The sequence below is a fragment of the Xenopus laevis genome, chromosome 8L (assembly GCF_017654675.1).
Source record: "Xenopus laevis strain J_2021 chromosome 8L, Xenopus_laevis_v10.1, whole genome shotgun sequence".
Lineage (NCBI taxonomy): Eukaryota > Metazoa > Chordata > Amphibia > Anura > Pipidae > Xenopus > Xenopus laevis.
The window spans coordinates 53462141-53534229 of NC_054385.1; the positions used below are offsets into that span (position 1 = coordinate 53462141).

The 72089-nt window shown below is 35.3% G+C and overlaps 1 long non-coding RNA gene across 1 annotated transcript; it reads right to left on the reverse strand.

Annotated features, from left to right (window-relative positions):
- Window positions 1-25007: 25007 nt before the first annotated feature.
- Window positions 25008-36238, reverse strand: LOC121397035. The gene is made up of 5 exons (XR_005963368.1): window positions 36092-36238; window positions 35409-35494; window positions 34424-34482; window positions 27526-27602; window positions 25008-27210 (listed from the first exon to the last, which is right to left on the reverse strand). It is a non-coding gene; the product is annotated as an uncharacterized LOC121397035 (long non-coding RNA).
- Window positions 36239-72089: the final 35851 nt, after the last annotated feature.

The window sequence follows — 72089 nt, forward strand, 5'->3', positions numbered from 1 at the left end:
TCCAAAGTCATTGCACCAATAACTGGTACTTCTAAGCAATTTTTCTGGTCACCACAAGCTCAAATAGTTACATAGTTACATAGTTAAATTGGGTTGAAAAAAGACCTTCAAGTTCAACCCCTCCAAATGAAAACCCAGCATCCATAAATATTTTACATTTGTGCCAATCGTGATGACATCAAACTAGTGTTTCAAAACCTGTAAGCTGCGTGGCTGTGCGCCAAAGAGTAAGTGGTTGGTGTCCCCACAGGTGAGGCGGCAGGTGTCCCCATCGCCTCCCAGGTTACCTTACACCTGTTTTGCAGTAAAACATTTTTGAACTTTTAGCTATGATGCTAATACACTGTACATTTTTTAGTCTGGGATTATATAAAAGCATGTTTAAGTATTTGTTTAAATTCCAGTACAATACAGCATATGTAAACTTTCAGTGCATTTCACAAAACTTCTATGCTCCTTTTTGACCCTCTCACTTGTATGCAGAAATAGTATCATATCCGATTGGGAGGGCTTAATACAAAACCTTCTCTGATCTCATCTCATATCTCATATATAATTAATCAAATATGGAGAACTCTCTATATATGTCAATGAATTGTATTTATGCTGCAAAACTGGCAAGCTAAAGTGTCTTCTAATGCTGAATAATGGAAAATAATTAACTTTAAATTAAGTGTTGCATTTCTCTGTGATTACATTAGAAACAATTTGAATTTCAAGAGACATTTTTTAATTGCGGGCATAAAATCAATTACACACAAAGAATAAATTATATGTAATAAAACACTAGCATTTTTTTACTTTAAAGGTCCTTTCATACAATGTCAGGTTACTACTAAAATAAATATTCATTATTCTTACTGGAATTTAATATATTTTATTGATATAACATCTTTTTCATCAAACAGCAGATTATTTTCTTAGAAGGAACAGAGAGATAAGCTTGATCACTTACCTTTGTTCTGTTAATGAGGTTTTACAGTTTTACATGATCCTACCTGACAAAAATCTACATGAGCCCTAATTGGGAATTCATTGCATTGTCTTTTTCATTATAAAATGTGAGTCATTTGCAGATCTGAAACTCTGATCAGGCAAAAAGTACAAAACTGCAGTGCAATGATGTCAAAATTGAATGTCAGTTTGCTTCATAGTATATAATACATTTCCATATCATCATTCATTTTTTAAACAACTACTACTAAGTATTATGAGTAGTAGTAGTAGTTTGTGGTGCTTCCAGTTTCTCATGCCACAGCCCACTGCTCCTACCTTCAGCTAGCATGAAGTCAATAACGTGTTTAAAGGGATGAGTTTCTTTTGTACTTTTATATAGTTTACCCCACAAATATCTTGTTCTTATTAGTATTTAGTGATAGATTCTGCATTCTGACATTAAGCTGATTTATCAACATTTAAATTTGAATTGCTACCTTGATTCGAGTTCTTTGAGCTAATACTCGAATTTGAAAACAAATTTGAATTAGAGTTTAAAAAACTCGTATTGTAGAGATTTATCGAAAAACTTCAATATAAAATTTTGCCATCTAAAAGCTGTGAGTTCCTGTGGCAGTTGTCCTTGCAAAATGTAAACAATTTTTCAGATTCCGTTTTTCAAATTTTTGGGAGAGTTGGTAGACCCATTGATAATGCTGAGTAGAACACAAATGAGCTGCATTCCATTTTTATTCAATCAAGCTCTTTATATTTGCATTATTTTCATATACTGTATGTAGACGCACATTCGGATTTAGAAAGATTTCAGATTTATTAGAATTAAAAAAAAAAAATTCACAAATTTGACTTTTGATTAATCAACTTCCCCATAGAGCATGCAATAAATACTAACAACAAATTAGACTTGTCATTAAAATACCTAGAACATTACATTGCTGCAAAGGTTTCAAACTTTGGAATCATACCAGTCATTCAATTGTTAGCACTGCCTCCAAGATAAACTACATCTTGGAGCATATTTCTTCCACAAACAGCCAGTACGAATGATTTATGGAGAGAATTCCAAATCTCCACAGCTCTCATGTAAAAAAATCCCTTGCAAATATTTAGCCGGAACCTCTTTTCTTCTAATCATAATGGGTGACCTCGCATCAGCTGGAAAGACCTACTGATCCCCTTATATATTTATACATAGTTATGAAATCACCCCTTAAGCGACTCTTCTCCAGCGTGAACATCCCCAATTTGGCCAGTCTTTCCTAATAGCTAAGATTTTCCATACCTTTTTCCAGCTTAGTTGCCCTTCTCTGTACCCTCTCTAATACAATAATGTCCTGTTTGAGTGATGGGGACCAAAACTGTACAGCATATTCTAGATGGGGCCTGATTAGTGCTCTATACAGTCTTAAATGATGCATTTAAATGAAGATGTTCCCTTTTTGTGTCTCAGGGACGGGGATTTCTTAAGAGAAATACAGGCGGACACCAATAGGCTGTCTTTATTCAACTTTGTACATGATTGGTGCAAGTAGAGACAACACTTACATTGAGGTGCTAATGAGGTGCTACTTTTGAAAAAGGGGGACAAGTGTCACTGTAGGCAAAAGTTATACGTTGTCTCTTTTATTTGCACCCTACCCTGTATGGTAAATGGTTGGTAGCAACTTGAAAAAGAATCTCAGAGGAACAGAGAGTAGAGCATTTAGTGGATTTAGTGGAGTTTTTATCGAGGAGATGGTTAGGACTGTGGGAATAAAAGTGATCAGTAAAGTAGAACTGTTCAGCAAGAGTTCAAGCAGAAAAATATGTCTCAAAGGAAATCAACAATAGTCAGCGTTTTTCTTTAAATGATTTCTGCAGTGTAAGATACCTAAATGTATAACATTCTACACAATATTAAAGTGCTGGTATCGCACAACAAAGAACCTCTTTTGTCCCTCCAATTACTGCCATTGGATTCTTTTGCAACAAGGCAGTAATAAAAGTCTGGGAAGTAATTCTAGGAGACTGACATCATTTCATATTGGAAGGCTAAAATTCTTTTCTTTTGGTCAAACTGAGGTGTAAGTGGTACAAAAAATGTACTGATCTCTGGGTCAATAGCCATTACTCAGATTGCTGTCAAAAATCTGAAAATACATAAACCTTGCATTTCTCTCTCTTGCTAAAAGGACTTGTTAGCCTTATTTGAAAGTACTGCTTTTGTTAGTGTATTCAGTAACCTTGCATAATAAAAATAAAAGATGATAATAATGATAGCATAACAGTTTTCTCTGAATAACATGCTTTCAGCACCTTAAGGGGAAAGGTCCTTTTTTTTTTAATATATAATGGGATGCATTCAAGTCCTTGAAATATGTTGCAGAGAGACAGAGAAGCACAAACATTATTATATATCTATTTTTAGAAGAATTTAAAAATAACCTTTTTACTCTTTAATTATGACTCATATTGCTGCTATTGTTTGGTATGTATGTATGTGCTAAGAAAATGAAAGAGATCACACAAGGGAAAACTCCCATGTTGTATCACTAATGGTACAATTACAAGGTTTCAAAATCATGTTACCAATTAGTAGGGCATGTGAAAAAAAATTTATCAGGTAAGGGTCCGCCACAGTGCTCACCCTCCTACTTATATATTTACAAATGCAATGTTATGGATCACTTTTTGGAAGACAACTTAATCTATCAACAAAGGCAACTGATTCAATCGATGTGTAAAAAAAGCAATACAAAAGGCAATTGTCCGTTAAAGCTTTTTAATGAAGTATTTATAGTAAAACATATATCTACTCACAAAATGGATAAAAGTACAAGTGGAAGTACTGCTCCTGCCATCCAATGTGTTTTGTGAGGCTCCATCCCAACTGACCAGAAAAAATTAGTTTTTACTCCCATTCCCTGATAATTAGTACAGGATTTTGAGAACTTGTAATTATACCATTGGTGATACACTATGGGAGTTTTCCCTTGTGCACTCTTTGTTTTTTTTAATCACTACCGGGTTGGTGTTTATCAAACTGAGAATTCTACTGTTCTTCATCCATGCTTGTCCTGTTCTTGATTCTGCTGCCTCACCCGCACTACCCCACTCCAGTCCTCCACCAGCTCTGTTCCATATAGTTTTCTACACCCACTACACCCTGTTCATCGTCCACTCCATCCTTATTTGGCCTGACCCTGAATCTATGCCCCTCATCACCGTGTTACTGTCAGCACAGTATTCATTACTGCATGACGGACTCATGTTCTCTACATCTGCATCCTTAGCTCCCCCTACCTCTCCTTGACAGGATTTAGGGTTAGTGAAAACCCTATATTCATTTATATATATTTTATTTCTTCTACCATAAGTCTTCTTTTGCCCAGAATTTGCCACCTAACCCATTCACCTCTGTATTTTTCCCAACAGATGTCAGTGATAGGTCTAATGCTGTTTATAGCTCGTAAAGCTTTTCACAAGTTTTCTCAGTCAGAATCTTAAAATGGATTTATAACAGACCAATATGTGATCTATTGGTAATCTGCAGTGACAATAAGGAATTGTGCAATTGACAGCTAGATTGTATATTTTGAGAAAACAGGAAAACCAGTGTATTGTTGTAACTGTGGCAAGAAGTTAACACCCTAGCCCCCCACACCGAAATGATTCTAATACTCATTCTATTTCATCTTTGTTGTCCACTATTTATTCTTCTTTACAATTGCCTGTATTCCGTCTACAGAGTACCAAAGTGGTCTTTTTACTACACCACTCCCTTCCATTTCCCTCCCCATTTAGAATTTATATATAAAGTTAGTTTCATTACACATGTAGATGTGAATATCTATTAGGTGTCTACTCTTTCCTTCTGTTACAGTAGATATTATACTATTCTCTGGAAGAAAGCAGATCTATTTTGACATGAAGGATATGCATGTTAATTTAGAATCTATTATTCAGAAATTATAAACCCCTAAAAATGAATATGGCTAGAAATGCCATAATTTATATATTGAAATTATTGAACCAGCCTAAAGGCTCAGCCTCTCTATAGTAGTAATGATAAAGGCCTTCAAAATTGTCTCAGGATTATCCCATCTTGGATTTCATTAGGAGTGTCTGTGACATGCGCATGCTCAGTGAGCTTTCAGCATTTGTAGTGTTAGTGTAGAGTAAGTTAGTGTAACTGTAATGGTAGTCACAGATCTTCAGGATAATACTATAGGTCTGATTATTAAATTCTGATGCTAATTGTGCTGGTTTCTGAGCTTGCTAAAGGGCCATTGTTTAGCTTGAAACGTTGTATCTGTCCAGATTATGAAGCCAAAAAGTAACAAATTAAGGCTTTTTAATATCTTTTTATATCATTGAATGGTGCTGTCAGCTAGATTCCCAGGTTTCTGAGCTGCCATGTACCAATAATTATTCAGCTGTTGCATTATATTGTGACATTTTTATTATATTATATATATTCAGTATTCAGTGTGTTGACCCCAACGCTCATTAACCGACAGCAGCACAAAGCATTTGCAGTGAATCTGCAGAAAAGGAGATAGGGATATCTTTGAAGGCACACAACTATATGTGGTTACCTTGGGCTGGTGTAAAAGCCCAAAACATAATTCAATTCAATTGCATTTACTGAGCATCAATCTTACAATACGAATCGACGCCCAATTTTGTTGTGATGTTTTGTTAATTTCTTCTTTTTTTTTTTTTGAGAAAAATTATTGATAAATGAGTTTAATTTGTGGAAGGGTGTTTGATACATTTGAGTTTTAGTAAATCAGCTCATGATGTACTGCCCTACTTCTTTAGTTTAGTTTGAGTTTTCCTTTAACAAGAATGCACTGGCAGCATCAATACAGGAAAGATTTTGCACCATGCTAGCAAACATCTACCACAACCACAACCACCATGAACTTACCAGACACAGACTGTGGGATAAAAAGGTCACCAAAGATTTATTAAAGAACAATTACATTTATTGCATGAACTATGATATGCAATGTATATATAAATATAACTATAAGCAAACATGATGTCATAGCTTGTATAACAAACATTCACTAGGTTGCCTTAAATGTGAAAAGGAAGCAGGTCTAGCTAGCCCTATATTCCCTTGTCTGTCCGTTAGCCATCAGCGTATTGAAAAAAAACAGCCAGCAACGATTAAGCAACTGCTTAGCCCTGTCATGTCATGTCATGTCTCTTATTCCTGTTTAAATAAATAATTCTTATTATTTGTCTGATATCCTTTTACACAATCAGATAATAATGCTTTCTAACTGATGTAATCTAAACATATCATAAATGCATCTTGACAGAAATAAAACCATTCAGAATGTTTTTGGTAGAGTATATTTGACATAGAAAAAAAATCACAGAAAACCACAGATCCTAAGTATTGTAATTAATAGATCAAAATATAAAGTAGAAATGGATTAGCATAACAATATCCACTAAAGCACAATGATCTAAAATTGTAAAGTTTTTGACACTGAAAATTTACTGTTTAGAATGACAAAATATATCAAAAACCAAATGATCTAATCTGAAATCTACTATATGTAGCAGAATCATTCTATAGATGTTTATTGTGTGGATAAAACAGAACATTTTCACTGCCGAGTATTAGCTCGTTCACTGACAGCCAGTAACTCGGCCAAAGGAACAATAAAAACAAACGACAAAGCTAATTTTGTTATTTCAGCAATTCCAAATGGCACAAAATATCCACAAACTATTTTAATTGAGAAATATTATAATGTAGGTAACTAGCCAAATTTGAATATCTGCTGCAAACAATTGTGAAAATAAGAAAACATTGATAGTACTATGAATGAAATAATTGAGTGAGAAAATAATTGATTAAAAAAAAAAAAAACCAATGCCATTCTTTCTTAGTACAATATTAAGATGTGCCATGCAGTATTTTCTTGAGTTAACAGTCTATGGTTGCTGATGTTTATTTATTGGGTTTTTTATTACTATTTTTTGTAAGATGAATACATGATTAATACACTTAACACAAATATTAACTGTACTGTGGTATTGAACTGTACATCATACATTACCTTATGGCTTGCATGAGGGCTAAACCAAAAACTGTTGTTTTTAAAATGTTAAGATGATGCCAAACGGTCATGAATATTGAACAACAAGAGAAAGTAGCTTTGTGGATTTAGACTTGGGGAGAATTCGTGTGTATGTCGATCTTAAATCAACATAAATTCTTCTTTAAAATGAATAAACATGATGATAATGATAACTAAATTTACAGAAAGCACTGGTTATGTCTTAAGTATTTGAAAGGTATGTACTTAATCATTATAGACAAGTCTTGGACTAGCATTCACATGATTTAAAAATGTTCTTAAATATAGTGACACTTTTTCTTTAAGAAATTTCAATTCCAAGAAGCTTTACTCTATGCACTAATGGTTTTAGATTATTGAAAACATAATTGCTATTGTAAACAACCTCTTTGCAGCACTGCTTGTTCTAATTCTTGAAAAAGTATAACAGAAGCCATTAAATGCCCTGGGGTGTTGTTGGTGTTTTCTAGTTGTTCTTATTTTTTGGATGGATAGGGTTTTTAGCTTCTAGCACACAGGTGTGTAAAAGTGTCATGGTAGGGAGTATGAGTGGTTATATGCTCCATTAAATAGACAGTTTGGGGTTAGTTGACAATGTGATATTTGCCCCTATTGGTTCTGCACTTTGTATTGAGCTTTTGTCAACCCTTTAAGGATTGTACCTGGAGAGGGACCCACAACCTAGTGATAGTAATGATGGGTGATTAAATTCAGCAGGCGCGCATTTGCAGTGTATATCCCTGTTTCACCACCGGTAAATAAATTCGTGAAACTGTGTGAAAATTCGCTGGACGCTGGCGCTTGTGTCAAAACCCTTGCGCATAAACATTATTCATATGCCCATTGAGTTTAACACCGGCGTCAAAATTGATGCAAATGTCAGAATAGCCACGGCCATCAAAATTAGCATTCAGCTCATTTTTCGCCGTTTCGCAAATTTTCCGGGAAATTTGCACATTTTCAGCAAAGCGAAACAGGACAAATTCTCCAATCATCTCCTAGTAGTAAGTGCCCACATAGGCATGAAATGCGTTAGGTCTATGCATGCCTTTTTTTTAATTATAAAGACTTGAGCTACTGCCTTATGTGGAAATGGGCCTCACTCCCTTTGGATTGATGTTTTTTTGCCACAATTTTTTCAAATCACACCAAAACTCAAATCAAATTTTTAATTAACTTGCTCCCAAATAATCCTTTTGATTTTTTTTTTTTTTTACAGTAAGAATTTGGGCACCGCTGATGGAAACACTATTTCTTTATCAGTCATGCTGAGAAAACCCTGATACTACTGCATCTGAAGGAGTGACCTGATGGTAATTCTGAAAGACAAGAAAACTTAATGGGATCTCTTCCCAAGGACATGTCTGTAGAACTGTCTAACACCAGATGATGAAAGGAAGGAAATTAGTTCAAAAGAGATTAAATAGTGATTAATTCTACGTTTGAACTTTGTGCTGAATATTGTTGCTTGGCTTTATTTTTATTGCTGTCTTGTACTTACAGGGGTGCTGTATTGTATCTTCCAACTGTGTAGCATTGGGAATTGATAAATATGAAGATTAAAAAAGCTGCAATATAATTCAGAATAAAAAAGAACAATATCTCATGTTCCATTATTGCGTATAATTGAATACTTTTACATAACATTGGGATATAACACAAGAAGACACACCATCCCATCTGGGCTGTCAGCAGTATAGTTTGATTTTATATGTTGCATGATGAATTAATTAGGGACTGACAAGATTTTCTCTTTGGTTCAAGAATTTCTCTAGAGATCTGAAACTGAACAAGTAGCATTGAGCATTCTTATATTAATACTACTTATTGTAATATTCCATGTTGGAGCATAAGGGAGAATTTAGTTTTTCACTAAGTAAGATACAGTAAGAAGTTTAAGTAAGATACAGTAATTTAAGTTATAGTAACTATCTGGTAGAAAGGTAGCCTGACAGTATCAGCATTTAAGAAGCAGTATCTTAGCTGATGAATGTCACATTGAGCTTGCCCCTTTAAAATTAGCTTCCTGTCACTCACTTTTCAGGTCCCTAAAATTGTGCACACTTGTACATGGATATGTCAGACATTCCATTAACCACCTTTAATGCTTTGTGGATATTGTTAAAATGTGCACACATTTATGGTGTATCCAAATCGTTGTTAGCGCAGTAACCAACAATCACCAATTATTTATTTCCCTTTCTTGGTTCACATTATGCTATTAAAGCTAACTGGCAACTGCATGTTTTTGTTCTAGTGCAAATCTGCACCTACTTTAGTAAACAATAGTGATGGGTGAATTTCTCCAGTTTTGTATCACGGAAAAATTTGCGAATTTCCGGCGAAATTTGCGGAAATTTCACGAAACGTGAATTTTAACCCCGGCATCAAAAAATTTTCGGCGTCAGCGACAATTCCGACGTTGGTGACAATTCTGACAGCAATTAAAGTAAAATTGTACCCATCTCTATGATAAGAAGGGTTAAGCATGTTAATTAGAACATATTAAATAAATAAATAAAATGTGATCCACACGGCTTTAGAGTTATCTCTAGTGATTACCAGTAATGAATCTTTTAGCACTGAAACAATGTGTATTTCATCCATCAATACAGACAGGGACAAATGTGAGCCAGATGTCCTTTACGATGCATCTGCACAGTTTTTGCTCCAAACAACCTCACAATTAGTAATGGCCTAATGAATCAATGAGTAGTCTAATTATGGTTTTGACAGCATACGCTTTTTTATAAAGAAAAAGGTGAAAACTAGTTTACCTTCAGCCTAGAACCACTGCACCCAGTTCAATGTCAGGCTATTTTAAATGCAATGAAGAATATTAATGAAATATTTGCTTTTACAATATTTGGGCTTTTTCACTATTAGCTGGTACAGAGCTAGATGAAAACACACCTGAATTTTTACCTGTGATTAGGCTTGTGCATGTTCTATTTTTTCTGCTATTGAAGGGGTGTAAATGAGCGCCCATGTCTGCCTTCATAATAAACATGACACAGATACTGTACAACATAAGAGTTAATTACAGGTAGACTTTTCTAGCATGACTTTAGCACACAGAATTGTGTGGCAACTATAAGACTTCTGCAAATACACAGAAGTTCTGAGTAGAGAAAAAATTGAAACATAGGTGGAAAACATAACAGATTGCACTATTTTTTGCTTGTAGTACTTTGTCCCAGTTAGTAAATGTAAAAGCCATATGGTTTTTAAATGCTGCATCGGATATCGATCTATGTCTGAAAACACAGTGAAGAACTTGCTGATGAATGTCTCCAAAAAATATAAATCCTTGATCTTAAGGCTGACTGTTTTCTAAAGTTACTCAGACTCTGTCCCAGCCCACAATGTTCCATCCTGAATATATTTCTACATAAAGTTAGGGATTATTTAATCTCATGGCAGAATGTGCACTTAAGGCAGTAAGTGACAACATACTTCACTGAAAGTCTGTAGAAGCTAGGCAGAAGCTATTGCTCATAATGGTAGTAGATGGTTTTCTGACAATTTTTGTCTATTTTCATTGGCAATTAATTAAAGTATTTTGTTAAAAAGCTGTTAAAAATTCAGTCATATGCAGCAGCATGACGTATAGTGCCAGTACTCAAGCATACATGTAAAATTAAGTTTTATACTCTAAAATAAGTTTACTAAAAGAAAACACATAAAACAGCTTATTTGCAAGTACTTGTCTTAAGTACTTTTCCATAGGGATCAGTGTTCTCTGTCTTTTTGATATTTTCTGCTGAATAATCACAGAAACTCTCTGTTGGTGATTGGATTAAAATAGTCCATCAGTATATAATCTTAGCATTCATATACATTTTTGAAAAAAGGTGAGCTAGATAGAGACCATAAAAATATAGAAATGCAAACATTGAAACAAATCCATTTGGCCTTCTGGATCTAATCCAATCCATTTAGGACTTTCTTAAGAGTCTATTTAGAACCAGAATGGGCAAACTGTGTCACTCCAGCTGTTGCTCTTCTATAACTCTGGGCACCTTCCAGCAGCAATTGGCAGTTGATGTGAATATCTCAGGTGTTTTTAATGTAGATCTTCAGCTTCTTTAATTCCTTCTTAATTATTATGCCTAATGGTATGACTTGATTTGATTCAGTCTCAGAATCTTTTTTTGTGTGTTTAAATAAAGCAGAAATACTATTTTTTAACCTTCTTATGGGCCACAACAATTTTATACTTTTTAGGCCCTAAGGGATACCCTCAGAATAGGACTTCCCAGATGAGTGTAGTACAGGGAGGGAAGCTTTGACTGAGTTTAGGCAGGCTAGAGGGAGTAAAAGGTTAAAACATGTGTGAAGAGTAGCAAGGGGGAGGGGTTACCATGCAGGGAGAAGGAATAAATGAACAGTAACTCTTCAAGTGGTTCAAGCAGCAGTTGGAGCATCCACCCCCTTGTTTTTGTTGTGGAGAGCCTAGCAGAGTTTTGATTTTTGGTAGTAGGAGAGTATCACTGTTGTTGCAGCTGAGGAGCGATGGAATGCTTGCCAGAGTGGGGAATGGGCCCTTCTTCGGGTAAGGGTCCCGGGAGGTAAGGTTTATTTCTATTTGCCTAACCAAGTGCAGCAAAATTTCGATGGCCAGCATTGTGGTGGCCATTTATTCGGTGGAGTTATTTAGGCAAGCATTCCAGTTGAGTTAATGTTTGTGATAAAACTGTCATTTACAGTTATGCTAATATGTTAATATTAAGATTGTTTATAAAGTTGCAGCCTTTTAAATTCCATCCTGGACTCTAGATTTATCAAGGGTCGAATTTAGAGGGTTAAAAAACCCTCGAAGTAAAATCCTTCGAATTTGAATATCGAATTCGAAGGATTTTAGTGCAAAAGCTTTGATCGAACGATCGAATAAAAATCATTGGAATTGAACGATTCTCACAATTTTAAGCGATCGATCGAATGATTTTTATCCGATCAAAAAAAATGTATAAAAGGGCTCTGGAAGGTCCCCATAGGCTAACATTGCACTTCGGTAGGCTTAAAGTGTCGAAGTATTAAGTCAAAGTATTTTTTAAAGAGACAGTACTTTGATTATCGAATGGTCGAATAGTCGAACAATTTTTACTTTGAATCATTTGAATCATTCGATTCGATCGAATTTGTCCAATTCGATGGTCGAAGTCCCCAAAAAAATACTTCAAAATTCAAATATTTTTGCATTTGAATTATTCACTCGAGCTTAGTATATCTGCCCCTAAGTGTCTTTATTACATAATCATTAAGTTTATATAAAGTTCAATTATGGTAAGTGCGACCAATGGTTTTGATGCTGCCAGGTCATATTGGTACAAAATAAATAAGAATAACTTTAAATAAAAGCACAGAACAGAGATATTATATACTGTACAAACATATTCCAAACTAAATTGTAAAAGTGTTAGCAATGCAACCTAGAAAAAGGACATATATAATTTGCATAATCATTCATTTAAAAACTTGTATAGGAGCATTTGAGGTGATACAGATAATAGTAAAATCAAAAGCTTCTAACTCAATAACTCAATAGATGTAGCAATATTAAGCTACAACAGCAATGCAGTTAAGTGCACTCCAATGCACTAGTGAGTTCTACCTTGGTATTTAAGATGTTAAATTTGTTTTTACAAATGCAGAATGTTACAAGACTGGAGGGGAGACAGGTCCACTGAATAAACATATAGGATATGTATATTTTATACTGTTATACTACTAATATATTAATATAGTTTAATGTATAAACACATCTAACAGTTTTGAATTATTTTCATGTAGCAATAGTCCATATAAAGGACCATATCGGGTAGCCTGGACAGGTCTTTCAGACAGACACAAAGGAAAAATTGTGTAATTACATTGCAGAGTGCATATTCATTAAGGGAATGTTACTATGTCAATGTAACATCCCTTAGTGAATTGAGAGCTACTGTATAATTGTTTAAGCATTGGTGGGATAGATAGTGAAGCCCTAACAAATCACATTTCTGCACACTATTGACTCACTTCATACCTGTACACCTCAGTTAGCAATGAGCAACATTTTTAGTAGGTATGGATTTTTGCTAATAGTCAGCATTTTGTCAGGGGGGGAAAAGTTTTCATGAAAACTCACCATGTAATTTGCATGCAAAAAGTTGCAGCCAAAAAAAAACTATATAATAGCTTTTGACTTCAATGTGTTTCTTGAAGTTTTGTTCATCACTAACCTCGATGACTGCCAAGGCCAAGACTAACAGTAGACAACAGGGAGAAGTCACTCAATCACTCAATCGGTCTGCAGCATTTATTGCAAAGCACAAACTAAAAGCTTTTTCATTTCTGATTTTTAAATGCAATAGAGTGATAACCTAACAAACATTTTGGGTGACTTTTCTGTTTTTCTGTATAATAAATGAGGTAAAGTAATCCATATCAAAATCTTCATCTATCTATGGTTTCCTCAAGTAATTCTAATTTACCTGCTTGTGCTCCATCCAAGACTTGATTGTTCCATAAGGTCATTGCACATGTAAAGGTGGTCATAGCCATGCAGGCTTACCTGCAATATCGGACGAATGAATGGAAGTCCCCATCTCCAGATCTGCCACTAACCTTCAGTTTAAATAAAGTAGTAAAATGTTCTGCCCTGACAGCCATCGTATGAAAGTTTATGTCCGACAAAAGCTAGTGACAGTCTCCCACTGAATATCGTCAGATCGGCAATATATGCAGAGATATTATCGGCAGCCGACAGAAATTTTCTAACCTATCCAATCGACTGAATGACCAATCTCCAAGGCACGAAAAATGTCCACGCGGTCCGAAAATCGCGTGAATCGAGGATTCGTATGATTATATCTGTATGTCTATGGCCAGCTTAAAGGGTTGTTCACCTCAAAAGTAACTTTTAGTATGATGAAGAGAGTGATATTCTGAAACATTTAGCGATTTGTTTTTAATTGTTTTTATTATTTGTGGTTTTTGAGTTATTTAGCTTCTAATTCGGCAGCTCTCCAGTTTTCAGTTTCAGCAATTTGGTTGCTTGGATCCAATTACCCTAACAACCATGCACTGATTTGAATTAGAGACTGGAATATGAATAGGAGAGGGCTTGAACAAAAATATGAGTAATTAAAAGAAGCCCCATTTAAAAACAGAAAAGAGTCAAAACAAGAGAGAAAATAATTAAAAAAATATAAAAAGAAAAAATGAAGACCAATTGAAAATTACTTTGAATGAGACATTCTATAACTTACTAAAAATTATCATGCAGGTAAACCACCCCTAAGTTACCTAAAAGCAAAATATTATCATTTTTTTCCCCTGTGGGAATTTTTTCCTTTACCTGCACTACATGGATTTTTTTTCAAAATCATTAATTTTCCTGATTTTTACAAAAGGATTTTTAGTTCTCCCTGCTCTGATTCGACAAAAACAAAAACAAATTATAGTGCATGGAACATTTTCTAATCATAACATACACTAAAAATGTCTACTTATGGCCATAAATCGAAAAAAAAAAAACAATAATTTTACCACTAGAAATAGATATCTCCAATGATAGCTAATGGTGCAACACAGACTTTTTACAAATGTCAGTAGATCTGCCCCTAAAACTTTTATAACGCTCAGGTAAAATATTAAAGAAGTTAGTGGTGAGTGAATGTGCTGTGCAAAATTGCTGAAAAATTCACAAAACAGAGAAAAATTTGTGAAATGCAATAAAGTCAATAGGTGGCAATTTTTTTTCAACTTTTTTTCTTACGTCAAATGCATTAAAGTCAATGGCTGTGTTTTTCTTGCAGCAACTTTTTTGTCTCTAAACCTTTTTTGTCTCTGTGACTTTTTGTTCAAATGCATTAAATGCTATGGATGTTTTTTCTCACTCCAAATGCATTAAAATTAATGGAAGTTTTTTCCTTGCGCCAACTTTTTTTTTTTTAAAGATAATAGGGGCTGTTTACGTATAGGAAGGCAGTGTGCAAAGCTGGAATTTTTAACTATTGGTATAGAACTTACAGGTACTCAGTATGTGACTGCATAATATAACTTTTGGCACTAATACACAAATGTACAAAGTAACATCCTAAAATAACTTTTTTAATCACTAAGCAAATCAAATGCTTAATACACAATCAGGACATTTTTTAAATTTTTTTCATATGCTCAGATTATTATATCCATACAAATTCAGGTGCAAAGGGCAAGATCATCTTTGTGCAAGTGGGAACCAGGTTAATGTCTAAATACTGTATACCTTGCAAAATATTTCCTTTCTTAAACATTACTAATACACGCATGAAGAAAGTGACTGGTAGGGTTATGACAGAAATGTGATACGTTTTTCCTTTCCTACTGACATTTCACATGGCATTAATCTACCCTGACATAATAATTTGTGATAAATATAAAATGACTAGTTCAATCTGGGAAGTTACGGTTTTCTCACCTTTCTAATTTGGCTTAAAATGCATGCTTTTGAAAATTGTTTTAAAAATTCTCAGCAGATATTAATATTCTTAAGAAATTCTTCTACAGGTGTTCAGACTCACATAAAGTGTGACTCCAAACGTTTTAGAAAATACAAGGAGCAACATCTAGCCTGGTAAAAATAATGAAAAAAAAAAATCCAAACCTGTCTTTTAAAATATTTTTAAACATAGTTAATACTTTATGGAGGCTGGATAAAGTAATACTGCAAACCTGAGGAGTTTTTTTTAGTAAGATGCATTTACATACATAGGTGCTACTGGCAACTTCACTTGTGCAATTTATCATCTCGGACCAAACAGTAAATCTGCCTCTGAGGCCCCTGATAACAGAAAAGTTCAGAAAGAACTGGTAGATGGAAGTTTCGTTGGATTTAATGGCGCATCACACTTTGTTTTTGTTGCCGTTGATAAACGGCTTGCTCAATAAATTATACAGTGTACTATTCAAACAAATACTTTTCCACTTGCCATATCAAAAGTTATTGTTATTCAGTAGTAAATCAGTGACCTGGTTTATGTACTGTACCTATTCAAATTCTTTGTCAGTAGCTATGGTGAAATGATGACAAACGTTTTTGTTGGCCTTGATTTCTTAAAACTCAACAAGAGAAACATGTAAGTTTCAAAGCTGTTTATTTTGCAAAGAGAGCATAATTCATCATATTTACTCTAAGAACAACACAGATAAAAGAAGAATTGGTATCCTACTTCCAATGGAAGAACAAAAACATTTAAAAGCAGGATATCTCAGCATTCCTCTATGACTGTTTTTTTTGAATGTACAACAACTGAAGGCTAAATACTTCATATTACATTAAATCTGGACCAGACATAAATTAAGGTCTGTTCCATTACCTACATCAAACACACTATACAAAAATAAAGGTTATCAGGACCTGTTTTAGCTTTATGAATTGACATACCTTTTTTTAAATGTACAACTCTTTTGCCGAAATGTTCCATATCAGTTGGGATGGCCCCTTTTTTGCACCATGTATGCAGGGCCAATATATTGAATATACTGCAGACTCAGCCTGGTGTTGTCTCTGCTGGCAATGTTGAACCATATGTGGACAGCTCCAGATATCTTTACTTGATATTTGGACTACAACAATGTTTACATTGGAGTGCTAACTTGCCAAAGACCAAACTAGAGAATCCTTTCCAAAGAGTTTGCTGTAATTAATTATTATTATTATTCATTAACAATTCTGTGACAATTCAGAGCACCTTAGACTACATTGAGCAGTCTAATAATATTCTATTAATAACATTCTATTCTGTTGGTGGTACTGAACACTGCTTATCAATAGCATTGATCAATGTCACTTGTCAGTATCTTTACTTCCTGGTATAAATTATATGTGAGGACAAAGGAATCATACAATTTTATTCCTCTCTGAATAATCTAAAATAACATGGGATCCGCTATCCAGAAACCCGTTTATGAATTATAATTATGTAAGAATTACCAAAATAACGTAAGAATTACGCTAGAAAGCCTCTATAGATTTCCAATTTGGGTACAGAGTACAGTCTTTGAGTAAAAAAGTAATAAAAAAAAAATAAAGTTAGTTGCATCTTTTTATGACTGAAGGGGAAGCCACACTTTAACTTGAGGTCTAAAATAGCAAAGGTTCATTAATTGCAACTGAAATTGCAACCATAATGCTATTATGGTATAGGATCCATTATTCAGAAACCCTTTATCCAGAAAGTTCTGAATTATGGGCAGGTCATCTTCCATAGACTCCATTTTAACCAAATAATTCAACATTTTAAAAAATATTTCCATTGTCTCAGTATAAATACAATAGTACCTTATACTTGGTCCCAACTAATATCTAATTAATCCTTATTGGTGGCAAAATTATTGTATTGGATCTATTTAATGTTTAAATTATTTTTAGCAGACTGAAGGCATGAAGATCCAAATTATTGAGAGACCCGTCATCTAGAAAACCCCAGGCCCTGAGCATTCTGGATAGCAAGCCCCATACCTGTTTTTATTTGACTTAAATTTACAATATCACTTTCTGATAATATTTTCTGTGTTCCTTAAGCAAAAAAGCATACACACAAACACAGGGGTGCTGGATACAGGTGAGGGCAAGCTAGAATATGCATCATGAGGAGCTACATTGAGATTTTTTCATAGGGTGTCTTTACTTCTTAACTGGTTCAAAAAATCCTATGCAAAAAGCATAACATTTTCCAAAGCTTTGCAGGGCTGTAGTTCTAGTTTGTACATTCATAGCCATTTTCAAAAGCAAGGTATTTGAACTTGCATATCATCTCTAAAGGTGCCATTAGCTGAATACCATATTTAACTTTTGTTGGCAGCTATATTGCATCTGTCTCTGGTTATCTAATTTTGATAACGGTAGTAGCAACATTGCTTCAAAAATGTTTATAATGCACATTTTAAGTATAGTTCTTCTGGTTCATTCCAGGTATGTAGTAAAATTTAAACATGTTTACAAAAGCACTTGATTTCATTAAAATATCACCTCTGTGATGGACCATAAATACAGTATAAAGTGAAAAAAAATGTTATGTATTGAAGTGAATAGCATTGCAGTATCTGTGCTAGCAGTAACCACATCGACTCAGTAACCAAATGCAGTAATCAAATATTATTTGCAGATGATGCAAGGCAAAACAAAAATTGTAGGGACACCTGTCTTGTAGAACCTGTCTTGTATGATGACCTTTACACTGGCTATAAAAACATGTATTGTATGAAAGCCCATGTGCATCAAAAGAAAAAAATTGTTATAGGCAACAGCACACTTATTTAACCAGAAATAATATGACAAGATGCTGCTGTGCAAAGGTCTTTATTGTGAACAAGGTACTCGGGAAAGCAAGCAGTGTTAGAAAGAGTTAGCAAGAACATTTAATAAAGACAAGATGTGTTTGAATGAACATCCAGTAAGAATTAAAGGTCTCTTAAAATTTCTTTCCTAGATGCTTGCCTATTTTTTAAATACATTTTTATAAAATGCATATCATTTTGTAGTTTAATGAGTAATATCTTTCATTCCTAACCAAATTATCAGTGTAATAGATTTCTAAGTAGAGAACCAAAAAAGATGTATTCATGGTTCCAGTTTAAAAAAAAACATAATTTATAAGAATTTGAACTATTGTTTTTTTTCAAGTTCTTAATTAAATGGCAACTAAACCACTCATTCTATGTGCCCATTCCATAACAAAACCTGCTACATGCAGTCATAAATTAATACCATAAAACAGCCTGAACTTTGCTAAGGTAAGTAGTCAAAAATAATAAAGACGTTCATCCTTGAAAAGCTTATTATTACCACACTCTGCAAAATATTGTTATGGCCCAATAAACCTGCACTTTGAATACTCTGTATTCTTAAATAAGTAGCACTTTTGCTTATTCAGATTTATTCTAAGTTAATTTTTGCTAGGGTAAGATAATACCCTTTCAAATTACAAAACACCACTTTTGGGAACTCTATTTGTTGTAACATTTTTAATTAGCAGCACAACATTATAGTTCAATACGGCTTTTAATGTTTAAGTAGTTTGGCTAATATTAATATAAGAATTGACTACACACAAGTGATGAGATAATCTGAATTTCCTTCTAGTCGTCAGCGTTATTTCTTGTTTTAACTATAAAGCATTTTATTGTTTAGTTCCTTTGGACATATAAAGCTTACTTTAATCATTAAGCATAATTTAATTTTTTTATTGAGCGCTCATTAACCACATTTAGTTTTCTTTTTTTTTTCTTTAATTTGTTTTTCTCAGTGCTCTGTGAACTGATATATCCAGTGTCATAAAGGATAGAGGTCGCAGAAGCAAATCATATGTACTGTGGCTACACAGAGATAATCACATTCTTTATTGCGTAATTTTGCTTGGCAGTACATTTTGGGTATTAGCACTGCAAAATCTCTCTTCTTTATAGAGTGTTCAAGAGGCTGGAAATGCTTCAGAGGACATTTGGGTTACAAACTCACATCATTGTTTTGTGAACTGCCAGAACCTTTAAGCCTCTAGTCTTGATTTCTTCCAAATCATTTTCAGAACTAGTAATATTACTGAATAACATAATGCCTCAGAGACAAGATTCCCTGCCTTTAGCAATCAACATAAGTTATTTTCATGCACAAATATAACCAAGCAAGAAAGAAAAAAAAATATTTCAATATCCAGAATGTAAATTGCAGCGGACAACACACTTTTTTGTCTTTGTGTTTATGATTACATTTGATCCAGCCGTGTTAAGGTTTTTGTCATTTATTTTACACAGTAACGTTATTGTAGCATTGATATATAACATATCTTATGCCACACCTTCAATGAGGTTACATTAGCTTTTCTTTTATAACTTATTTAATGTCTTGATAGGTGCATTTCAGAAACCTGCTCTGGCTCTATTAAAGGAACCCATCACCCCAAAAAAATATTCAAAATCCTATTTTATCACATTAGTCAAGCAAAATTAACTTTAAATGCTGTACATGATATAAATTAATTGAATTGATCTATGAATTCACAATTATAGCAAGCAGGCAGGAGCCATGTTGTGGACACTGTTATTAAGGCAAGCCTTGCATCATCTCAGAATCTTGTTTGTGCACCAGAATTGGGGACCCTATGTCCATCCCCTTGCCCTGACTAAACAATTAAATGGTGAAGAGAACGAGGGAATGTGTAGAAAGCAGTGACATTTAGGAAGTGCTGAATGGAAGTGAAAGTGATTGTCTGCCCCACCTCTATGCCTAAGGCATAGAGGAGGGGCAGACAATATTTGATTGACAGCTGAGATGGGTAATTAAATAGCAAAAAATAAAATTTACTTTTGTAGTCAAGTAATCTACTGTATACCAACAAATCATACGCTTACTTTCAAACAGTAGACCAAGTAATGCAAGTGCATAGTTGCTATAGTAACTAAAATCTAATTCAACTTTGCTCTTACCCTGAAAGTTACTAGTGTGAACCATGTCTTATTGTTATAATTGTTTTTTTAGCTTTGTTTTAATATTAAAACAAATATCAAATCGTGATAATATGCATGTGATGTATGCTGTAATGCCCCCTTTCGTCATCCTGTATTCATGGACAACATTCAGAAATGCTAAACTACAAGGAAATTTTGGGCAGGTTTATTTAATGAAAACTATTGTAAAAATTAAAATGTTATACAAATGTATCCCTTCTCATGGAAATAAGGAACCATCTCAATTGTGTAGCATTTCTGAAATAATCAAGTTACTTTTCTTTACTCCCCTCTCAGTAATCTGTCACACTTCATTCTCTCTTCTTGCAGGAGTCAGAGTCAGATTTTGATTGACAGTTAGGTCTAATACATCTTTTAGGGGAGAACTTTCCTAGCAGAGGTTTTAGAGCTAAATCAAATAACCGATTCTAGCACAAACACAATCTAACAAAATAGCTTGCATATAGAGAGACAGTAGGCAGTTATTTGAAAAGAAACTAGAACTAGAAACTAGGCAAAGGTTGCACTCCTTCCAAACAATTTATTAATGCTCAATGTCAATCAAAATCTGACTCCAGTTCCTGTATAAAGAGAGAAGGAAGAGACAGATGGGGAAAGTTAATTAATTTGTCCGAAAAAGTACACAATTGTTTTTGATATATTTATAAAGTTTCATATTTCTCCAAATCTATCTTCCACATACAGATGAAGCCACTTATATTTGTGAGTTAAATGCGTCATGACTCAGGGTTAATTGAAGAAACTGTGTTATCTATAGAGATGTCGCGAACTGTTCGCCGGCGAACTTGTTCGCGCGAACATCGGGTGTTCGCGCTCGCCGGAAGTTCGCGAACGTCGTTCGCCATTTTGGGTTCGCCATTGTTGGCGCTTTTTTTTGCCCTCTCACCCCAGACCAGCAGGTACATGGCAGCCAATCAGGAAGCTCTCCCCTGGACCACTCCCCTTCCCTATAAAAACCGAAGCCCTGCAGCGTTTTTTCACTCTGCCTGTGTGTGCTGAAGAGATAGTGTAGGGAGAGAGCTGCTGCCTGTTAGTGATTTCAGGGACAGTTGAAAGTTTGCTGGCTAGTAATCGTTTTGATACTGCTCTGTTATTGGAGGGACAGAAGTCTGCAGGGGTTTGAGGGACATTTTAGCTTAGGTAGCTTTGCTGGCTAGTAATCTACCTTCTACTGCAGTGCTCTGTATGTAGCTGCAGTGGGCAGCTGTCCTGCTTCTGATCTCATCTGCTGACTGCTGCAATAACAGTAGTCCTTGTAAGGACTGCTTTTATTTATTTTTTTGTTGTTTTACTACTACTACTACTACTACTATAAGAGCCCAGTGCTATTAGTCTAGCAGTGTTGGGGAGTGGGACTGGTGTGCTAATCTGCTGCTCCTAGTAGTTCAGCAGCACCAACTTTAATTTTTTTTTTTAATATTCATTTTTTTTTTATTTTACTTTTTTTTATTTTACTACCGCTGTAGTAGTGTATAAGTTGACCTTTTAGGCATTATTTGCCCTGTAGGCATTATTTGCACAGTGTTTTCTTCAACCCGCCATCTAGCTGTGTGACCTTGTTCACATTCTGTCTAAATATCCATAATATTACCGTCTCCAGAAAAAACACCGGAGTGACTTTTTTCAAGCAGCCATAATATATTTTACGTAATCCGTATCCACCGCTGTAGTAGTGTATACGTTGACCTTGTAGGCATTATTTGCACAGTGTTTTCTTCAACCCGCCATCTAGCTGTGTGACCTTGTTCACATTCTGTCTAAATATCCATAATATTACCGTCTCCAGAAAAAACACCGGAGTGACTTTTTTCAAGCAGCCATAATATATTTTACGTAATCCGTATCCACCGCTGTAGTAGTGTATACGTTGACCTTGTAGGCATTGTTTGCCCAGTTTTTTTGGCCGCAGCCACTGAAGCACAGAGGCCAGAAAAAATATGCCATATAAATGCTGAAAATAGTCATTTTTTGCCATACGTTGACTCAACGTATATGGCAAAAAATGACTATTTTCAGCATTTATATGGCATATTTTTTCTGGCAACTGTGCTTCAGTGGCTGCGACCAAAAAAACTGGGCAAACAATGCCTACAAGGTCAACGTATGGCAAAAAATGACTATTTTCAGCATTTATATGGCATATTTTTTCTGGCAACTGTGCTTCAGTGGCTGCGTCCAAAAAAACTGGGCAAACAATGTCTACAAGGTCAACGTATGGCGAAAAATTACTATTTTCAGCATTTATATGGCATATTTTTTCTGGCAACTGTGCTTCAGTGGCTGCGTCCAAAAAAACTGGGCAAACAATGCCTACAAGGTCAACGTATGGCAGTTGTTTAAAGAGAACAGTAGATTACTAGCCAGCAAAGCTACCTAAGCTAAAATGTCCCTCAAATCCCTGCAGACTTCTGTCCCTCCAATACAGAGCAGTATCAAGCAGATTACTAGCCAGCAAACTTACTATCATCTGTCCCTGAAATCACTAACAGCTCTCCCCCTACACTATCTCTTCCAAGCACACACAGGCAGATTTTTCAGATACATTTTTGCCCTTGATCCCCCTCTGGCATGCCACTGTCCAGGTCGTTGCACCCTTTAAACAACTTTAAAATCATTTTTCTGGCCAGAAATGTCTTTTCTAGATGTTAAAGTTCGCCTTCCCATTGAAGTCTATGGGGTTCGCGAACCGTTCGCGAACCGCTCGCATTTTTGCGCAAGTTCGCGAATATGTTCGCGAACTTTTTTTCCGACGTTCGCTACATCCCTAGTTATCTAAAGTCATCTTAACTCATTTAACGCATTTAACCTTTTCATTAGCATACCAAAGCACCATTGTTCACAATGCTTTAATTAGATCGGATGTTGTGACTCAGTTTTCTGTGTTAAATGAGATAAATGAGATAAAACCAAAGTGGCATCTGTATGTGATGCTTCCATTTCATCAAAACAAGCACCTACAATTACATATGTTTTCTTTTGATGCGCTGACTTGGAATGTTGCGCTACTTGGAATGTGGCTAAATGATACTGAAATTGTGAAACAATGTGCATTGTGGGTAATGAAACATAAATGATTGCATTTGAAATAGCACTTTGCACACTGAGGCTGAGTTATTAAATTAATCCTATAGACCTCTGAGTCATAACTGCTCCTAATGCAACTTTTATTTGAATTGCCTCATAGAGCAATAAAAGCAATAATACAAAATAGCAAAATAAACATCTGGGGATAAGCAGAACAAAACAGCACCATCTGAGGATCGGGGATAGTGGTTGACGTATGTGGTTATAGATATTCATAGAAGCAGATTTGACTTAAATATGCATAGTGGCATAATTAAGATAATGTTCTTGGATGTGCTTCTATACACAGTAAGATAACATTTTCTATTCTATAGCTGGGTGTAGTTTCTCTTCTCAGGACTTATCTCTAAGTATTTTATGGCTATTAGACTTCAAATCGTATTCATTAAATTATTCTATATAAATGGTACTTTTCATCCCTTGGTTAATGTGTAGTGAATTCACATGTATTTGAACATTTTCAGGATTAGCTCTCTTTGTCCTCTGATACCTTATCTGTGGAAAATCTCATTTTCATAATTATTTAACTTAAACTGCAAAATAGGAAGTTCTGCAAGTGTCATGATATTTTTCTTTATAGCATCCATTTACAACTCCATTTATATTCCGTAATTAAAAGTTATTCACATATTCACAACTGTGGATGTGAAAGAATTTTGTGGTAATTGTCAGTCACTGAATATTTTAAATTCTTATTAGGTTTTCTCCATTCTGACAACAGATATGGTTTGTTCAACATGAAAACTTAACATTTAACTAAAGCTTAAAAAAATATTACGATAGAATTACCGCACACTGTCCCTGCCCAAGGCAGCCATAGTAGTGAAGATCTTTGTCTCTGAATATACACCTTGGGGCAGATTTACTGGGGGGCAGATTTATCAAGGATCAAATTTCAAGGGTCAATAAACCCTCGAATTCGACCCTCGAAGTAGAGACAGTACTTCGACTATCGAATAGTCGAATAGTCAAATGATTTTAAACCCTCGAATTCGACCCTCAAAGTAAAATTCTTTGAATTCGATATTCGAATTCGAAGGATTTTAGCGCAAATACTTTGATTGAATGATCGAATAAAAATCCTCAAATTAAAATCCTTCAAATTTGAATATCGAATTCGAATGATTTTAGCGCAAAAGGTTCGATCGAATGATCGAATAAAAAACGTTCCATCGAAAGATAAAATCGTTCAAATCGAACAATTCGAAAGATTTTAAGCGATCGATCAAAGGATTTCTATTGAATCAAAAAAACTTAGAAAAGTGCTGTGGAAGGTCCCCATAGGCTAACATTGCACTTCGGTAGCTTTAATTTGGCGAAGTATGAAGTCAAAGTTTTTTTTTAAAGAGACAGTACTTCGATTATCGAATGGTCGAACGATTTTTACTTCAAATCGTTCGAATCATTTGATTCAACCAAATTCGGTCGAATTTGACCAATTCGATGGTCGAAGTACCCAAAAAATTACTTCGAAAGTCGAATATTTTTGTATTCAAACTATTCAAGTGCCCCCAAGTGCCACCCCGACTTCTTTTTGCTGATTAACAACAATATATGATCTGTGCTGCTGTCACCTACCTGAGCTTAGGAACTGACTCACAATCTACTATTGGGCAGATTGATGAAAATATAAAATTAGAGCTCACCACAGTAAAAACATATCCATTTTCTATTCCTGTCTATAGCATTTTTTTATCAAATGGTGAACTTTTACCCATTGATAAACACCCTTATAAAATTCCATAGAAATAAAAAGAAAGTGGGTGTGTTTTCTGTGGTGAGCTAATGCCACATGTTGATATACAGTATTTGTCCCTTAATTTATAGAAGTCACAATACAAGGCTGATTAGTAATTAATTCAGATACCCATTACATGGCAGCTCAGAAATCAGTGCAATTTGCATTACAATTTAATAATCATTCTTGTAGTATCAGTTTCTTTGATGCATGAAAGGCCTAAGTTTTGCTTTTCAACAGCTGCCCAGAACATGTGTGTGTCACTTTCACTTCTAATAAAATCCAAAATGGTGAGCCCCTGTGCACAACTTTTTAGACCTGACAACAGCATAATTGGTCACGGGAGGGCGAGCACCATACAGCTATCTGACGCACACATGCTGTGACACGCAACGGGTATTCTAAATACCAAATAACCCTGAATTGCAAATTCAACCATACCATTGCAGGAATTAACTACAATAGGAAACTCACATTTGGGTTTCCTCTGCTATACTATATAAAAGCATGACACAACTGACTATGAGATCATTCTACATTGAAGACAAAAGGAAGATATCACCTTAAGCAACTTTATTGGACTCTGATCCTGTCCACCACCAAAAATTCCTACAACAAGATGGAAAAAATTCTGGGACAAAACTCTACAATGCTTTAAGAAACAACTAATACCAGACCCAGAGAGAAAAAACAACAGGACTCCTCCACAAAGAGAACCAAACACTCAGTGCATCCAAACAGTCCTAACAGCATCCTATAAATTTAAGTCTAGAGGTGTAGTGATATTAATTAACAAATCCCTGCAGTGCTCAACGATAAGAAAGGGCGTTATTTAATAGCAGACATAAAAATCCAAGATACCAAATGCACAGTAGTAAATGTATATGCTCCTAATACTGATAATAAATGTTTCTTTACAGATGTCTTACAATGGATAAGCTCCTGGGGGTAACAAACATCATACTTGGTGGAGATGTCAATGCGGTGTGGGACAGCTATATGGACAAATCAGGTAAACCCACCCCACGTTCACATGCCAGAGCCAAACCTTTACACGCATTATGTAAACTGCTACATATATGCGATACCTATAGATAATTGCAACCTATTACTAAGGACTACACCTATTACTCTGGGGTCCATGAGACTCACTCCAGTATAGATTATATATTTGTCTCACAGATGCTGCTGCCCAATCTAACCACAGCTAAGATATACCCTATAGACATCTCTGAAAATTCTATAATATCAATGCAGCTAGAAAGACCAAAACCCCAACCACGTTCATCCAACTGGAGGTTCCTAGCATACCTAGCTACCAATGATAATTTCTCCCTATTTTTTGAAATCTTGTTGGGCTAACTAAATATATGATAATATTATGTACTGGAAGACCCCCACCTGCTTTGGGCTGCTTCAAAACTTTTTCTGAGGGGACATATTATGTCCTACTTAATGCAAAAGAGGAAAAAGTTTTCAGAGAAATATACCCTTCTACAAAAGGAATTGAACACACACTACACAGCTTTTAAAATTACCAATTCCCTGGAAGACAAAAATAAATACAAGGAGACAAAACAGCTTTTAGACACTTAAAATAAAGCACACAGGAAATATGTTGAAACAAATCAGGAAAGCCAAAATAGCAGCCCAAAAAACAATTAACCGTTATATACAAAGACTAAAAATCCTACAAGGATGGACTAAAGACCCCAACCAAATAAAAGACATCCTGGTTACCCATTTTAAAACTTTGTATAGTACACCCACAGACGATCAGATAGATGGTCTCAAATTTCTACAGGAAGCAGGTCTTCAAAAGCTGTCAGTCCAGGACATGGAAATCCTCAATGCCTCGATAACAAAATAAGACATTTCAAAAACAATTAAACAACTGAAAAATAATAAGACTCCAGGACCGGACGGTCTTTTGACAGAATATTACAAACTATTAACATCTAAATTATCCCCCATTTTAACCATTCTTTATAATAAAGTCTTACAAGGACTACCATTGTGGCATGACACAAACGTTGCAAGAGTCATATTAGGGAGAGACCCAACAGACCAAACATCATATCAACCCATATCACTGCAAAATTAAGACATAAAAATCCTGACTAAAATGATGGCAGACAGACTACAATTGGTTCTTCCCAAAATACTTACCGAAAACATCAAAAAGGCTTCCTCAAACATAGACAACTGGTATAGGTTATCCGTAAAATATTTGCTGCCGTATACCACTGCAATCCAGAAAAAAGAAAACATAAGATGTTACTAAACCTGGATGCAAACAAAGCTTTTGAAAGGATCTCACTTATACACATTAGACGTTAAAATTTCAACATTTTGGTATCCACATACTTAATCTGTTTAAAAACCTATACTCCAATCCATGTACATTTATCACAGTTAATAGCTTAAACCTAGACAGATTTATGATCAACAGAGGAACAAGACAAGGCTGTCCACTCTCCCCATTATTATTTAACCTAGTCATAGAGCCCCTACTGAGACACTTTTTACAAAACTCAAATATATCGGGCATCCAAATCAATCACACACAGCTGAAAGTCACAGACTCAGAATCAGCATGTACAAATCTAGGAATGGGCAAATTTAACCCTTTTAGATTCGTCAAAAACTAGCCACCAGCGAAAATTTGTCAAAATGCATTAAAGTCTATGAGCGATAATTTTGTCGTGCAATGAATTTTTTTTTTTGACGCTCCACATTTTTTGTCTCCCATAGTAATATCTAATCCATTCTTGTGTACTTGGCAGGATAAAGGACTACACAACATACAACATTACATCAAAAGAAACTTTGAACTGCTCTCTCTAAAGAATTAAAAGAAAAATTCCCCTTCACAATCCCACACAACTTCCTTAGACTGCAAATATTGCACTTTGCAAAACACATAATTCATAAAATAAAGGACACAGGGGAGAACAATGTGGTAGATAACCTCTGTAAAGGAAAATCCCACACACATATAACACAATTGTTACCAACTAGTAGATACCAAGAAATGGCTCTTCAAATTCTCCATAACTCCAATTTAACACCCAAAAGACATTTTAAAATGAGAAGCCTCCCCTCAGTGAGGTGCACTCGATGCATGGCTCATAAGGCAGATCTCATACATATGCTTTGGTTATGCCCAAAAATACAATAATTTTGGCTGGAAGTAACCTCCTACTGCAGGGCTGTCCAACTGGCGGCATGCAGCCCGTGACCCCCCCCCCCCTTATGTGGCCTTCCACATCAGTCTGCTTGCTGTGTCTGCTTACCATTTGTAAACTTTAAAATGTATCACTACAGAGATTAACTGGCCCCTGCATAGTTTAAACCTCAAATTCACACTGTAATCCCATGTATTGTTCACACATGTGATTCCCCTGCATTGTTTACACTTGTGACACCTCTGTTGTTCACATCCTAAAGCCCTGTACTGTTCACACCTGAGACCCAGACTGAAACTGCCCACATTGTTCATCTGTTCACACTTCATACAAAATGCTACCAGCATTGTGTCACTGTATGTAGTACATATTAGAGTGATCCTGATTTTCCTGTCTCCTGCTCTGTTCTGTCTTCCCTATTCTCCCTGTGTGTGTCATACTTTGCCTGCTCTTTGCACCCTGTGTTTGCCATATTCTGCCTGACCTATAATCCCTATGGAACATAAGCCTGGTATTTGTTCTGGGGGTTTGTTAGCATTTGAAAATTATTGTTAGGGGGCCCTAAGGTGTTTAATCATATGCTGGGGTACTGTATTATACACAGGGGAGGAGGAGGCATATGGATTTAAGGGTATGTCTTAATATGACTTAACTTTTTTCACATTTGAGTGGCATCCCTGCCAGTGCCGGGCCAAGGTAGTTTGGCACCCTGCTTCAATCAGCGCCCCCTGTCCTGCATTACCATTTACCTCCTTACCATGATGGTTTTTAAATGAAGAAAGCAAGAAAATGTACAACAGTTTTCATTTATATTACTGCCCCCTATACCTGTACCAGCAAGCTCAGCAGCCATCCATCATACAGCCCTCCTGCAGCCATCATATTGCCCCCAATCTTTACCTGTGGCAGCAGCAGCCAAAAATATATCTGATCACATCACATTGCCCCCAAGTATTTATGTACCTGTGCCAGAGCCCAGGCTGCCAGCTCTCTGCCTCTCTCTGCCACCAAACATCAGTGACTTCATTGACGCATACACGCATATTGCGCTGCTCTGCTGCACCGCACAGAAGGAGCGATTACTTGCTGGCAGGTGAAGGAGGGGGATTCCACCTGACTGAGTGACCATGATTACTGAAACAAATTATTAAATAAACGCTTGAAAAAAAAAGAAAAAAAAACCCCTAGTTCCGGCCCTGATTCCTGCAGTGAGCACCAACCATCTGTTTTTTTGGTGTGTTATTAATGTGGACATGGACTTGCAGTAACATGGGTGTGGTTTAAAGTGGGTGTGGTCTAAAACAGGGAGTGGCTAACACTGGCTTCCATTATCGGCCCTCCACCATGTAGATTAGAAAAATTCCCTTCCTCTGTACCATATAAATTGGACAGCACTGTCCTACTGGATATATATAGTGAATAAACCAATCCAACTAACCATAGAATGGGCATTGTTCAGTACTATTTTGTTCGATTGGATTTTGGGGAGTGCCGTCTCCCTAGAGGATATTGCACCAGGCAATCGAGTGAGGAAGGCTAGTGTGTGTGCTCAAACTGTTTCTACCATTGTTCAGTACTGTAACATCCCACTCAAATCTAAACAAAGGGGAAAAACACTTTGCAGGAAGCTTGGCAATACTCCATCAATGGCTCGCAACAGAATCCCCATCAATAACACATACCAAACTAAAATGACACCATATTTTTCTTATGGACTGGCTGGAAGCCATGACCAAAAAAGAACAACAAGTTAAAAAATTATTTTCTATTTGGATCAAATTTATTAACAATCGCCCACACCCTCGTAGATATTTAACAACTCACACCTTCCAAAATACATGGTACAACATAAACATGGTACAACATGGTATGATACAGAAATTTTGAGGGGTAATCCACTGTTGCAGGAAACAAACTAATACATTCAAGACATACTTCAAAGGACTGGAACAATTACAAGATCCCCTCCCCCAGGAGTCACCATACCAGACTTATAGCCTAAGGTAAATCAAATCTAGCCTGTGTAGATTTGAAAGTTAAACTCTGAATATGTTTTTTTAAGTACAATATCATATTAACCTTATTCAAATTATTCTGTTATTTTTTTAGTTTTTCTGTTTTTCTTTTCATATTTTATTCTTAAAATTGAACACATGTAATACCAATGAGCTTTATGAATCTCAAATTGACGTATAAAGCACCCAGAAATATGATGTACATGTTTTGAAGACACAAAATACAAATTAAAAAACAAAATCTGATTTATACAAGTATTCCAAAAATGCTATGCTGGTATTGAAATTACATAATATGTCTGTTTATAGAGGTGATGCTAGAATTAAGTTATGAGAAAGTGTATGGAAATTAATTTAATATTACATTGGATGTACTGTAATTCCATGTTTAGGGAACTTTTTTAAATTTTAGTGAATGACATTCTCGCCAGGTAAATTATTTGTAATAAGACCACCTCTGTCCCCCACCTCAGATGATTGTATTTGCATTGGCCAGAAGGGGCTGGGTTTGGATTCAGAAAGAAATGTTTTAATTTTTGCAGGCACATGTAAACTTTAAAATTAAGAGCTGTGTCCTGTCCTTAGACAATCAAATTAGGGCTTTGTCATGGGATTATTTTATTATGGCAGGTGCAAATTCCTGGGCACCCTTGTGTATGTGCACCCAATACTTCATCCAATGATAAAACCAGGTTAATGGGCAAATAGAAATCAGGCACAAATTGAAGGAGCACATATAGGTTTGTATAGAAAAAAAACAAATGCCCTTTAGTTGCTATAACTTGTAAAGATTTTACGAGAACAACTTTACTTTCACAGTTGCTAAAATGCACCACAGCAGGAACCCTTAGCAACCAATTTGATCTTTGCCTTAATTTTCTATTTGTAAACAGTAATTGTTAATTAGTTGTTATTGGAAACTGTCCTGGTTTAATGTATCACCTACTTTAAACCCTCTTTCAAGTAGGATTAATAGGGTCAGTCTATCAGACAAATCAGACAAACTATGGTGTTAGCAAACTTAAAGCAAAGGCAAGATGTAATGTGCAAAATAAATAACAAATTCTGCTTTCTTTGCGCTTCTTTCTTTTTTCTTTTGTTTGCCACATTTTTTCTGTAAATGAGACCTATAATATGCAAATATGCTTAAGATATATTCACCTTTTTGTGGAACTGGCCTTCTTATATACAGAAAGATCCCTAAATATCCTGAAATATTTATCAAAAGCTTTCAAACATGTTATAACTGCACAGTTTAACTGGGGGTAAATGACAATTTATCATAATATTTAGTACCCCAATAGGTAATGTAGACTTTCCACATCTGGCTTGTGGATTAGCACTGGAGCTTATACTTTCAGGTATGTGTCCTGACAGCCAGGAAAGTGTTAATAACTTTAGGAATGCTTGGATTGTCTTTGGATTTCTCAATTACTATATGAAATATATGCTACAGTATATAGACTCTATGCTGCTTACATGACATCATCATGTCAGTTCTGTAAATACAACATTTCTTGGTTTCTTTCTGATTCATTCTTTGTGTCTACCACATGATCCTGGTATGACAAATGTGTAAAACAGTTCTAATATTAGATATACATTATAACTCACCAAGCGCGAATTTGCAGCAAATTTACGTCTTTTGCAGCTGGTGAATAAATTCGCAAAACTTTGGTGAGAATACGCCGGCAAAAATCCATTGCACAGTAAAAACATAACATAAGCTATACATTATAATTTGCCATGCACGATTTTCCAACACTTTTCCGCCTTTTGCAGCTGGCGAGTAAATTTGCAAAATGGTGAAAATTCGCTGGCAAAAAATCCATTGCGTCATAAAAATTTGGGTGCATGTCAAATTTATTTGGACGCCCATTGACTTTAATGCATTTGGACAAAATAGGCACGCATATAAAAATTATTCACTTCAATGCGTTTAGCAAATGTAGCAAATTTTTTGCAGATTTGCAAATTTTTCGGCAAAGCAAAACAGGAAAAATTCGCCCATCACTAACTATAAGGTATAAGATATGGGTGTCTAAAGGGCACTATATTGTGTGTATTTCACCAGCATTAAGCTGGGGAAATCAGAACTCCAGGGAAAAGTGTGTTGCTGAAACAAGTAATGCTGCTTAATTCTGTACCAGCTTGGGAAAAGCTGGATAATGGGTCCCTGGAGTAGATGGAAGAGAGCAGGGTAAGGGGCCACGGAAGGAGTGCTAGTGAGCACCAGGGAACAAGTGTGTTATTCCCCTGAGTTGGAGAGGGCACCAAAGGTCTGGTAGAGGACCAGAGAAACCGCTCCCAGGAGACAAGTGTCTCAAGTGTGCCCAGAGAGGATTCTGGGAATTGTGGTCCGCTGAAAGCCAGTGAGGGCTAAAACTCAAACGTAAGTAAAGAGAACACCAGTGAGGGTGTAAAGCGGGACTGTTTATGTTATGTTATTCCCCCATGTGAAGCCAGTGGGCTGAAGATTTGTTTTGTTATTTTGAAAATAATTTATGTGCTGAAATCGGTTTTGGGTTTGGCTACTGGAAGCTCACAAAGGTTACTGTTTCTTTGTGAGTGAATCGTTGGAGAATTAATAATTAGGATAAACTTTCCTATGCAAGCATAAAAGTGACAATACCTCTTTAACTATGTTAGTAAATCCATCTTTTCAGAATTAACTTACTTTATTAAACATTTCACATTGTTTTCAAGCATGAATATGAATCTTAATTTTTTATAATTGCATCCCTCTCATTATAGCAACAAACGTAGAATATAGAAGATTGACTTGTAGAGTAAATTTAGGGAAATTAGCAGAATGAAGATTTTTGCTTGGAAACAAGATAATCTTTATAGGAAGGACACGAATGACAGGGAAATTACTCCCAAGGCAAATAAAGTTAGCAAAAAATTATTTTTCTATTGCATATGAGTATACAAACATTAAACTGTACAGAATAATGTTGGTCTAGGGAGAAATCTGATTGCTATTTTTTGGAGTCAAGAAAATATTAAAAAGAAAAAATAGATGAGATTAAGCTTAAATGTCAGTGGGACATAACAATATTATGTTCTAAACACTTATGTACAAAATAAACCCCTTTAGATATCTGTCTTATTAAGCATAGATGCTGCATTATTTTGAGGTGTACAGTTGCCAATGTTTTCCCACCCTTTACTAGTAGGCCTTAGGTTTGATAGCAGACATATTGCAAAAAAAGCCTCAAAAAGTTATGCCTGAGCCATTCATAGAAAAAAGACTTTGTTAGATTTCTTATTGTAAACATTTAACTATTCTCATTTTGAACATTATGTAATACACAGAAAGTGAGAGCAGCAACAGGCACAAAACTTTTACTTGCCAATTTGTACAAACCAAAAGTCATACGTGAAAACATTGTGTGTATATATATATATATATATATATATATATATATATATATATATATATATATATATATATATATTGTAGTTCTTTGTACATGTTGCATCTATATGTGCTTTTAAAACCTCAAGCAATAGATGTCTATTATATTATTATATTATATTAAGTATATGCTCACCTATATGCTTGTGTGCCAGATACAACTAGCAAACGTGCAATATGTTGCTGCAAAGCTGGTGGTGCATGCGATTTTCTGGCAACATGCAGGGGACTGAAATACATGGGAAAATTCTTGGGTAAAAAAGATAGCTAATTGCATCCAAATTTTTCTCTTCTCCTGTGCAAGGAAGTAGCTACAGAGGAAGCAGACCCTGCATTTGTTTGTGTGTGTGTGTGTGGGGGGGGGGGGCAGGAATGTAGGGGGGCAAGTAAGGCCCTAAATAATAATCAATTTAAATATATCTGGTTAGAATAGGTCAACTTACCATGTTTTGGGGTTCTCAATTGACTTCACTGCGGGACCCTGTGACATCTAATGACAGACCTGTGGTTTTTAAAATATAACATAAAGCTGCTGAGGCATGGTTTAAACAAGGTGACGGCAAACAAGGAATATGGGGAGCACTACTTACACTCTTCAGGTGTTGTACACGGTGGTGCTGTTCTTTAGACATATGGCCACGTCATCACTTAGAAAAGTATTCACAGGAAAGGCAAGCACCTTACCACTTCTTGCTGTGCAATTATTCCTTTATTTAAGCCAGTTTTACCACTCCAAGTACAGAACAACATTTCAGGGGTTTACAACTCCCTTCATCAGGACAAAGGGAGGGGTAAACCCCCCAAAACATTGTTTTGTACTTGGAGTGGTAAAACTGGCTTAAACAAGGTGACCACAGTGTAGCCCATAGTCTATTGGTAAGTTCTCTCCTATATTATAAGTAGAATGTTTTAGTGATTGGTAGATCCCTGCTTTAAGATGAATCAGGAATATGTTCAAAATGCAACCATTGTTTCTCTAATCTTTACTATGGCAACAATTAAAGCCAACCCAGATTCACAATTAGAGGAGAAAACATATGACTTTCAGTGAACAAGGCTTCAGCATTTTACCAAATCTGGCAAAATTGTGGTTATATATTGGAAGGTTGTTATTTTCACCCCATAATCTGTCAATCAGAAGTCAATACTGACCATTTATGACCAATTAGAGTTCCTGCTTTGTCACCATGGCCAGTGAAATCCCTTACTTATATCCATGACAGGATTATTATATATTATATATTTTTTTTTTATCCATATAGCAGTTCTTATGTATGCAGCACTCTTCAGCAGTACAATAAATTAATAGACCAAGCAGGGGTCAATACAATGATAAATACAAATAGATAAATACAAAGTACAGTTACAATAAATGTTAAGTGGTTTCTGCCTTATAGAGCTTACAATTTAAGGAGGTGGGTAACTTACAGGCACAGATAGGAGGATATGAAGTGCTGCAGTGTCTGTCTCCAAGAGGTACTTTTTGAGTTTATTTTTGAAGAGCATGTATGGAGCTAGGAATGAATGGAGACACAAGAGAAAATATGTAGTGAGTTGCAGAAGAATGAGATAAGACCTCCTCAACTCCTTTACATACCTTCTGCACTCAGGCAAGGGCAAGTCCATGCACTACAATCTATGCACTAAAAGAATTAGAAATACCAGCTTTTAATGTATTAATTGCCACCTGACCATCGTCTGGAATTGACTTTTCCCTAGAATATTCATCTTTATTTTTTCCACAGAATAATATTATCCTTATCTCGAATATTTCTTGTTGTTTAACAATTTTTTTCCGCCCTCGACTTTTTTCTCACTCCACATGCATTAAAGTCAACGGGTGCCTTTTATTGTGGTGACTTTTTTGTCTTGGCAACTTTTAGTTTTTTTGTTCAAATGCATTAAAGTCAATTGGAGTTTTTTCTCACTCAAAATGCATTCAAGTCAATGGGCGTTTTATCTTGCAGTGACTTTTTTGTCGCACTGACTTTATGCAACAGTTTCATGAAACGAATCGCAGATAGCAAAATGCAGAATTTCACTGTAATTCATGCCTGCTGATTCACTCACCACTAGGTGGTATAAATGAAAACACATCTTTAGAAACTTACCATTTACAGTATTTTATACTGTTTATCACACCAGTGAAGGGGTAGTAGAAGACAGGCAGATGTTCAGGCAGCTAGATTTGGGATCCAAAAGCAGATTGGGATCAAACCCAGAAAAGCATAGGTCAGAAAGCAATGTTCAGTGTCTCACCAAAGCTACAATCTCATTGCAGTGAAGCTATGGTCTGAGTGTCCTTTTAAGCATAGCATTCATGCACTAAGCTTTAGGACAGATGGCTTTAGGACAGATGCAAGGTGACATCTTGATGCCACGTGTGTCAATGTGGCTGCAGACAAACGTTAAACTGGACTCCCAATGTTGCTAGAGTTATCACCTTTTCTATAAAAAACACGTCTTCCTATATTTTTATCTTTCTTCCCTTTTTACTGGCCTGGGTGATACAAAGTAAAGGTCAGAAGGGAAAGTGCAGGGGTATAGAGAAGAAGAGATGAATGGCTGAGAAAATAGGGAGAAGTAAAAACATTTAATTAACTGGAAGGTTGCGAAAAACACATGAGGAAGAGCAGAATGGAAATAAAACTACAAAAGAATGAGTGAAGTGAATAATTATCTTGCGCTATACAAGCTATGAAAAAATATAATGTGGAAGTCCACATACTGGGGGAGATTTTACTTTACAGTTTTTGGCTAGCTCTCATGATATCAGAATTTTTGTTAAAACCCAAGAGAGGTTATACTCAAGTGTATGGTTAGCCAGTATGAGTCAATGGAAAGTAAGAGAATTACAAAATAAAATTGGAAAAATTCTACAAATACAAATGACAATTGAAATGAAGGTTAAGTGACCTTCAAAGAAATATACGTTTAAACAAAAACTTCTAAATCTTGAAACAAACCGCATTTGCATATTGATTATCATGGACCATTTTACATTTAGGGGTCATTTACTAAGCTCCAAATACCCGAAATTCCCCGAAATCCGAAAAAATTTATGATTTGTTTTACAAAATTTTGAAAAAATCACAAATTTTTTGGAATCTATTAAACCCCGAGGGCTAAAAAGCCAGAATATAAAAACAAGGCAAACCTGTCTAGGTTGCATAAAAGTCAATGGGAACAGTCCCATTGCTTTTTGGTTGTGTGGGTTTCGGCAATTTCACAATGTTTTCGGAGCTTTCAGGTGAAAACTCAAAAAAAAATTCAGAGATTTCGGGGAAAATTCTGGAAAAAATGTGAAAATCAGAGCTTTTCGCGCAAAGCAAATTTTCGGTAAATTTTAATAATAAATAAGAGTTAAAAACCCGAGCGGGTTCGATCGGATAAATAACCCCCTTAGTAACAAAGAAACAGACTTCTAACTTTTTTTTGGAAATTTGGACATTGCAATAGTTTTCTGCTTTTTCTAGTATGAACAGAATCTGAAAATCAGAAAGCTCCCATCTGTATGTTCCTGTAGAAATAGGCTTTAATATGTATATTTACACAAGCGGAACAATACATCTAACCACTTTTAGAAAACTAACATACACAAGCTATTGCTGACAACAGAACAAATTAATTTCATGCTTATGAATAATTTCAAAATTGTAATTAGGAACATCTTGTATTAGCACTAAATATCTTCTTAATCCAGGAACAGTTTTGGACAATTTGATAATAAACAAAAAATTAAGGAAAAATAAGATTTTAAACATTAATTTAAAGGGAAACTGCCATAAACTAGAAATCTTGCAATATGATATATCTGTTTAAAAAGCAATATTTAATGAACACGTATTACAAATTTCAGCAAATTTGCCTTGTCACTAAAATACCAAGGAATGCTTCTAAGTACATCTGATAACCTGTTTTTTTCCCCTCAGGTTTTAACTCATGCACTAATAAGATATTACATGCAATATAAAATAGAAATATTGCAGAGAATCAGCTGCCTGTACTTCAACATCTCTTCTGGTGTCTATAATATACCAATAGCTCATTAATCCCAAAATGTGAAACAACAAAGTGAAAAACCCATAATGTGTACTATATGATCAGAGAGCTCCCCAACACCGAAGTGCATAACCTTACATTTATCACACTGAAGCTTAATTGAAAATGTTCTAGCCATTTCTTCAATTTTGTCAAATTGTTCTGCAAAGTCACAGTATCCTGAATGGAAATGATAGTTATGCACAATTTAGTATCATAGCAAAAAAAGAGACAGTACTTACAAACCAAGGTAATTTATGAGGAAATTAACATTATGTTCATTATTTAAACAACTAAATTGTGGCTGGACAATAGACAAGCATTGCAGTTAGGTTAATGGTTGATTTAATTGTTAAGATGACCTCATTAATACAAAACTAATTTTCAAATAATATATAATGCTGTCTAAAGACTGTACAGAAATACAGACTATCACTGTGTAAAAACCAACAAACTTTTGAAATTGTAAAGCAATAAGTACAAAATCATAAAAATCTGAAAGTAAACTAGCCATAACTCTAGCATACACACACACACACACACACACACACACATATATATATATATAAATATATATATATATATTTATTAGTGATGGGCAAATTTATTTGCCATGCATGGACCTGCTGCAAATTTTCACACTTCGCCGCCCACAAATGTTTTCGCGAAACTGCTGAAAAATTCATAGTGGAAAAATTTGTTTTGCTGAGACAAAAAAATTATTGCTTATCAATATTCTCACACGTCAAAATTGCTGCACATCAAAATTATTCTGACGCCTATTGACTTCAATTTTGCAAATTTTTGGACAGATTTGCCCATCACTAATATTTATTTAAGCAATTTTTATTTACACAATGTTTTCAGTACATCCCCCTAATAGTCTCAAGTTAATGGCAAAGCATGATGTTCTGTTTTTGCATTTGACAATTAAATGAAAATAAAAACTTTATTGAACTCTGCAGTTTGTATTATGCTTTATTATGAATGTGTTTCTTGTTTTAATACACACTGCTGCCCTAGTAATGATTTATAATAATGTGAACATAATGGTGCGTATCTATGAATAAGATTATATGATACATTTCGGAAAGAAGCAACACCAAAAAACCCCCCAAAAAAAACAGTTACTGGATTGTTAGTCTTTAAATAATGTAATTGTAAAACACTCTTATTAGCTTGTTAGGAACAGGAATGTGACCTCGACAAAAATCAAACGTGTATGGAGGAGAGAATGAACACATAATTGGCTGTTTAAGGCTAAAGGCATAAATATTATTTGTAGAAGCAAAAGCTAACTTGTTTCTTTCACACTGCTTCACACATGCAATCTCTGATTTTAATATGCTCCAGATAGTTTTAAGCATGACAGAATATAATTTTCAGAGAAGAAAAGTTTATATTTTTTAAAATGAAACAAGGCTGCCCTCTACAGAACAAGAAATTGATTTAAAGAAAAATGTTATGCATATGCAAAGAAAATGCAGCATATATATTCCATTTCAGTAATGTGAAAGGATATATTGATTTTGGAGTCTACGCTTCTGTAAAAAACTTTTAAAGTTTAAATGAAGACACTTCATTTTCAAAAACCTGACAATATGTGATACTTTGATAACTAGACAACATTTGTTATAATGGATTAGTGCAGGCTGATCACAAAACAGTATAGGCTCACTTACCATATTCATTCATTAAAAACAAAAAAAACAAATAAATTAGCTGTAAACCTTGTTTAATTTTGGGAAATTCCTGCTGAATGAGTTCAACCTAATTTACGGTAGCTTGATGAATGCAAGAAATGGCTTTCTTCTTGTTCTCTTTAACACATCATTGTGTCATCTTTGATTTTCGTTAAACGCCTGTTTTGTTTTGCTAAAAGCCAATTCAAGTCTTATTTAACACATTGTTTCTTATTTTCCACAACGTACAGCCTTCAGTAGAATGACACTGTTACAGAACCACAAATAATGTAACACAAAAGAATGATATGCAGTAGATTGTACACATGGTATTACCTTATAAAAACCAATAGGTGTCAACAACAATTTATGGCAGTTCTAATATGTATTTCCTGTTGTGAGACAGCAGCAACCTTTTAATGCAAATGTTATCCTCCAGCTGTAGTCCCCCCAATTGATGGTTTCCGTTGCAGTGGCGAGAGAGAGAGAGAGAGAGAATATGCATTGAATATCTAACACTTACAATTGTTCATTGGAACACTCACAACATCCTGTTTACCTATATTTGCTGTTCCATTAGCAGTTGCACTTCCAGTTGCTGGATTGTCACTGATTGATCCTGCTCCTTAGTAAGTGTCTGCTTGTTGCCTTTGTCAAATCAACAAAACTGTTTCTAGTCTTGCGAGAACATAGCTTCTACGACCAGCTTTAACAACTTCTCAAACATAGTGATGGGCGAATTTGTTCCATTTCGATTGACCACGAATTTTGTGAATTTCCTGCTAAATTCGCGAAACGGGCGAAAAATTCAAAACGGGAGCCCATTCCAGAGTTGACGCCGGGCCCCATTAAAGTCAATGGGCATCTATTTTTCGAGGGTAGCTTCAGTAAAAACGTAAATTTTTCAGGATAAAGAAACGTCAATTTTTTAGAGATGTATTATTATTACCCGAAACTGCACAAAACTCAAATCCAAAAATACTCTAGCTAAAACCTTTCAAGGTCATGTAGAAATCAATGGGAGAGGTCCCTTGAAGCATTTAAAGATCAATTTGAGCTATTCGAGTTTTTTTTCGTCAGTAACGAGGATCAATTCGAGTATCACATGTTCCACTCCGATTGCATTTATTTGAGTTTCTTACATTTTCGTTTTTTCATAAATAAGCAAACATTCAAGTTGTGAGTTTATTCACAAACTCAACCTTTGATAAATTACCCCTGAACTGTCAATATCCAGAAAGCAACAAATTACAGGAAGGCCAACTCTCATAGAGTCCATTTTAAGCAAATAACTCAGTACCTTGTGCTTGATGGGAACTACGCTTCATAAGACTGGTGGAAAAACAATATTAATGTATGTATTTATTTATGTATTTATTTATGTATTTATTTATTTATTTATTTTAAATTAGACTAAAGTATGGAGATCCAAATTACAAAAAAACTTTACTTGAAAATCCCAACTCTCAAGCATTCTGGAAAATAGATTTCATACCTATTCAGACTATTAATATCATGAAATGATTCCCATGGTAGTACACTTGGGGCCCATGGGCAGTGAAAGCCCTTGTGGTAGAGTTCTAGGCCTATGTCCTTTTGCCACATCCAAAATGCCCCCAACATTCCCTAAAGTAAGTGCGTTGGCCAGAAGTCTAATGAAAATCTTTTGTGTCTAATCCAATTTATCCTCCTATTCTCCTTGCAGATACTACTGGAACAAGTATCAAAATGTGCAAAGTTTATACTACTAGAGGTTTATACAGTATGTGGCCTGACTGTGTAAAATGGTTGACAGAATACAGACAAAAATATAATTCAATTTAACTTTTCAAATTTCACAGGTTGTGGCATCTACAAGGGTTAATGTGGATAACTTTTACATAAAAAAAGTGTTTTTAAACAATTTGTTAAAAAAGATTAATGTGACCATTAGTGTTTGAATAAAACATATATTGCACAATTATTTACTAAATCAGATCCTTTGTACAGGTCACACTGCACAAATAAATTACAGAAATTAACTTGCTAAACACAAATGATTATGACGTTCTACAGAACAGGAATTCATTTTTTCTGGATATTGCCTGCAAATTGTCTGGAGAACCTTAACCTTAAACTTGTGCATTCATTTCACTTTGCCAATCTCTTTCAGAAGAATGTTAAATCATATTAAAGTGAAATAAACTGCTGAAAGGTAACAACCTGAAACAGTGAAATGAATGAATAATAAAATGCAAACAATCCTGTACATAAATCTACTGTAACTACTATAACTGATGATGCATCATCTTCTTTGTAAAACATGGCAGATTGCATAAAATTATTTGCTCCTACTGTTGGTAGTGTCTTGAGGCAATCGAGTTTCCCATGCCAAATTTCATTTGAACATCTTTATTTCTTATTATGTTACAAATGGCTGCTCCATCAGTTTGATTTTATGTTAGTCCCAGTTAGGGCCTATAGGTAACAATATTTGAATATACACAAATCATTCTTTCAACATTAATGTCCATGAATTGCTATAGCACAGTATGTTATAATGGGTTTAAATAAATTACTCTAAGTATAATGAATTATAGGTAATGCATACATGTCAACACTGATAAGGAATGCTAATTTTAGAATTTATATACAATGTAGTATAGATTGGCTCACAGCAACATTTTTTTTCACACCACAGTTCATTTAGAGAGTTCCTATGTATTTAGTTAATATGGTTTTCATTTTATTACAGACTGGAATATTTTGGTACTTAAACTATATATAAATTATTCTTGCCTACTGAAAATCCCTCAAAGAGATACAATTTCTTGTATATAGGAGTGCAGTACACCAAAAGAGTGTTTGGTGACAGATGATGGTAGCAGCTTAGACACTACCTGCAAGAAGTTTGTAAGTTCTCCCTGTATCTGGGTACTTTGGTTTCCTCCCATAATCCAAATCCAAAAACATGGAGGCAGGTTAATTATATCCTGATATAAAATTGACCATAGAATTTGTGAATATGATAGTGACATTAGACTGTAAACTACAATGGGGCAAGAATTTATGTATAATCTCTATAAACCATTGCATAAATGTGCTATATAAATAATGGATAATAATAAACATAGTGATCCTACCCTCTAACATGTGCCATAGTGGCTCTATTTTAAGATGACTATCCTCTACTTTTTTTGATAACCCTGCCATACTAGTGAAACAAACTAAATACTGAAGGGAAAAGCAACACAATCTAACTATCTGGGGAAATCTGAGACATTTTGGATAGCCAATCTCTATCCATAAATTCCAGTGTGTTTTATTCTGACTGGTCTTTCTAGATCGCGGTTGTCTGACCCTTTCAGTTTGAGTAAGGTGACAAATCCCCCAAAACCAATCTTCAAATGCGTACACCAGTTATGATGAGTTAAGATTTCTCAACTTAGTTCTATTAAATTTATGAATACTGAGTTTGCGATATATATGTGGATAATATGTGAGAAATGGTGATGAAGTTCTAGATGAAATATCTATCTCTTTGGGCTTGGAATTCCTGACATAGATGCCTAATAGACAGGATTAAAGCACCTCTTTAGTGTTGAAGTTGTTGAAGCAAATGCGTTAGACCCTGAATACATTTTTTTTTGTATTCAAGTTTTTTTTCATAAATAAGCACATATTCAAGTGCGACTTTTTCATGTCTATTTGATTAAAAAAACCTCTAAAATTAGAATTTTAATAAATAAGCCTCCCCATGTGAAGGACAATGCCTTTGAAAGGTAAGAAAGATGGTGGCATTTTTCCCCAGAGTTGTTTTTTTCAATGAGGGTGGCTAACAGATTTGAATCCCCCATCCCCCATGAATAGTGAATTTGGCTTTCCTTTAAGTTTTTTTGTCAAATGGGGGGATTAGGAGGACAGTTTTATGAAGATTATAGACTATTTAATGTCAGGTATGATAAGAAATCAAAGTATAAGCAGAAAGTGAGATTACATTCCTCAAATAAGCTTCAGTTGCCAAGTTGATTACTAACCAATTGGAGAATTCTTTGCAACTATAGAGTTGCCTACCATGGAAGGTTTTGTAAAATGCCAACACTTACTTGTGTTGTTTAACTATGCTAGCCGATATAATGTGTTGGCAGTAACAGTATAATTATAGTCACTTAAGCCAGTACATCATGGGGATTCAGTAGAATATACTTAGATACTTTGTTTCTAAATTATGCAAAATTTTACAACACTTCCCTGATTATACAAACTACAGGTTTGTTTTAACTTTGTATCGAATTCACATGCTCTAGTTGCAGTTTGATTGTAAGGTGATACTGTAATTCAATGCTGCTAACAGTATTAGCAATAACATAGACATCAGAAAAACCCTTAGAGCCTTAGAGACTCATATGTTTTGCTCTGCAAGTGGTGGGTTTGAATTATGGCGCAAATACGCTATTATAAACAGAGGCACTTAATCTGCACGATTATCAAAGGCACGATTGCCTTTGATAAAGCTCGGGCACACAAACAGGCACATTCTCTTCTATTTTTTATTTACTAGGCAGGGTGTCGGAACTTTACTAAAAATGGGGCAACTGTGTTGGGACCTAATTTGAGTGAGCAAAACAGTTGGTCAGGCTCCAAGTTGTTACTACCAGGTGTTGCCTGGACTTGGCAGTGCAAATAGAGGTTTTGCATATGTAGCACCTACTGTATAGCAGCTGACCAGTAAGATGCTAAACATATACCCCAGAGTGGGTCCTTTAACACCACTGCCTATGTTTGTTTTAATCTGGACACACTCACTTTAAAGTGGCAATAAAAGTTATGTTTTAATTGCTATACAGAGTAAGACAGACAATGATGGTGGTAGGTGAAGATATAATGGATCATTCTTTTTTCCCTTTCTTTTACCTATTTTTAAAACTCAACAAACAATATGATATGCTTTGTGTGCGGATCATATTATGAGAAAAAAAAAATTTCTCTTGAAATATAAAGAGGATTATAGGTTTAGATTTTAAACTTTGTCTTAAGTACACTGAAATGCACAGGATACTCTGCCATTAAGCATATGGAATGGAATGCAATCCCTACTTAATACTGTAACAAAATGAAAAGAAAATATAGCAGGGATCTTTAATATTTTGAGTTGTATTAAACTATTCAAAGAATGCAATTTTAATAACCTAGAAAGGTTTCTGGAATATTCCAAATGTATTTATTAAACAACTTCAGTTACAGTATCTGCTGTTGTTAAGATCACACTATGTCCAACATACTGGCTATTTGAGCTTTTATCCTAAATATAAGCATTTGATTAGAAATTCTGCTTGTCAATATTTTTAAACTGAGTTATCACCAGATACTGTGGGGCAAATTCACTAAGATGCGAAGTTGCGCCAGGCGCAACTTCGCCGCACTTCGCCAGGCGTAGTTTCGCCAGGGCTCCGCAAATTCACTAAAATCCGAAGTTGCGCACAGGGGTAGCATAAGGTTGCGAAGTTGCGCTAGCGTTGTTTCGCTATGTAAAGCGAAGTTACGCTAGCGAAGGCTAATTTGCATACGGCGCGAAATTCAAATTTCAATGGAGGAACACGTATCTGCACTACAAATGCCTAGAAAACCTTCAAATCAGCAAATAAAAATTTAATTTTGCCCTACACATGTGCCCACTGTCTAGGTAAGTTGCCATGAGTCAGGAAATGTAGGGGGGAAGGAGGGGAGCCCCAAAAAATTTTTGATCTTTTTCAGCCTATCAGCTTGGGACTTAGAAAAAAAATTGACTTTTTTTTAAACAATCCCTATCTACTCTATTGCGCTTCGCCAGGTCTGAGGTGGCGAAGGAAGTCTAGCGTAAAAGGTAGCGTTCAGTACACTGCGCAAGTTAGTGAATTTGCGTAGTTTCGTCGCTAGCGAAAATTCGCCTGGCGTAAGGTTGCGAAGTAACACTAGCGATACTACGCCAGCGTTCGTTACTGTATTTGCGCAGTAGCGAAAATGCCAAACGCTAGAGAATTAACGCTAGCGTTCTGCGCTTCGCGGCTTAGTGAATTTGCCCCTGTAAGTTTCTTTGATAACTGGTGTAAAATATCAAGAATCAGTCAGGTAATAATATCTAGACATACAATAATGTTATACTTTTTTATGTTTTTGTATACTGTTTTTAAATAGTTTTACTACTTACAATCCAACCTTTTCATGACTCATAAGCAAAAGCTCATCCACTGGCAAGAAACATAAACATCAGAAAGAAGCAGAAAGTGTTTATTTAATGTTTCCATGATTTTTTAGTAGCCTTAAAGGGGTGGTTCACCTTTAGGATAACTTTTAGTGTGTTATATAATGACTAATTCTAAGCAACTTCTCAATTGGTCTTCATTATTTATATTTTATCATTTTTTAATTCTTTACCTTCTTCTCCTGACTTTCTAGCTTTCAAAAGAGGGTCACCAGTAACGGAACTAGGTGGGGGTGGGCCCTATTGCGGGCCGCGCAGCTGGGCCCCCCTCACCCACCCTCATCCGTGCACGGTTTCTTTGCGGCTGCTCCCCCGGTAGTTACGCCACTGGGGGTCACTGACCCTGTCTAAAAACAAATGCTCTGCAAAGATACACATTTTTTTTTATTGAGACTTTTTATTACTCTTCTTTCTGTTCAGACCCTCCCCTATTAATATTCCATATTCTCATTCAAATCAGTGCATGGTTGCAAACTGGAGAGCTGCTGAATTAAAAATCTAAATAGCTCAAAAACCACAAAGGTGGACAACCCCTATAATGTATGAAAATCTAAATTACTAAAAAATCTGTTATCCGGAAAACTCCAAGTCCCCAGAATTCTGGATAACAGGTCCCATACCCGTATATGCTTATTTCCCAGAATAACCTATTGCATTAAACACCCCCTGGTAAATATAAATCATAACTGGATGATACCAGTGCACTGGGCCGGAACGAGGGGTAGGCAGAGTAGGCACATGCCTAGGGTGCAAAGCTGGGGGGCGCCAGTCACGTACCTCCTCTGTCGCCTACCCCAAGTCCAGGTCCCTTCTCTGCCCGTCTTTCTGTACTTTTTATCGCCTTTTTGTCACTTCTGTGCATGCGCGCGAATACCAAATTCACGCATGCACACACGAGCACAAATTCACGCTAAGCCGGCGCCGCGACTGCCTGGCTTGTCTAGGGCGCTTGGTCAGCGTGGGCTGGCTCTGCAGGGCAATAATAGATAATGTTTTACTACACTTTAATATAATTCATTAGTGATGAGCGAATCTGTCCAGTTTTGCTTCGCCAAAAAAAACATTTCGCAGAGAATCCACGTCTGGTGAAAATATTTGATCATCACTACCAGTCATACAATATTTGTATCATTGCATAGTGCTTTAAATTTAATATCCTAAAAAGTACTTAGCCAAAAAGATTATTTTTATTGATATAAATCCATTTGTATAAATCATTTGATTGGCCATGCTTACAGTATTTCGTAAGTTCATATAGCATGTGTTTTTTTGCTGAATTTGATTTACAGTCATTTTATGTCTCTGCTGCAAGAGAACTGTGGCACAAAATGCTTAACACGGGTACGTTGCAATACAAATATTAATTCCCTAACTTTTAAACAGCCAACAACATTTATTTCTGCATGCTTTGCAAAAAGGTTTGTGAAGAAGAGTAAATATATATTTGGTGCAGGATGAAATTAGCTGTATTTATACAGTGGCTTAAATAATCGTTAACATCACATGAAATGTATCCCATCTGCTCACCAGAATAATCTGCCAAAGAAAGGGTGAATTTGTTTATTATATCTGTTTACATTTTGTAGGTAAAAAGGACCCATTGCAGTGTGTTAATTCAACAGAAATTTTGGAAAACAATGTAAACTTTCTCAAAGAGTTACTAACCCCCCCATGTTCTTCTATGAGGGGACTGCCATATTTGTGCTACAGTAATCCATTAGCATTAGAAACTATGATAGTTTGAGAAGGGGCAGTCAGGTTGCCAAAACAGTCAGGTTAAGGGACTTCAAGTAACAATTTCTTACAAAAGCAGACGAAACAGCCAAATGTGAGCAACATGACCTACAGGCAACCTTTAGGGATAAATGTATCAAAATATGAGATTAAAGTTTAAAATGGGAAAACTCGCCCATGTTCTATTAATTTCTATGGAATATTTAGACGCATATTTAATAAATAGTCACCCATTGGTAAATTGCTTCCAAAAATCCCACAGGAATGAATAGATAGTGGGTGAGTTTTGATAAATCTGCCCCTTAGGGTGTTATCTACTAAACTCAAATTTATCTCATTATTTTATAAAAAAAAAAAAAAACTACCAAACTCCCATGCCCGATTTGACCTTATTTGTTAATTAAAAAACTCAAATTAATCATATTGGGAGAAAACTCAGATAAAATCTAGCGAAAACCTGAATCATCCATTTTTTTTTAAACTTTTTTTGTGAATAGGGACTAGCTAACAAAAATTGCTGCTTTGCTTGAAATTTTCTACAAAAGATTGCTTTTACCCCAATAGGTTCAGCACTGTCCCTTCAGATTCAACTACACAATACCGATGCAGGAAAATCACTGTGTATTCCTCAATTGTCAGCATTGCATGAGCATCAATAATGGCTGGCAATAAGAATGGTGCTGTGCAAAAAAGCAAGGAAGAGACAGGGCCTGCAATGTACTCACACTGCTTCATCTCTTTCTTGCTACACTCTGCTCATCTGTAAAAGTCGTTTGTGGAGGCAAGGTTTGTTGGCCCCACAAAAGCAGATCTATTCACATTGTCCCAAACCTTAAATGGGTGGATGTAAATATGTCCAGTACCTTTAGTAAGCTGGATGCCAATCAAACTATCATATTTTCCTTTTAGAATATTATTCTGATTTATTCTATTCTTGATTTTGAAGTTACAGCTCAGTTTAAACCAGCAACTTTTAATTCATGCCCTGTAGCATTTATACATGGAACATAAATGGATGCTTGTAATTTAGGGGGGGGGGTTGTGTGTCAGCAGCACATAACATCAAATGTTCACTGGCATTCTGCCTACAGTATATAGGACTTGATTTCTAATATGGCTAGTCTTATAGTTTTTAAAGGGATACTGTCCTGGGAAAACATGTTTTTTTTCAAAATGCATTCGCTAATATTGATGCTCCAGAAGAATTCTCCACTGAAATCGGTTTCTCAAAGAGCAAACACATTTTTTTATATTTGATTTTGAAATCTGACATGGGACATTTTGTCAGTTTCCCAGCTGCCTCCAGTCATGTGACTTGTGCTGTGATAAACTTCAGTCACTCTTTACCGCTGTACTGCAAGTTGGAGTGATATCACCCCCCAGTGATGTTCCCCAGTGGCACTGAAGAGGTTAATGCAGGTGCAACACAGAGAGAGCAAAGTGTTGGAGCTGCTGGAGAGGTGATTGCTGCACCTGAGACAAGCAGCCGGGTATGCTGGGGGGAAGGGGGCAGCAGTGCAGAGAGTGGAGCTGTGGGGAGAATGGACTCTTTACTGTCGAATGTAGAATAGAATGGACTGATACTGTAACTGCTGGTGTCCAATGACTGTGACTTACCCTGTTTATTAAATAAGGAGCAAAGCAATGTAATGCCTTCTGACTCTGCTGCACCTGGTGTGATGGTGCTTAAAGACAATATTTTTCCTTCCACTGATAATACTTGCAATTCTGATGTTATGGTCCTTAAAGGCAAGGATGTACTTTCTACTTCTGATTTACCATCCACTGCTAATGTCATGGTTCTTAAAGGGAGTGGTTTGCCTTCTAAGATCTCCTCTCATGGCCCTGCTGGTCTCAGTATAAAGACTGGTGTCCCGGTACAGGCAAATCCTCAGGGCAGTGGTCTGGTGACTGATAAGGTCATTACTGCATTAAGGAGTATGGAGTTGCTGCAAAGCAGGAAAGTGACACTGAGTCAGGAGATCATGAGGGAGATAAAGAGTGTGACTTTTGCAAGTGGCTCTATAAGGGCCCAGGGCATCAAGAAGGCTGTGGCTGATGGAAAGGTTGTGGGGGTGGGCCGGCATAGAGTGAAAGTGGGGTGGTGGGTGAGCACAAGGTGTCTGGGGAGACTGTGCAGAGAGGCCAAAGCTTCTTGGGAAGGAGAAGGTTTTTTGTAAGTGAGAGACAGCACAGTATTTAAAAGGAGGAATGCAGTCAGGATCCAGTGGGAAGGGGAAAGGGCCAAGGTACCAGGGAGGTTTGTAGAGAAGACCCTCATTAAACAATCCATGGGCTTTACCCCTCAGGATTTATTTGCCTTTATTGAACAGAGGTGAACTGTGAGTGTATTCTCCTTCATTATTTCTATTATATTTTTGTATTTTTATTTAATACTTATTTGTTGAGTGGTACCATAGATATTTGTTGTCATGTGGCAGTAGCACAAACCTAAGTATTTTCAATCTGTGAGGGCTATCCAATATGATTTAGACTTAGTGGAAGGTTTTAGGAAGTAAATAAAAAGTACTAGGGGATGCTAGAAAAAAACAGTCTAGAGCCATGATTCTGTGTGGAATAGTTCTCAAGGGTGATTCAGTACCTGGTGCTGTCATGAGGTGGCCTACCACTTGTCACCCCCCCCCACTCTCCTTGCTTAACTCTTTTAACCTTATACCAGGTAAGGGGGTGTATCTTTAGTGCAGAGAGTATAATAGAAGTCTCTGTACTAGAAAAGCTAAAATTCAAATTTGAAAAACAGAATTGCAGCTTTTCAAGTTGCTAGTAGCAACTTTTTTGCTGCCCATGATAACTTGAGGGCCACTGCTGACTAAAACAAGATTTTCAACTCACCTCATGGCAGCAGCACCCCTGATAGTACTGTATACCTGTGTGTAACTGTACTGTGTTTGGAACTATCTGTGTGACTGAACTCTGTCTGTAGTACAATATAGTGTACCTCCATGAAATAGCCTCAATATCTTTGTGACTTTGTAAATTAGATTTATACCTGTGTGGGACTGTACTGTATTGCTTAACAAAAATGCTTTCATTCCTGTGTGGGATTATATCACTTTTCTCTGTGGCATTGTATGTACCATATCCTCCCTACCAAGAAGCCTATCCCTGTTTGCCTGACTTGAGTGTTCTGCAATAAACCAGTGTGTTCCCCTATAAAGCCCATTGGACTCTCTTTACACATATCAGCTTTTTTTTAATCTATGTTTTTACTAAGACTGTTAGAGCTTTAAGACAGGGATGCACTTTTCATATTTATTTTACTTATTATACACTGCTAAGCTTATTATATTTGTCCTATTCTATTCCACTGACTCCTTTCAATATTTTTTGATCTCTGTTCAGCTGTGCAGAAATATAGGGCACTGTAAAATAAGCATAGATGAGCAAATATCCAAACAAATAACAGCAATGTCAAAGTGTTTTGAAAACATAGAATTTGGGCATGTGCTTTGCTATTATAATTTGTGTATATATATATATATATATATATATATATATATATATATATATATATATATATATATATATATATATATATATATATATATATATATATACACACATACACACACACACACACAGTTAGGTCAATATTCAGTGGGTTGAACAAATAGATTGCATAAAAATGTGAGTAACTAAAGCCTTCACTTCATTTCAGGGGCTCAAAAGCAATTGGACAATTGACTCAAAGGCTATTTCATGGGCAGTTCCTTTGTTATGTCATTATCAAAGATGCAGAAAAAAAAGCCCTGGAGATGATTTGAGGGTCAGACAACATGCGGTCAAAGGAGCTCTCCATGCAGGTGAAACAAGCCATCCTTAAACTGCAAAAACAGAAAAAACCCATCAGAGAAATTGCTACAATATTGGGAGTGGCAAAATCTACAGTTTGGTACATCCTGAGAAAGAAAGCACTGGTGAACTCAGCAACACAAAAAGACCTGGTGGACGTCCATGGAAGACAACAGTGGTAGATTGTCACAGCATAATTTCCATGGTGAAAAGAAACCCCTTCACAACAGCCAAACAAATGAACAACACTCTCCATGAGGTAGGCGTATCTATATTTAAGTCTACCATTAAAAGAATACTTCATGAAAGTAAATACAGAGGGTGCACTGCAAGGTGCAAGCCACTCATAAACATCAAGAATAGAAAGGCTAGATTGTACTTTGCTAAAAAAAAATCTAACATCTGTGCCAGCAAAGTTCTGGAAAAACGTTCTTTGGACAGATGAAACCAAGATCAACCTCTACCAGAATGATGGCAAGAAAAAAGTATGGAGAAGGCGTGGAACAGCTCATGACCCAAAGCATACCCATCATCTGTAAAACAGCGGAGGCAGTGTGATGGCTTGGGCGTGCATGGCTGCCAGTGGTACTTGGAAAGTAGTGTTTATTGATGATGTGACACAGGACGGAAGCAGCCGAATAAATTCTGAGGTGTTCAGAGACACTGTCTGCTCAAATCTAGCTAAATGCAGTCAAATTGATTGGGAGGTGTTTCATAATACAGATGGACAAGGACGCAAAACATACAGCCAAAGCAACCAAGGAGTTTATTAAAGCAAAGAAGTGGAATATTCTTGAATGGCCAAGTCAGTCACCTGATCTGAACCCAATTGAGCATGCATTTCACTTGCTGAAGACTAAACTTCAGACAGAAAGGTCCACAAACAAACAGCAACTGAAAGCCACTGCAGTAAAGGCCTGGTAGAGCATTAAAAAGGAGGAAACCAAGAATCTGGTGATGTCCATGAGTTCAAGACTTGTAGAAAAGGGTTTTCAACCAAGTATTAGAAATGAACATTTTATTTTCAGTTTTTTAACTTGTCCAATTACTTTTGAGCCCCTCAAATGAAGTGATTGTGTTAAAAAAGGCTTTAGTTCCTCACATTTTTATGCAATCATTTTGTTCAACCCACTGAAATAAAGCTGAAAGTCTGCAGTGCAACTGCATCTGAGTTGTTTCATTTAAAATTCATTGTGGTAATGTACAGAACCAAAATTAGAAAAAAAAGTTGTCTCTGTCCAAATATTTATGGACCTAACTGTGTGTGTGTGTGTGTGTGTATATACAGCAGATATAGTGTCCCTAATTTAATCCAATTAATATTGTACATTTGTAGTAGTTGCTACACTTTAAGACCCAGATTTACAGTAATTATTTATATAAATATATTATTGTGTGTGTATATAATATATATATATATATATATATATATATATATATATATATATATATATATATATATATATATATATATATATATATATATATATATATATATATATATATATATATATATATATATATATATATATATACCCCACGGAGAGGTGGGGACATGGACAAATGCTACTCCGTAAAGAAGCGTTTTGGACACATGAATTGGGATGTGTGGCCCTGAAAGATCTTAACACTTCACTTCAACTGAACTGTTTTTTAACAAACAGATAAGAACCCCCCAGTATTGCAATTGTTACTGATGATATATGCAGTTTATCTGACAGTAGTGATATAGTCCTGTGCAACTCACATTTGGCATTAGAGAAACACGTCAATAATTGGGAATGTGATATGTGTCAATATTTCTTGACTTTTTGCGCAATATGTGATTAATCAAAAAAGCCAGTCGGACTAGGGTTATGGGTAATTTGTTACACCATGAGGAAGCTAAATTTGTTTTTTAAAATGATTAGCACTGTTATTTAAATAGAAGCACTTTATGCACTATATTGTTGCAACACTTTTTTAACATATTTAATATATTTATTATACATCATAACACAAGTGGGTCATTTTAGAGTATTTTATTGCTGTATAGCCATACAAAGGGTTAAAACAATTTATGCACATGATGGCACGAACACCTCCTTACCTTGTGGTTGGAGTTTATTTAAACAAGATTTTTTGTATGTATTATTCACCTTGATAAAGGTCCCGATGGGGACCGAAACGTCGGTTTTGCATACTATGTAACAATACAACATTTTCATCACTTGAAGACCCTTGGTGTTGGTTTTGTTCTTCTATCTATCTATCTATCTATCTATCTATCTATCTATCTATATATATATATATAAATATATATATATATATATAAATATATATATATATATATATATATATATATATATATATATATATATATTTAACAAACAAGCCGCACTCCAAGAACTTCATTTGCGGCTTGTTTGTTCACTGTATACTAATGTGTTGACCAGCACCCAGGCAGCTGTGTTAAGAGTGCACCAGCTAAGCATATTGAATATATATGTGTATATATATATATATATATATATATATATATATATATATATATATATATATATATATATATATATATATATACACAGTATGTATATATGCTAAGCATATAAAGAAACATTATGTACATTGTATCACATATGCAGACAATAAAATAAATAATTTTCAGAAACAAGTCCATTATAGTATGTAATATAAATATTGTAATTGATTTAGTGCCTTTGATTCACTTAACAAACACATTTATTTAGATAATATTTCTTGCTAAACCAGTGAGCAAGTTGATGCTTTTGTGTGTCTCTTCTGAGTTATGGATAGAGTTTAACTATTTTCATCATGACACTATTTAGTTTTTATGCATTTGTCAAATTTAGGTCTCAAACTGCAAGGATTTTCACGACACATAACAGAGAAATGATTCTGAAATTGACTAAGTCATTATCTTTTATCTCTTTTTTTTTTTCTTCAGATTTTACCATAACCTTTTTTTACCATCGGGAGATCAGAAATGCTATTTAGAACAAGCCGAAGTTCTTAGGGCTCCTAATGAAAACCAGAATCTCAGGGGACAGTAAGCCACTTTTTTATTGCTGAAAATATCTCCGCTATGAAGCATGCTATGTGATTCAAACACTTTATTAAAAAGCAAACCATGGATGATTTTTAATCATCCTCTTAAGATCCATATTCATAGTTAATGCTTTTGCATTTACTGCATATGAAGTTCAAATATGTCTATTATAAATTAGCAAATATGTTATTTGTGAACATATATATATATATATATATATATATATATATATATATATATATATATATATATATATATATATATATATATATATATATATATATATATATATTATAGAATGCATGTTTGCTTATAAGTACATTGTATGTATTTTATTCAAACAGTTTACAAAAGTTCATAGTTACTGTATGTCCCAGATACCGTTCATTAATACCAGCTGCAATTCTGAAATACATACAAAGTAATTGTTAATCTATTTGACAGACTTAGAGCAGATATAGTGTCCTTAATTTAATCCAATTAATATTCTATATTCATAGTATTTGCTATACTTTAAGACCCCATTATACTAAATTGCATTTTCAGTAATTAAGTGTTTAGAAAAAAACTTTGACATGGTAATATACATATAAATATATCTATACAGTAAATAGCACACTTAATTTTTACAATAAATAAATACTGTATGTAGGACAGTATTTTCTTTAGCTTGATCAGTACTGTTCCTGTGGGATTGCAGATGGCAGTGCTTCTCCACTCAAATGTAGCTTGACGACAGCTACTAGAATTTTGCAGAAAACCATCAAGGTTTAAAGCATGATGGGAGCTGTATATTTACAGCGACAGAGAATGCGTCTTAAAGCAACACTGCACAATAAGGGTTTTCAAAGTCCTCCAGGGCTAGTGGCTTGATGTAAAAGGATACAACAGTGAGAATTCCTCCTGCTTTTTACTATTAATCATTGGATAGTCATAAGATGTTGATATGATAATAATAAGCAGCAACAGAATCAAAAGCAAAAAAAAATTACTTATGGAATGTTTATGAAAAAGAAATGCATTGATCATTAATGCAATATGGTTCAAATAAAGTAACAACTTGTATATTGTCTGTACTTTATGGAGCTGTAAGAAAAAAGAGCTCATTTACTTTTAATAGTGCAAAAAAGTTTGCTCTGTTTATTAAATTGTGCACAAATGTGCCTGCAAGAGCCTTGAGCTTTAGTTAAGTGACTAGGAATTCTGGGTATAAATATTCCAGAAAAACATTGAAAAACCTGGGCAAGTTTTGCACTTTGCAATCCTTTAGTTTATTGTGTTAACTTGATGCATAAACCAAAATTAAACCTTCAAACCCACCCATGTGTTCCCTTTACATATATTTCATACAATCTATAAGCTGGTTTACTCATATGTAGAACTGCTCAGTATGCAAATCCAGGATAACCAATATTATTAGTGAAAACAAAAGCTATTAATATTCTGTATTTTTGCCAGTGGGCTTCTTTTGTGCATTACTGGGTCGTATGACAAAGGTTTGTCATGTTTCTCTGTGGATTTCAAGCTGCATTACTGTTCCAATCAGGTACAATAAATGTAAAATGGTACATAACAGTTTTTAATATGGCAATGGCTGGGGGGTGTATATAGAACAGCTGAGATCTGGAGCTTTAATAGTCTCATCAATGAGAAAGGGGCAGGCACATGATATTTTGCAAAAATAAAGGTAAAAAGGAGGTATAAGGTATAAGGAGCAAAGGAATAGGTAGAGTGTACTTTATCCCCTCTTGGGAAAATTGAGATGCGAACGTTAGTGACAGTACACAGAGCTGAATCAGAACTTATTGGAGCATGCCAACAAGTGGTTTTCAAGGGCTGTGAAGAAGAACCAAAAGTGCACCTTAGTATGTTTCAAAAACAGTCACACCTGAACAGCACATAATCAGTTGGGATGAAAACTTTCACAACCATCATAAGATACACTGCATACTTGGCTTGATAAAAGACCAATGTCAGCCTGAAACGTTGTGTTTTTCTGGGTCGGTGCCCATGTCTAAATAAAGGCGTTTTAAAGAAAATTTTCCTGTGAATGGTGCTGTCCATGACGAAAAGTAAACACTGCATACTTGGTTCCATGTAGCTTTTAGGCATGCTAGACACCACGGGGCAAATTTCCTAACCACCAAAAATTCGCCAGCGACTGCTTCACAGCCATCACAACACTTCGCCAGGCATAAATTCGCTAGGATAACGCTAATTCAGAACGCTGGCGAATTTTCATTATCGTTATTTCGGCAATCAAAGTGAAGATGCGCTAGCATTGCCTAACTTGCATACGGCGGGAAATTATGAAGTTACATGGACGCATATGTTGCAGCAAATACATTACATTACACAAGGGAACCTTAATAAATAAAACAGAGTTGTTATAATTCCCTACACATGAGCCCAGTGTATAGTTTATGTTCCATATGTTAGAAAATGAAGGGGGCAACCCAGTTACCCAAATACATTTTTATGGACCTTCACAGAAAAAAGGAAAAGACACCAGTGTTTTTTGGGACTTGGAAACATTTTGCACTAAAAATTAAGGAAGTCCTGTGCACTCCATTGAACTTTGCCTGGTCTGGGCTGGCAAAGGCAAGTCTGGTGAATGAGGTAACGTTCAGTAAAATCAGCATCTTAGTGAATTTGCAGAGTTATGTTCTGTTCGCCAGAGCAAAAATTTGCCTGGCATTAGAGTGCGAAGCAACGCTAGTGTCTATCTCCTCCACTAGCGAAGTGACACCTGCGCCCAAAATGACGTCCCGCTGGCGAATTTTCGCTAGCGTTAGTCACTTCGCCCTTTAGGGAATCTGCCCCTGTGTAACAGTGAACAACCACTTGTATTTTAAGGCAAGTGCCTTAGAATACTTCTGTATGTACAGTGTATACATGAATGGATCATATTTATTTTTAATTCATATGTATGTGTTTTTTCAGATATTGGCATATATGTTTTTAATTGAATGTGAATGAGTGATCCCATTCTCATTACTCTGGCACACAAATTAAAATCTCAAGCCCAGACTTTAGCAATATAATGCTGTCTAGGCACCAGATTGTTCTAAAAATTTTGGGATGCTTACTTGAATTTACCGAGCAATAACTGAAGTTATTGTTGCATCTCTCATGCATGGGATGGCCTTTGTTCTACATCACAATTAAACCTATACAAAAAAGGTATTGTTTGCTAGATCCATTATTTATGGGAAATATAGCCTTTAAACATTAAAATCTGTGAAATAAGAAAGCTCTGAACAAAAGTTTCTTTCTGTTTTGCTGTTCAATTAATAATTGACTACACATTTTATGTAAAGCACTATTGTATATTTTCAAACTATGGTATTCTTTGACTTACTCATCCTTTAACAAGGAGCGCTTTGAGCCATAAGATTCTTACCAGTTTGTTGCCTTGTTGCTTTCAATTATATTTCTTTTGCTGAAAAGAGCTGTTAAATTGGCAGTATGGATTCTTTTACAGTACTTGTTAAGGGAAATGCTCAGAGAGGCAAGTACTTTTACTGAATAGACATGCTTCACTAAAAACTATTTCTTATCCATATTTTTTGCTTTGGTAAATCAGGTCATACTGTAAATATAGCTGCACACTTAGAGACGTTGTAGGTGCTTATTTTATTTGTTAATTGAATGTGCTGATGGATAGTATGCAATACTACATGCAGTATAATTAATAATAAAACTGTATTGTCGAAAGAAACTGCAGGTACAGTAACTTGAAGCCAACTGCAGCAGTGTATAGCATGAAGCTGACCTTATTTCTTAAACTATTCATAATACTGCAATACATCCTGAATCTGTATTTCATGTTTTTATATCCTTTGGCATCCTTCTTATCACCTTCACATATATCTTCTTATAGTTCATACTGCACTCAACCTGCTTAGTGCCAACATGTAGAAAAATGCTTCTAAAATCTAATTTACATGAATGGCAAATAGTTTGCAGTAAATTATACAATGTGTGCATTAATTCCTGTGGTATGGTTTGCACGTGCCATATGTGGTCACATCAGTCAGAAATGGATAAAAACTACATACAGAAAGAAATACAATTGTCTTCTAGATAAAAAGAAGTCTGCTATTCTAAGGAAGTCATACAGTATTTCACACAAGATATCAATGTTTCATCTGTAGTATACAGTAAGTCCAATTTTAGGACTATTTCAATGCAGATAGTAATGTGTTATCGAATGTATTACATGTTTTTTTGTTTAACATTTGTTTTACAACTTTAATGCTGAAAACATTGGCAACATAAAAAAACAAAGCATCAAGCATTGGTTCTTAACATGCATTATGTCTAAAATTTGTTTTATAAAAGGCCGAAAAGGATTCATTTTTTTCAGTTTCATAAAAGTTCCCAGGACTTTATCATGGTATTTCTCATCCCATTGTTAAATAGATCCAGCATTATTGTAAACTGTTGTGATACAGTTATACTGGATGAAATATTACTGTATTAATTCAATACCCAACCATCTTTTGTGGTTTTAAAGAGATTCTATCGTGATTTTTATAGTGACATTTTTATTACTAAATTGCAGTGTACATTTTAAATAATTAATTCTATGATTTCAAGTTTTATTTAACCAATGAATGTATTATTGCTCTGTAGGCAGCCATCTCAGGTAATTGTGTTTGATTCTGTGTTTTTAGAAAGAGCTAGCACTGCACAATGCAACTGCTTTCAGAAAAGGCTTTCTCAAGTCCTACAGTATCTCAACAATGCAAATTATTTCTGACTTTGCTTTGATCTCTACAATGTTGAAACAATTGAAAGGTTAAGTGTGCCTGGGTGCAAACAATAAGATAACTGTCCCAAATAAGGCGTGCACTCACAGGTCTTATCCAAAGTGATAAAATGGTGTTTATTCAGCATAGTATACAAATAAAATCGAATATCTAAACATTTGACCAATTTTACCAACTCCAAAACTCGAATCAAATTAGAATTTGACTAAAAATTATTCAAGTTTTTTCTCAAAAACTTGAATGTCAGGAAGGCTACTAAGATGTCCAAATTGGTCCCTGGACCTCTCCCATTGACTTATACATGAACCCGGCAGGTTTTATGTGGCAAATAGCCAAATTCGAGTTCCTAAAGGGCTTGATACATCTCGAAATACCAATACAAATCAAAACTCAAATCAAGTTTTAACAATTAAGAAAACCGTGTTTCTTCTGGCATAGTTTAGTTTCTTCTTTCTTAATTTTATTATACAGTACATTGCTCTGAAGGTAAGATAGATTAAGTTGCATGTTTAAACCTATCATTAAAAAAGTGCATACTTTAACAAAGTATTTTTGTTTTAGCTTGCTTTGAATTTATCAATAACATCTGCTGTAGAAATCTAGTTTGGGTATTTGCTGATACCCTTGGTGTTGTTCTATGTATTCTCAATGAAATGCTTGTTATAGATAATGTTTATGCATTCAGAATTTCTACTTTTCACATTCTGATTACAAAAGACAATTACTTTATGTTTTTAAGTGTAATAGAAATGTGAAATAGAGGCTAGGATGCTCAAGCAGGAAATATAATTATTGCTGCCATAAGAAAGAAGCCAGCAGAAAAAAATACAAAGAATAAGGGTATTGACTAAGGCTAATAACACATGGGACTGATTCTTCACCTAGATAAAAATAAAGGCCAAGAATCAGTCAATCCGCTAACATCCACTCTCTCCTGTGTCTGCACCCAGAAGCACCTCATTGGTATTGGTGCAGAGCATACATCGGCCTGGTTCCAGAGTATGCATTCTGGCAACAAAATCCACTTTGGGTGTCTGCATTTTAATGAAAGCAGTATCTTTGGGTGCAGATAAAGAATAGAACCAATGCAAGTGGAGAGGCTGTGTGTATAAACACTGGATGAGAAACAGTGTGGCACTAGCCTAAGGTAAAATAATGCTTTCTGGACATACAGAGCATATACAGTATACTGCCTCTGTTATTTATAAGCATAAAGCTGTCTCTTAATCTATAACCATGGTATAGTCTCCGATTATCTTATCCTAGACAATAATTGAAAGGCAGGTCAGTTCTAAAACTCAATAGCAGCTGCATCCATACAGTGTATGCTCAAATATCTTCAGATTTGCACTATGCATGGCATCAGCTTTACAGGGAATAGAGTAGTAAACACCATGCATTCACAAAGTATTTTAGATTAATATATATATGTACTTGAAGTAAACCATTGAAAACAATTTCAAAAGCACTTTAGTAAGCCCTGTGTATTTGTGGGCAGTTGGTGTGAGGTTTTTGGTCAAGTTCCAGATCCAGTTACTAAAATCTGACATCAGGCCAATATACTGTACAAATCATAGTCCAAGGAGTACTTTTCAACACAAACATTGGAAGTGGTGTTAGACTGAAGGAAGCAGTTTAATTACCACTAGTACTGAAAGCTTTATTAGTTTTAATTGTATCATGAACCCATGCAAAATTTTTAATTAACGATGCAATATGAATCTATAATTTCAGCACATATGAGCTCATGGTCAATATTTCTCTCCTTGGGTTTAGGGTTCACTTGATTTTGGCATTGTTTCTTATAATTACAATTTCTATGTACATTGCACAATGATGGCATCAGTTGTGTCTGATTTGGCACCAATTTTACACTCACACAAATTATTAAGCAGGATGGGTCACATTGGATCAGATAAATCTGTAGGAGAACAGGTCTACATTTACATCTACTGCAAGGTTATTGTGAACGTTTTCAGAATTACATTTTTGGATTGGTAGATTTAGACTCAAATTTCTTTTCTGTTTAATGTAGTATTTCTGACTAAAGAAACATAAATAAATGACATTTTATGCATTCATAAGTTTGAGGAATTTTTTGTCATTAGTATGGTATTACTTACAGCAACTGAATATGTTTGCTAAATCTTCACCCATATTTCATTTCCTGCATCTTAACTGAATGTATTGTTAAATATTTTTGCTCACTTCGATATCATTTCTTTCTTTCTTTCTTTCTTTCTTTCGAAAAAAACACTGTAAAATATATATGTGCCACTTACTAAGTTTCAACAACTAGCATATCACAGCTTAAACATCCATGATGTATATACCAAGAGTAGTGATGAGCAAATTTGTCCCATTTTGCTTCACTGAAAAATTTGTGAAACCACAAAAAAGACCTTGAGAAAGGCCCCAGAGTGGACCAAAACATCACATTGGCTGCATATGCTCACATAAATATAATATTTTTGTTTTGCACAAAAAATCCCGGAGTTACATAATGCCCTAGAAGGAGTTGTCCAAATTCAAAGTCTGCTTCTTGCAGTGATAGTTTGCTTAACAGATCATGCGTGGCTGATTATGTTTGCCCTTTACTGAACTTTATCAGTTTAATGTGCCCATAGTACAAGACTAGTGATGGACGAATTTATTCTCAAGGGCTGAATTTGCGACAAATTCACGTTGAATTCCACCGGCGAAAATATTTGTGAAACCGCCGGGAAAATTTTCTGGAGTCAAAAGGAATTGGACACCGCAGTCCAAAAATGGACGCCGGCGTCAAAAACGAGACACTGGCGCCATTTCGCGAACAGACCAAATTCGCCCATCACTATACAAGACCAATTTTAAAAATAAAAAAGTGAATACATATTTATAAATCACTAGAACATTAGGTTGCACAAATCATTGAAAATATCACTTGTACGGTCCTCTGAAAGTTTGATACATGTACAACCTTTGCACAACTTAGGCAGTCTCAACAAATACATCAAAGTTAATAGCCATGGTTTATGAACAACATTACAGCAGTCTTTAGAAGTAAGTTGCAAGGAATTGTATGACTTTGAGGCTTCAGCCATTTGTCATCCATGTGCAATCATAACTCCAAGGTTTCATATTAAAAAAAATACTTAAACGTTCATAAACGTATGAACACTATTTTGTTATCTCTCTCTCACCAACCTTAAACATTCTAAATTTAGATAAAATACATTTTCTCTACTAAGTTTAAAAACATTAATGAACAATGGATTACTGTGAGAACGCACGCATGCGTCCTGTCCGGCGCAGGCGCGGGCGCGCTAATGCGCGTCGGTGTCTGACGCGGGAGCTGGCGACGGTCGCGGGCGCGGAGGCGCCGGCGACGGTCGCGGGCGCAAGGACGTAGGCGGAAACGCCTGTGATGGACGTGCTGGCGTCAGTTCCGCGACGTCAGCGCAGTGACGCCAGTTTGGCGCCAAATTATCTGCATTTAAACCCAAACCAGTCTGTAATGCATTGCATGGTTATTAGGTTGTTTGAACTGAAACCCTAGCGTCTTGAACTGTATGGATTCCTGATTATCGACCTTTGCCTGAACTCGGATTTGATTACTGCCGCCTGTCTCGACCTTCTTGCCTGTCTCACCGTTTATGATTCTTGCTGCCTGCCTTCTGACCTCAGATCTCCTGACTACGACTTCGCTTAATCCCTTGTACTTCGCTATCGTCTCACTGGCTACTCTCCACAACCCTGCTCCTTGTTCCACTCCAAGTGGGTAGCGGTTGTGTGAGGCGCTTGTGGGTTCATTATCTTCTGCTCCAGCTCCTTCTACGACTGGATTATACTGGTGAGTCTGACAGATTACAATATTTGCTTTCTGAAATGAGGTGATTAAATGTGCCTGTGCCACACTTGACAGGAATGTGACAGGACTGATTTGTTATATGTTGGTATTTCTTTACTGAGAAGTAATGATGATGGGTAATTTACAAAGCTGTTTTCTACATTGTAACAATTTTTGTGCAAAATCATTACACCCTAACTTTTGAGATCTAACGTTCTATAGCACAGAATTTGAATATTCAAGCAGTAAATGTGTAAATTTATAAAACACTTTCCTGGTTTTTAGGAAAATTACCAGTTTGATATTTAGTAAATGTGACCCAATGGCACTTAGTCATGCCCCTAGTACATTGTACTGTATACAATGAATACAGTGATGATGAATGGGAATCTATCACATACAGAAGAAAGAACATATTTAAGGCTGAAGGCTATGCAAGAAAAACATGGTAATCAATGTAACTAAGAGTATGCCCAGCAAAGCTTCCTGAATATGTATATTTACGCCATACATTATATAATTCAATAATTTGGATTAGCTTTGGGTCAAAAAGTTTTGAAAACCTTTTTTAACAAAACAGATACCTTTGGGTGCAGTACCATTGTACGCTCTATATCTAAAAAGCCTTTAGCTTGTATAATTGCTTGTGTCATATACTAAACTGTTTTCCTACATAACAGTTACATAGTTACATAGTTAAATCGGGTTGAAAAAAAACAAAGTCCATCAAGTTCAACCCCTTCAAATTAAAACCCAGTATCCATACACACACCCCTCCATACCTTCACATACATGATATATACCCATATCTATATTAACTATAGAGTTTAGTATCACAATTGCCTTGGATATTATGTTTGTCCAAGAAATCATCCAGGCCACCCCTAAAAGCATTAACAGAATCTGCCATCACCACATCATCCAGCAGTTCATTCCACAACCTCACTGTCCTGACTGTGAAGAACCCCCTACGTTTTTTCAAATGAAAGTTCTTTTCCTCTAATCTGAAGGGGTGGCCTCTGGTGAGGTGATCCTCTTTATGGGTAAAAAGGTCCCCTGCTATTTGTCTATAATGTCCTCTAATGTTCTTGTAAAGTGTTATCAGTAGGCTTGGGCGAATTTGACCCATTTTGTTTTGCCAAAAATTTGCAATTTGAAATGTCGCCAACGCCCATTAAAGTCTATTGGCGTCAAAAAGTTGGGGTTTTTTGATGCGCGACTCCATACAGTCTATCGGCATCATTTCCACAGCGAAACAAGGCAAAAAAATATGCCTATCCCTAGTTATCATGTCCCCTTGCAAGCACCTTTTTTCAGAGAAAACAACCCCAACCATGACAGTCTACCCTCATAATTTAAGTCTTCCATCCCTCTAACCAGTTTAGTTGAACGTTTCTGCACTCTCTCCAGCTCATTTGTATCCCTCTTAAGGACTGTAGTCCAAAACAATACTGCATGAGGCCTTACCAGGGACCTATAAAGAGGCATAATTATGTTTTCATCCCTCGAGTTAATGCCCTTTTTTATGCAAGACAGAACTTTATTTGCTTTAGTAGCCACAGAATGGCAACTTGTTATCTACAAAAAACCCTAGATCCTTCTGATTTAAGGAAACTCCATTTAGTGTATAACTTGCATTTATATTATTTCTGCCAAAGTGCATAACCTTGCATTTATCAACATTGAACCTCATTTTCCAGTTTCCAACTTAGACAACTCACTCTGCATAGTGGCCACATTCTGCATGGAACCTATAGTTCTGCACAATTTTGTATCATAGGCAAAAATAGAAACAGTACTTAAATGCCCAACTCCAGGTCATAACTAAAGACCATGTGAAATTCAACAACTACAATTCTATTAAGAAGATCCAAGTTGCCTGCTGAATCAGCAGAAGAGGCTGATCAAATTTACTGTAGCTAAAAATACTGGAGAAACCCCATACTTATAGTAGCAGAAACCTACACTTGGCACAACCAAGGGCCACCATTCAGAAAGCTCCCCAGGGCTGAAAGACTGAAATGAATAAGATTACTTTTGCATCAGTGAATAAATATTGGCTTCCTACTTTGGAAAGCTGTGGTAATGCAAAAAAGCAATCATAACTGAAAACCAGAAGGCAGATTTTCTGTAAGATAAACTAATAATGCATAAATTGTGTACAAAAATAGAAATGCTACATTTGTATTACAACTAACAAATGCCTTAAAAACGTTATGTCTTTACAATTTGGCAGCTATCACCTATTTAGTTTGAGTCTCCCACTTCTTCTTACTTATATTGGACAGCCACAGTTTTACTTGGAGGATAAACACATAAAACATCTGTCAGGGAGCTACTTATGCTTATTGTTCACATTACACAGGACATACATATTTTGTCAAACTGACTCTTCAAAACTGTCAAAACTAGCTTTTATTACAAGTGTAATAAATAACCCTGGCCAGTGCTATGTCAGTTATCTTAGATATTGTGATTACTTTACAAAATTTGCTTGCCAATATTACACTAAAATCAATCTTCAGAAGAAGATATTGTGTTCAAAGCTAAAAACCTGTGCTCAGTGCTCTTGGTACTGTGAATAGACAATCAAATGTAAAGAGAGAATACAGGATAGCCATTGGTTGATAATGTTGCACCAGTTGAGTCACTGGCACGGAAGGAGTTTTATAATGTGGTTTGCTTTAAGAAATCACCACTATGGTGGCTATACTACAGCTCGCATCATGAATGCTGTCCTACAACATTTGGGTGAATTAACACTGCTATGGATAATATATATATATATATATATATATTGGTGGCCTCACTATGTATTCCAAATATTTTTTTTGTCATCTGAAAATAGAAAGTAGAAATAGAGAACACTGCCTTCAAAAAAATGAAGTTTGGCTACAGAAAACTGGTTGCAACTAATGACTTCTTATCTTATTTTACTGTGAGCTACTGTTTTCAGGCAGTATTAACGGTGAAGGAAAGTTGTAATTGCTTACTCTGGGCAATTAAAACTTTCCCTCTTATTGAAGTATTAAACATTAAAATACCTTTTTTTTCTCTTAAAAGATTTACTGTATCAGTAATAGCTCTTATAATTTCCCAAAGGTAATTGCACACAACATTTTGCTAATAAAGTACATATTTTTTATTTAAATTCAAATTATACCCAACGGCCTAACTTCTTAAGCTGTCAAAACGTTAATGGACACTATCTGGTCAACAGGAAAGATCATTGCAATTTAATGAAGACACAGACAATTAATAAACGTCTTACACTGCATTTCTCTTCAGAAATCTAGCATTAAAATAGTTTATGGATTCAGAGATTAATTTTACAACTATTTACTGTTAAGCATATGAATATATTAGAAAATGTAATCATATTTAATATCACATTTTACAAGACATACAGTATTGTATTATCTGTGCATTTGGAATACACAATTTAATATGGATTGCTTAAAATAGTTTGGAGATGTAAAATGTTTTTTATTTAGAGTGAGATAACTAGAAGTTAGTTGGCTCAACAGTTAAAATTACACATGTATAAAAAATGCACATAGAAAGAAAATGTTCACCTTTCAGAACCTCCAGAGAGACCTTTCCTTTGCCTCCAAGCACTTAATGCTTTTCGTTTGTGTTGTTAAAGTTGTCTTATTGAATGGGCACCAATTGATTATTCAAACCAAAGAAATTTAAAGATATAGTTAATGGGTATTTTAAGGGAAGAGGTTAGAAAGCATTATTATTTTCTTGTGGAGTGTTTTGTGGTTTTTTTTTAACGAACAAACTTCATTTCATTTTTATTTTTATCACCCACATAATACCATTTGCTACTTTTATGGCATGTTGGTATAAGGTCACTTTCAGGTCATTAGAGATGCTGATTGGCAATACATACAGTGCATACATGAATTCAATAGGATGCATTTTTCAATCTGTAATCTGAATACTGTAATTAATGCTTAGGGCATTAAGATCTAATGTCTTAAACACATAATAAAGGCATTTTAAGTGAAAATAATTTGTTGTACTGTTCCAGTATTCCTGCTTATGGTGTGTCAGTGGAAAGTGGCCATTGGAGAATGTGCACCACATCTAGAAGAGCTGATAAGTGTCATGCTGACAACTTGCTTTCAAAAAGTAAGCCATCATTCTATTCATGAATGAATACGTAGGGACATTATTGCAAGTTCGACTGATAGAACAATGTTAAAACATTGTCTTGCAACAAACATGCCATGGAGAGACAAACTGAAATTTACATAATATTACCCACATCTTTGAAAGAATATTTTTGTTAATGACAATATACCTATGACACTGCACTTGCTATTCAAATGTAGGTGGTCCAAATTAAATCCAAAAGAATTTGCCATTGAAAATATTCAACCAACTTTCTTGTGAACGGTAAAGTATTGTGCCTTTTGCACTGGAATTAAAAATGGGAGAGGGTATAGACATACAGTAGCATTGACTAGGTACCTGTGCTATGAAAAAGTGTTATTGACTCTAGCCCATGTTTATATGAAATTAATACAGAGAGTTGGGTATATACACTACAGGTAAGATTCATAGTGGAGCATCCTCTTGGACTTTTCTTTACATCCCATTAAATATACACATATACACTTTTTGTGGAAGAAAAGGCCACATCTTTATTAAAATTAAATATACATAACATAAACAACTTACTCAATTTCTGCCATGAGGCAGCAGCATGAAACACCACATGATGACAAGAGTCACAAGACATAGGAAGGCTAGCCCAAGCAGTAGGCTACCAGCAGCCTCCATTGTTAAATTCACCAGGTAGTAGATCTATAATTTAAGGCCCTAGACATGTTCAATAACAGCCAACAGTGACATACTTTTATAGTGACATAATATTCAGAATGTGCAACAATAAGAAACACATACAAATTCCAGGGTAGAAGAACATGCTAACATGAATGACTTCAAATTGGCTGTGTGGACAAGACAAAGTTGCTCACTATGCACTTTCCTTTGGCAGACTGGTTTTCTAAAAAGCCCCCTCATATAAAAATTAAATAGGAACCTGTTTAAACCCATTTGAATAACATTAATTGGTTCACATCGGTCCTCTGGCCAGGGCCCTTACCCAGCCCATTTTGGCTGGCTGATAGGGAATACTTTATTGGTGAAATCCTTTGAGGGATGAGGTACAATAAATCTTTATTCAGCAATGTTACTTTAACAATCCATTGCTGATATTACTATCCAACTATAAAATCAAAAGTGAGGCAACATACAGTAGGAAAGCTAATAAATCGAACATAATATAAAATAAATAATGAAGCCCTAGTTTATTAGGTCAACTTATAAAATATAAAATGTTAATGTAGATGTAAACATCTCCGCTCAAAAACACCCTTCTATAGGCAATTTAAAAGTGCAAACAGCTAAAAGTATGAGCATTACTGTCTATGTTCTATTCACTATGTACATGAATATAGGTCACCAGTTAAAACAGAATATCTAGTAACCTACTTCTCCATATTTAACTTGATCACTGAGTTGTTTCGTATGAAAAGTTGTATGTTATATGCTTAAAAATAGTACTCTTCAATGTGCTGTTCAATCTCTTTAATCCCTTTTTGCTAATTTAACCTGGATATATCAATTGAAGGGTCTGTAAAATCACAAGCCATCCACAGCATTTGATCCTGAACAATAACACGTGAAATGAATACCTCATATTTCCTGTTTCACCTGTCTGCTGTGATAAAAGCTTGCAAAAATGATCCAAGGAGAAAGTCATTATTAAATTTGTATCAAGGATGTGCATTAATATTTCTGTCTAAAAGCTATACATATTCTCTTTGCAGTTGACTTTCCTTTATTGAATATTCTTTTAATCTCTGGCCAACCAGTAAAATGCTTTGTTAATTTAATAGTTAAAACATTTTCAATTTACTTTTCACTGCTTTCATTTTGACTTGAATTCCATCTTCAGTGCATTTTATGTTGAGAATATGAGAATATGTTGCATTAGTACTGTAATGAACAATAAGGGAATAAGATCCAGGTTAGCAGTGTATTCTCAAATATGAAATGATTGCAACATTTCTAGGAATTCATTGTTTCACTTTTCATTTGTAATTTTCACGCTGATAGTGTACACACACATGCATACACAAACTACTGGTTACTAGCTATTAATTGTATAGATTTCTACTCTTCAAAATTAAATATGTTTGCATTTAATTAGCTTGGCTCAATATCAAACACATCCCTTTGGTATTTTGTCAGGCACTTCCTTAAAAAAACTGCTTACACTGCTGAGCGGCACAGAGAACAGAAGTGCAGTTTAATAATCTGCTATTGTGTAGTGTGGCAACATGCTGCTGATGTATGAAAACAGCTGAATATTCAAGGAATGTTATTTCTCCTTGTCACTTATTTGCCTTTTAATCTTCTCTGATATGACTCAATTGAAATTCAGAAATTAAATAGTCTAAAAATAGTGTCTTAGTTGTTATTTAAAGAAGAAATACTAAGATGAGAATAAACATGGATTATTATCATTATTGTCATTTTTGCATTGCAATTTTCCATAGTTTGTAGTCCATGGTACTGTTTAATCTCTACATGTCTTCTCCCTAATTCTTCCCACTTTTTCTACTGGAGTGAATTGATGGGTGAGGTTGTACAAATCTGTGGGCCTTAAGGGGTTTGGGAAAGCTTCCTACAAATCATAGCTTGACTATGAGTTATTTTAATCTGTGGCATTATGTTCAAGAAGTGTTTCAGTACCTTTTTTTTACATGAGCCGATATGATAAAACTTATGTCTAAAAAGTAGATATTTCTCTCCTTTAATGACCATATGTCCAATATGTATACCCAGATATGTAAATAAAGGAGTTGTGAGCACTTCACAGCAATACATTCAAAACTTCTCATTTCAGAGGGGTCATATGAGTCATAATTGTTGCTTTTGAATTTGATCTGCACGTTAAGGATCAATTGCAAACTCACAGAACAGGTATGTCCCATGTAGCCCCAATTAAAGTTGCTGTGTTAATGAGCTGAAAAGCAGAATGTTGCGTTCTGGTCTGAGACATTCACTCACTTTTGGCTAACTAACTATATTAGAATTTTTTTTTTATTTTGCACAAACAGTTTACCAAGTTTTTATTTTTACACTGAACTTTTCCTTTAAGAGTTTCCATTGCTTCACATATATATACCGAAAGTCTCTACCACTTTAGCCTTTACTGTGCCTACCTCTTTTGAGCTTGAAATGAAAATAGACATTTAATGGACAAACAAGATTTTGGGCTTGCTACTGTTGTAAAAGGAAATAAAAAAGCAGAATACAATTTACTGATTCTGTATTCTTTATTATAATTTAATATATTTCATGTCACTACAACAAAATCATATTACTGTGATATAAACTTGCAAAGAAAATATTTAGTTTTGGAAACAAGCTGATTTTTAACAGATGCCTTTCAAATCTTGTGCAGCTTTTTTTATTATTGACGTTATGTTTCAATGTTTAATTCCTTGGCTGAAAATATTCAAGTATTACAGCAAAGCCTAAACGAAGCGACAGGTTTATTTAAAAAATAAATAAGAAGAGTTGATCCATTTTAAAATAAAGCATTACCCTGACTCTGTTTGTTACATCCCCATAATATATTTGCTTTGAGTGACAGCCGTTCCTTTGTTGTAAAACAGCAATCTGGTGTTTCTGTTATTTGCCAGTAAATCTTCTGAGGTGTTATTTTGTAATTGTGTTAGAAGAATAGATGTAAAACTGGGGATGCCATATTCATATTTTATTAAGCATGTAGCATGTCCACACATTTCACTTTCCTCCATCTGTCTATTCATTATAATATCCTTTTAAGAGACCATTAGAACTGTGGTTGTCGAATCCTTATGAGCTCAAAATATTTCAACACTGCCTTATAAAGTGCAGCAGATAGGCAGTTTTGCAGATGAGTAGAATTGCAGACAATTAGTAAAAGGAAAATGTACCCCAATTGTGTTAACTTACATAGACCCAGACAGAGTGTCGAAAACTCCAATGTGTACCCCCCCGGCAGGATGTGTAAAAATTCTTCTATGTGCTGGTCAAGGCCAAAGTAAAGATAGAGTAAATAAGCAAAGAAAAGTACAGCGGATGGTGCCCAGTTTTTGCACGTTGCATCCTTGTTTGCAAATATTGTGAATGTTTAGTTTTGCAGGATACAAACCCGATTGAAAAAGAGGGATCATCTAACTTCCAATAGATTAGCTGCTTACTGTAAAGAAATTATTTGGCAGGCAGTGGGGACTCCCACCATCTCACATGCTGGGACACCCGTCGCCTTCTCCTCTTGTGTAATCCTGCACCGAGTATCTTCTAGAGCTACCACTGACTTTTTGAGGTGCAGAGTAGTGATGGGCAAATAAATTTACTAGGCATGGATTTGTGGGGAATTTCTGCATTTTGCCCCCTAAAAATTTATCACCGGCAAAATTGTTGCTCACGTCAAAAATTGTTGCACGACAAAATAATTTTGACACCCATAGACAAATGCATTTCACAAATTTTCGCCATTTCGCAAATTTTTTTGCCACTGCGTAAATTAATTGGCGAATCGAAATGTGACAGATTCACCCATCACTATTGCAGAATACCACCAGACCTGAGACAAAATTGCTCTATGTATGAGCCATAAAGAGCATGCTCTTGCACCTCTTAGTGCACTATGCATACATCCTTTGTTCTAATGTGTCACCCACCCACCTATCTTTTACAAGTTATACTTTTGTTTTCTGTAAGTCTGCCTACTTCTTTGAACAATTATTAAAATAACCCTTTTTGCTTCAAATGTCACATCCTGCAATTTCCTTTTTTCTCAAAACCATGTAGTGTATGAAAAATTCAATGAATAACCTTGAAACATAAGTGTTGTTTATAAATCAAACAAAACTATTTCACCCTAAAACACA